The sequence below is a fragment of the Enoplosus armatus genome, chromosome 7 (assembly GCF_043641665.1).
Source record: "Enoplosus armatus isolate fEnoArm2 chromosome 7, fEnoArm2.hap1, whole genome shotgun sequence".
NCBI classification, from domain to species: Eukaryota; Metazoa; Chordata; class Actinopteri; order Centrarchiformes; family Enoplosidae; genus Enoplosus; species Enoplosus armatus.
The window spans coordinates 8,702,579-8,774,667 of NC_092186.1; the positions used below are offsets into that span (position 1 = coordinate 8,702,579).

At 43.3% G+C, this 72,089-nt stretch overlaps 1 protein-coding gene across 1 annotated transcript; it reads right to left on the reverse strand.

Moving 5' to 3' along the window:
* Nucleotides 1-1,059: 1,059 nt before the first annotated feature.
* On the reverse strand, nt 1,060-40,621 carry dab1a (DAB adaptor protein 1a). Its single transcript, XM_070909184.1, has 14 exons — nt 40,552-40,621; nt 24,989-25,128; nt 22,784-22,882; nt 17,245-17,376; nt 13,510-13,629; nt 13,034-13,072; nt 12,500-12,562; nt 11,065-11,118; nt 5,157-5,219; nt 4,940-5,036; nt 3,581-3,987; nt 2,749-2,944; nt 2,488-2,642; nt 1,060-1,140 (listed from the first exon to the last, which is right to left on the reverse strand). Exons 1-14 carry the CDS (start codon nt 40,619-40,621, stop codon nt 1,060-1,062), a joined length of 1,716 nt encoding a protein of 571 aa, XP_070765285.1.
* Between the last annotated feature and the right edge of the window lie 31,468 nt (nt 40,622-72,089).

Below are 72,089 nucleotides of genomic sequence, written 5' to 3' on the forward strand. Positions count from 1 at the left end.
ATTAATGCCAATTATGTCGGGGCAGTCATTAATCTTGGCACCCCAGTATTAGCTGATGAAAACAAAACCATTACATTTTTCCCTGTGTGAGTGCCAGCAGCTATCATTAAGGAGCTACAGTCGGGAATCGTGTGGGTGAGGACACCGGGTAGGGAAGCAAAATGGCTCTCCCCTTTGGGGTGTGTGTGTGTATGTTTGTTTGTGTGTGTGTCCCTCTGTCCCCTTGAGTAGGCAAACTGCATGTGGACATGTCTCTAAAAGACTTTTCCAGCCGATCCAAGTTGTGTCAAAGTTTTCCTGCAGGATGATGTGCAAAAAGTGTGAAAACACACACATCATCAGTTCCCTAAGTTTTGATAGTTGCTGCCTGTCTTTATCAGTTTGATCAACTTACAATAATGCACATATTATGAGTTATATTACATCATGTAACATACATAATGCATAAAAATGACAGCACACATCATTTTTATATTAAGCTAAACAGCCATGATCAGCATATTGCACACAACACTGGCAAATCCCAGAAGACGTCCTGTTCACTGAAGTGCACAGTTTCTGATTGGCTGTCACACACTATTGGCTTTCCTAGTGAGATGTTTGCTATTTAGGGAACTGGGCGTGATTTAGGTACACGTCACAAAGACACGACACAATGAGGGCACAGAGCGCAAGGCCAAAGTGATCATGCGTGATGAACTCGTCACACATTGTTTCAAAAACTCACACACTCATAAAAAATACTTACAAAACTCCAACAACAAAATTTACCAATATACAAAATGAAACACAAATTCTCATACAAGCACAGTCACACACATGACAAACCACTCAGTGTCAAACACATGCCTTCCTTTGAGCATGCGTGACAGCAGGTGAAGGAAAAATGGGGAAAAACTGTAGAAATGAGACCAAAGACACAACAGAAGAAGGAAAAGATGAAAAAAAGATGCAGCACACTGAGATATTGATGCAAGTGGGAGGTACAAGGGCAGGGAGGTGAAGGAGGGGGAGTTGGGGGGAGGAGAAGCATCGATACCTACCCTGCCCTGCTGCTATCTAGCTCCCAGCCTCTGGACTGGCCTGGTCTGGGCTGGGCTCTGCTGTCTCACTGGGGCAGGGCGACCCAGAACCACAAGCCTAAAGAGGGGAAGAAGGGGAGGAAGGAAGAGAAAAGTGTGGAGAGAAAAGATGATGGAGGAGTATAAGAGAAGGAAAGTAGAAAAAGAATAATAAATCTGAAAGAAGGACTGTGGGATCCATAAGAGTAGACGTAAACAGGAAGCAAAAGAGAAAAGGTGTCAGTACTCTAAAGGAGAAATAAGGACACTTGGAGTGAGAAACCACAGCCCACACAGCCCTCTCTTTGCAAATACACACACACACACATGCGAGCGCTCATTTACCGTTGTCTATTATGAAAGCCTCTGTGGAGTTCAGTCTATTGATCTGCTGCTTTTTCCCTAAAACACTTCCGCTTTTTACACCTCGCCCCGCAGAGAGCGGGTGGCTGTGTTCCAACCTTTGCTCCGTCTTTCCTGCCTTTTCTTTCCTTCTTTCTTTGTAACCTTTTCGCCGCACTCATTCACTCAGTGCTGCCACCAATGCACATTTCTCTGGGTTGTGTAAAGCTTCTGTATGTTATTCAGGCCTGGTGACATTTTCAGCAGTGTGAAAGTCCTCTATTTTTTTCAATAAAATGGATTGGAGGCATAAAACTAATGTTTCACGCCTGGAAAGTGGAGGCCAAAAGAGAAGAAAGAGGCAAGCATGAAAGGAACACAAAAAAAGAAAAATGGCAGGGAAAGTACCAGAAAAGTCTTGTTTCATGGAAGGTCACTCATTCTACAAGGACTTTGGTCAAAGGCAAAAGGAGTTTCTCCGCCCTTCCTCAAATCTCTCTTTATCTTCTCATCTTTCCTTAATTTCTCTCACTTTCTCCCTCTTGGACTGAGGTGCTGCTGGTAAAATAAATATTAATTGCCCTTGGAAGAAGAATCGGGGCATTATTCCTCCTCTATCTCACCAGAGATGAGTCTGTCCATATAGAAGTAGTGATGTATGGACGCTACCTGGCTGGTATTAATAACAGCTTAATGATGTCTCTGACAATTCCACCAGCTAATTTAACGCTGTGTTGACCATGCACACACACACGCGCACACACTCAAACACACACACACACACACTGAACCACATACTTATGCAGGCACGCTCATGTTCACATAGAAACACACACACTTCATGTGCGCATTCACACATGCACTGATGCACAAACACAAGCACACACTCGCACACTCAGGGACACAACAGCATCGGCCCCCTAATCAGCCAGAGTGATTACCTGGCCCGCCAACACTGCTACAAAGGCTATTTATCAGCAGATCTCAACACGCTGCGCAGGTTATAGCAGCATAAGGAGTGAGTTATTAAAGGCACACACACTTGACTTATTCCACAAACCTCTTCTACCATCCTCACACACACACTTACAGCATCTTCCTCTCCACTGCGACTAGGGCTGCCCTCCGCTTCCCCAAATGAGTCGTCTGTGGGGGGGTCCGTGGCGTCGGTGGGTGGGTCACTGACATGGGACGCTGAGGACTTGGAGGGAGAGCTCTGCCTGGGAGCCGGGGTGGGTGCTGCAGGGGAGGACAGGCTGAGTCAATCGTAGCTACAGACAGAAACAGCTGCAGGAGAAGCAGGTTACTTTGAGTACAGACAAACCTGAATAGACAGAGTTCTTACGTGAGTTGGTGGATGGTGTTGTGGAGGTGACTGGTGTCAGATTCATTTGAGAAATGTCAAAGTCGTCACAGTCGTCCGTGTCCTGGGCGGTGCCCACACGGCTGAAGTAAGAGCTGAATGCCTCTGAGGTTCCTGTTAAACTGGGCTGATCACCCTTTTTCGACGGCATGGCCGGAGGCTTCGCCAGCTGGAAATCCTGAAGGAGGAGGCAAACTTTGGTCAGGTATGACAACATTAAAACAGGGCACAGTGAAAAATGTAACCCATTCTTTAATAGGTTTTATTTAAAACCTGGGTTGTAGTGCTTCCTGTCTTGAACTTGTCTTGATCTTATAGCTTTTTGCACTCAGGCTTGTCCCAGCATTACAGTGTTCGGTCTCAATCGTAATGGGTTTGACTGTCGGTGGAACAAACTCCAGAGGCTCATACTAAATCTAGGTTGGTCTCAACCAAATTCCAGTTGTACCTAGGCCATGCTCTTTGTGATTAGACAAAACAGTAAGAATGTCAAGTTAAGGTGCTGACGATGTCCACAATGTCCTCAATTCATGACGAGTTCCTGTCTCTCTCCCTTCATTCCCTGTCATCTCTCTATTGTTGGCTATCTAATAAATAAATAAATCGATAAACAACAGATATGATAACATGAAAAGCTAAACACTGTTCCTGGTTTCTTTGGTTGATGTTAAATAATTTGCAATTTTGCTACTAATTTCTTCTTTTGCCTCATGACCACACTTTCTAAAAAAGACAAGGTGGAGAATAGTTCAGAGTTCTCAGTAGATATCATAATTGTGGTTTCATCAGAATTCTTTATTTATTATCTCCCCACCTTGAACATCTCCTTGCCCATCTTCCTCGCCCTCTCCCCGTGCTGCGGACTCGACGACGCTGAAGGGGAGGGAGCTGACGCGCTGGCTCCAGCAGCTGAATGGCTTTCGCCGGCTGGAGTCACAGTCGTGACGGGGGTGAGAGTCTGGAACATGGCAGCAGGCAGAGTGCCCACGGGTTGGGCAGGGAGGTAGGCTGTGGGGGGAAAAGCACCGGCTGCCATGGCTGCCCACTGCTGCTGGGTGGCAGGGAAGATGTTGGCCTGGCCCCAGATGAGAGGCTGGCCGCCGGGCAGCACCTGGGCTACCGGCCCTAGAGGAGACTGGACCCCGAAGGCCAGCGGTGTCTGGGCAGCAAACGCCTGCTGGGACCAGTGGCCGGGGGGTACTGCTCCCATCGTCACATAACCTGGTGGTGAGCGACAAGAGAGGAAACTGTTTGAGGTAAAATATACAGGAAATGTAGATATTTAGTAAAATCTTAATGATAAAGGTAAAAAAAGAAGACAGAAGAGGAAGTGATTAAATACCCACAGTGCATATGCGCACTACTGCTTTTCTTCTACACACACACACACACACACACACACACACACACACACACACACACACACACACACACACACACACACAGATAATAACCCATGCATCACCAAAGAGTGCTGCCCTACTTCTGCCTGCAGCTAATGTGGTGTCTCTTAATGGTCATGGTGAACTATCATAATTACCTCCAGAATGAGGCAGAGTCATTATGAAAACGAAGAGCTCAACACACACTCATTAAAATCACTCAAACTCATCAGTGGAAGCTCATTCTATTACACACTTGCTAGCCTCCTGTTTCCGGTTGTTACCTACAGCAGAGAAAGTTGACATCTAACCTCGGACGCCCTGCTACACTGACATATGAGAGAGAGACGAGGAGTGGGGACGAACAGAGTTGAGGAGGGGAGTAAAGGAGGAGAGCCAGAAAAACTACGAAGAATACACCAACGTCTAATTCACAGAAGCCCTGTGCATAGCAAGGGGTAGCATATTTTATTACTTTGCCGCCGCAGTTGCCTCAGCCACAGGTAAATCAGCAGCATCTGGGGCAGCAAGCTAATAATGCATTTCATATTCAACACACAACCAATACCACCTTTTCTCCTCCTCCTCCCCTCATCTACATTTCAATTCTATTCCGTCCCTCTCTATTTATCTCAACCTCCCCCTTTGTCTCTCTCCTCTGCCCTCTGCCTCCAAGTCTTCTGACTCTCCAGCTCCCCTTCATCTCCTTTCTCGACTCCCTCTCCCCCGCTGCGTTTGTTTTCCCTCCGCTTGTAGCAGTGGTGTATTTAAGCAGAAAATGAAGGTCCTACCTGAGGGCACAGACGCAGGATTGAAGGGAGCAAACAGTTCCGTGGGAGGCTGCAGGCCCTGCGAGGGGTCCAGGGTGTTGGCTGGAGAGGCGGGGGTCTGCACAGGTTGTGATTGGAGGTCGGATTGAGGAAAAACAAGAGAAAAACATCATTGGAAATACAGCTAGGAATGTATAAGACGTAAATCACAAGCTGTGTCTGTCTGACAGCTACTCACCGATGGAGAGGTGATGTCAGGAGGTGTGGACATGTCTCCAAAAATCTCTAATTGGTTGATATTCTGAGAGTAAGAGAAAGTATACACTACCAGTCAGGTACAATAACAATACTGTTATGCTATCTACATTATCTGGGTCAGTTTACATTCCAGTGCAACATGCATCACACACTGCATGCAACACCACACTAGCTTGGTATGTTTGTGGTACCTACCTGAACACTGTGGCAGCAACACAGAAGACGTAACAGAGGGGTGAGGAGAGATGGGATAATGAGATGAAATGATTTATTATGATGACATACCTACCAAGAGTTATCACAATCTTTATCGTTATCTGCTGTTTTCCACCAGCTGGTCTAAAAGCAGACTACCCCTCTAACCCCCCTCCCCCACAGCACCATTACAGTTCCTTCTTCTGGACAAGTCATTAACGCTCTGTTGTAGAGGATGTGTGGTGCGCCTCAGAGCCTCAGAGGGAATAGTTATCAAACACAGCAGCCTTTCTATTTGATCTGAATTTGTTCTGTATCGTTCTGTTTCCTTTCACAGTCTCCCAATGATCCCTCTCTTTAGTATCTCCACAGTAATAATATCTTTAGGCCGGTGGCAAGTGAAGGAAACTATTTTTAGTCGTAAAGGAATTTAAGCCTTGAATACATGGTCAGAGATTAGCATAAATCATGGATGCGGATAATTTCTTTTGAGATAATGAGTGTTCTTAGAATATCTTCCCTCTCATTCTCTCTCGTAGGTCACACATGGACCATAAAGTTCTTTTTACATCTATCAGAAAATGGATCTGTGTGCATGGTGTTTTACAGTTACGGGTCTGGATGGGTATGTTTTTTTACAAAGAGAGGAGGCTGTAATATGGACTATTGTTGCTGCAGAGTCTAGTGCAGCAGATAAAGATCAACTCAACGCGACGATAAGCTAGATATCCAAGATATACGCAAAATGGTGCATCCACAAGGACTGATAACAGGATGTCCATGGGATTAAATTCACAAAACATATTTTAAGAAACACCCTTCTTAAACTAAATTACAATATATTCCTATAGTTGTTACTGAGTGTTGTGAGTACTCTGAGTCAATACCACAGAGCATTTGCTAATGTTCTTCAAACAGAAACCACCGGCACAGGAAACATGCCACTGGAGCGAGTGTTCAAACAGTACAGGAAGTTAGACGTTTATAGACTTTCTATCCACTTTTAGTTAAGTCACTCGACTCAATATTCTTCACATGTGTGGTAGCGGGGCGGTGGGGTCAGGCTGCTGTGATTATCAGAGTGTTATGAATGCTTTATTAATGTGCTCTGAGCAGCTTGACTCTGCAGGAGTGTCTGCAGGCGAGATGACCGCCGCTGTCTGCTAACCCCCCTGACCCCCACCAGTTCACTGACAGACACTCTGAACTTTACGTCCACTCCACCCTTAAAGGACCTCTGCTCTGAGCCACTGGAGTGTTTTTCTCTTGACTATACCGCTCACCCGCCACCTCTTTCACACACGTATACATGCAGGTGCGAATGCACGGGTGCACCCGTACATATGGTACTCACCTCTACCTCTGCCTCTACCTGATTACTATGTAACAGCAAGGTGGCATGTTTTATTCATAAATGACAGGGGTCAAGAGTGACAAAAGTGGTGCGGGACAGAGGAGGACGGGAGATCATCTGAGGATACGCCTGAAGGAGCAGTTCATGGGGGCTAATATGTAACCTTTAGGACAGTATGTTCCCTTCTCACAGATACTGAAAACCCTCAGAGCTTTTGTCTGAACCCCAACAACACGAGCACTGTGGGTATAGCGCCTTACCTGAGTCACCATTTCCAGGTCTAAGTCTATCAGATCTGCCACTGCCTGCTGCTGCTGCTGCTGCTGTTCAGTTTGCTCTTGTTGGAGAGGCTGATCATGATAATGATGTTGATGATGATGGTGGTGGTGGTGGGGGGTGTTTTGATGTCCGTTCTGCAATCACAACCCCAGTGTTAGATGGCAAGTGGGATGAAAATGTGCTCACACACAAACATATTAGTTGTTTTTCAAACACTCAGAGAGAGGGTGAGACAGAAGGGAGTGGGCTGAAATGAGGCTTATTTAGGAGGGGAATATGACGGTCTGCAGGTGTTATAGTCAAACACACTCATACACACACTCACACACACACACACACACACACACACACACACACACACACACACACACACACACACAGCAAGGTTCTTCTACAGACTTAGAGCCCAAGTGACGATTTAAAAAGGTTTAAAGATCATCCCTACCTTTAGTCTAAACTACAGCACGGAGCTGAGGTTTAAACCCTCTTTGTGTTTCTGTAAAGCCAGCTCCCCTGAGTCAGGCAGACACAGTAAGAGGAGCTGGATTAACTAACATGCTGTATGTGAGAGCGAAGGCAGGGAGTATGTTACATTATAGGAAAAAAACTGCTATCTTGCTCTGCATCATCACTAGCTGAATTACAATATAAAAATTACAGGATAAAGCCGGTGTTATTATGTTGTAATGAACTGTATTTGCATGTATTTTGCACCCACCCTTGAAAAATATGACTGTACAAACATTCTCCAATATTTTTTTTCAGCTGTAGCAGAATGATGATGGATTCTGCCAGACCTTTCGCCAGCACTGGCGCTGAGATGTGACGTGCAGATTGGTCTGGCAAAGCAAGAGTAGTTGGTGCACTTCAATATTGCTGAGTGTATGCTTTTCTTTGGATGAAAGCATGAAGTATGGCCATCATTAGCTGATGCCGAAGAACAATAACAGCTTGCCCAATACTAATCAGTTCTGGGAATACATTTTTCTACTGGACGTTTTTTTCCCCTTCTGAGAGTCTCATACTGGTTCATTTCAATCAGACTGATAAAATGCACCTGATGTGGACATTTTAACATTTAAATGTACCTGACAGTTGGATTGAAACATACAGTATCTACTGTTATCTTGCCTAAAAGCTACAGTCTGCTGTTGACTTTCCTTCTTCACTCTCTCCACGTCTCCATCCCTCTCACTCTTGCCCTGCCAATTATCCCTCTGTGCCCATTAGACACTCTCGCCATCTCCTTGCCCAGCCCTTTATCTTTATCAGTACAGCCGCCACCTATCAATTAGCCATCTCCAGGGAAACAGTAATTACCTGTGCACATGTGTTCAGCATACAATTATCGCAGCCCCTTTAATTAACGCCACCTTGCTGATCCCCTACCGTCTGACTGATCACGCGCCGAAAACATTGCTGTCACATGCAAACACAAACACACACACACACACACACACACACGGACTCACAAGTCTGAACAAAACACAACCTGACATTTTCCTCTACGTAATCTTCTCTGTCACACACAGAGACCACAACCAACACTATCACACACTTGCACACTATTTTAATGCAACCTTTATTTAAAGCAGGAAGCTAGGCCAATGAAGACACAGATTTTAATTTACAGTAATGACCCACTTTAATGGGACATATATATCATATCATACTAATCCAGTGTTTGAGCAGAGGTGATGTGTTTGGCTGGTTGGTGGTACTATGCTGACCTCTACATGGTACTGAGGGCTTCTGTTGATTCAACACACTCTTTCAGTTGTTACAGGGTCAAGGGCTGTGGTAGATTGAAATGTGTGTGTGTGTATGTGTGTTTTATTGATTTGTCATCGTTTAAGACAATGACAGAGTAAACAACAGAAGAGATTGCTTTCGACAGGAGGTCGCATTTCTGCCGGTGGTATCATTTCATCTCAGGTACGGTGTGTACACACACACACACACACACACACACACACAGCAATGATCTCATCTGACGCTACTGTCCACTGTCAATCCTTCAGCTGAGGAGACAGTGAAATAAACAGTACATCCACTCTAAATAACACTGGTCAGATAAAGGCTGCTGCCTCTGGTCACTCCCCGATCAGCAACGTCACAACAGGTACTACTGCTGCCTTCACGCCATGCTGGCTGTATAGGAAGAATGAGTGATAGTTACCCCCATGCAAGCCCTGCAGTCACTCCATATAAACAATGATGTTGTCTAAATTTGTGTAGCAAATCTTAATAAGTTAAAGTATAACTTAAGCTAATTCATTGTGTCAGCTATATAGCTCCTTTGTAATTAGCTGAATTGATACTAACAATGGAGTTAAATTTTCATTGTATTTCCAGCAACAGTAGCTTTGCAGCCATTTTAGCACTTTGACACTTCTGCAGTTCTCTCCACTAAATGTAAGATATTGTAGCTATCTGAAATCCCCCATTTCTCCTTGAGGCTGCTCATATTAACACTATGATGTGAACGCAGCAATTTGACTTCTGATGGAAAAGACCTGCTGTGACATCACTGACTGAGGTGCAACACGCTTGAAAGATTCAACAAATAGAGAGAGCAGCACAGCAGCAGTTTGTGAGCCTGGATTTATTTTAAAACCAATTTAAATTATCTTCAATACAATAACACAACAATACATGCGGTTAGACACAAAAAAAAATCTTAAATTTCTATGATCCATTTATATTTCTATGATCCTGGGTTACATTTACTCCCTCTGACTGACTGGGAAGCAGAAAAGACTTGAATTCGCTTATTTAAACCAGAGTGGACGACTAGTCCAATTGGTTGCACAACAAGAGAGAAATATTGGATTTGTTCACGTTCAGACACCAGCCAACACAAAGGCAATCCAAATAGCAGCATGTGTTGTGGGCTGGGTGAGGAGAGAACAGAAATACTATGGTGCCTGTAAGCTTCTTACCAAAGCTGGGGATAATATGCAGCCAGAAAACTGCGAGACTGATTCCAAGCCTACCAAAATTCATAGAGCGGGATTGTGACTGCCAGTAGTGACGTGGTAGAGCCCAGTTTTTGTGGTTTAAGGATAAAAGACCCACTGCTGGGGAATACACACCGAGCTGGTGGGCTCTGGATGGACTGAGGGAATACTGATCTGCAGAACAGCAACATGGGATGAAGTGTTCATACACAAATGCACACACATGCACAAATACAACCTGACCACCTCACATCCACACGCACAGACACACTCAGGACAGCAGCCTGGTTATTGTGAGCGTGAAGATTTTAGCAGATTAAATCAGGCGGGAATATAACTAGCATCTTTATAGGCAGATAAAAGAGCAGCTGAGTTATAGTGCAGCCTGACAGTGGTCAAGGTCATCTTTCATTATAACCACTGGCAGTGTGAGTCAATAACAGAAGGTTAAAGACATACCACATGCACACGGGTACCGTAAACACACACACAAACAGTGGTATAGATTTACACTGCAAACACTCTTACTTATATGCATGAACAGGGTGAAAAACTGTTTAACATCCTGATGTATAGATTCAAAAATATGAGGCAATGCACATTTAAAGTCAGACATATAATTTATATCCATTAAAGGAAAGATATGACAGTGTGTTCAGCGCAATCTGGGATAAGGTCATGCAGGTTTTGTATTGGATTCACCACTGGCAAACCACAGCCAGGCATGCTTTATCAAGCAAACTGACATGACACACACATTCACACACAGTATCCCAGATAACCATAAGGAGCAGGCACCACGGAGCACGGAGCCACCACAGCTACAGCACAAGCAGAAGAGTAGCACAGCACACTGCACAAGAGCACTGGGTCCCAGCAAACCTCTCAGGGAAAAATCACAGAGACACTGGATCACTGTGTGGGGAGAGATGTTAACAGGAAGTAGAAAATTAGAGCTTCACGAGGCTCTAAAAAGGAGAGGCCACCGAGGGAATAAGGCTTTACACTCGAGTAATGGTGGGACAGCTGAGAGGTTTGTCTGAGAGGGGGAGGCAGGCTGAGGGGGGCGGTGGGACACAGGCAAACACACGGTCACTCACTGGGTGTCGCTTTGGGACGTCATAGACCCCTTCCTTCTGCTGACTGGTGGGAACCTACACAATCGGCCAATAAAGTCAGAGAACAGCCAAGAGAGCCTGTTACCTCTGGTTTAATCAAACAATGACACAGTCTTCACACATCACTGTTACAGCACTGCGACACACTGGATGCCAACACAACAAAAACCCTGAAACCTGGCTCCTCAGGAATCAAATCAATCACTAGTAGAGTGTGGGTGTATGTGTGTGAGAGTGAGCCGGGATAATCAGAATTAAAATCTGTGGAGTGAGAACTCATCTACTTGGCTAATCAGTAGACTATCGGCCTGCTGTGATGGCCTCTCTCTCTCGCTTTCTCCCTAATAAAGAATGGATAAGGCTGCTTATCACACCCACAGACACAGATGTAATAACTCAGATTGTCACACACATGGAGACATGTAATATCTCTATGTCACACAGGCAGATAGATTTGACAGTGGGTGCAATGAGAAGACACAATGAGCAGTGATAGCAAAATTCTGATATGTTTGAATCCTATGGTTTTGTTTCTCCTGCAGTGACAGTGACGATGTTTAAAATAAACTTTTGTTCTTCCCTAGCTGGATGTGCCCTAATCAGACTGTGTGGTAAATGAAAAATAGCACTGATGAAGAATGTGGATATCTATCTAGCACAGCCTGTCCCGTTCTTTCTCCTCCTCTTAATTCCGTCTTACTTTTTTCACATGTATATTTCCAGAAGCTGCCATCTTTATTCATACATTAGTTCCTCTGTGGCTGGAGGCTGGCTGAGGCTCACGTTTCTTACGCCTTATGTGTGTGTGTGGGTTTGTTTGTACGTGTATGTGCGCACGCTTTTCTGTTTGTGTATGTTTGCGCGTGCGCCAGCACTCCGTCTATTTTCAATCCATTTTATTTAAAGATCAAACGAGAGGCTGGTGATTAATCTTTCTTTCCCCCGCTTTCTTTCATCTCCTCTGGAAAAAGAGGGAGGGGAGGAGAGAAAAAGAGGAGGGGTCTGCCTTCCACACAGGCCAGGAATAACCTCCACATCCCCTCCACGCACACCGTACCCTCCCCCTCTTCATCCCTCAGAGGTCTACCCACGACTCTGAGGAGTGCGCCCAGAGAAAGGCTTGTCTCCCCCGGGGTAGCTAGCTTTAGCTGTCAGGGCCCTCTAGAGGCTGTTGCCTGGTTGTTCCCCTCTGATTCTTACTGTCTTTTATTTCCTGTATCTACATTTTTATGAGTGAAAAAACAAGCTATTAAGCTGTTAATTTTATGAGCAGGCCACAATATATCTATCCCATTAAAGAGCGACTGGTACCTATTGGCTAGCAAAGCTTTTTGTTGTTGGTGGCTTAACCACAGCTGACTACAAGATGACGAGAATATAACTGAGACACAAGCAGACAAGGCGAGCTTGTGAGTACCTGATAAATGCTCTCTTCTGATTGGTCACGGATGGGCTCGTGTCCCGCCTCAAACACAATGTACTACAACGTCAGCAGCAGAGGGAGGAAAACAAGAAGCAGGACAGAAATCGGAAGATAAAGAAATAGAAAGAAAAGTGGTGAAATTGCAGAGGAGATTAGTCAAACAGAATTGTTAATAGGCTCTCATCAAAAAGCAATTGAAGAATAGATCCTGGTGACACATGGAGGAGAATCTAAGCAGCAAAAATTCCCAAAGCAGCTGAGAAAACTAATACATCTTTCAGATAATCATACACCCCAACAGGCAGACATGCACGAAGACACACAAGACCCACAATCGCACAGGTTTGAGCGTCTCCTACAGTGCTTGACTCCACATACACATCTGCGGACATCTAACCCTCCAAAGTGTACATATTGTGCTATTACCACACTGTAACCAAAAAGGGGCTGTCTCCCCACAGTGCACACAGAGAGGAGCAAGCCGAATGCAGCAGGTGACAGCAGCGAGGTGATTAGTCAGGAAGTTACCTGGTAGACTGGGTCCTCCAGATCCTCCTCCAGTATTGTCTGCAGATGAGCGGCGGCAGGAAAAGAGAGGGAGAGAGATCAAACGGGGAAGAGAGAAGGAGCAGAGGGGAGAAGACAGAAGAGAGGGAAGAGGCGGAGAGTTAAAGCCGGTGGAGTAGAAAGAGTAGGCGGAAAGCACAGCAAGACATAGCAGCTTCCCAGCATTCAGATAATCATTTGGCAATCATCAGAGAGAGAGACAGACAGAGAGATAAAGAGAAATTAAACAAGAGATGTAGAGAAGACAGAACAGAGGAAGGTGAAATGAGCACAATGGGCAGATGGTGCCACTGATGAAACCTGAAAGTGGGCGCTGTGTATGTCATTTGCTTGCTTTGATGTTTTTAGTCTAACTTGACTTGTCTGTCAAGAGTCTCTCGGATGAAGCTCATCATACTTGGTTAAGGTAAGGTTAAAAAAAACAAAAACCTGTGTACCTGGTAGACCGCCTGCTCACACTGCTTGTCTTTCTGGGCCTTCTTCTCCATCTCCTCTCTCTGCTTTATCTCATAGATGAGCTGGAACAAGTCCCGCAGGTCGAGAATCACAGGCTCAGCCTGAGAAGACAAGAACACACCCACCCATTAAAACACACACACACACACACACACACACACACACACACACACACACACACACTACTATACACATTCATTGCATTGATCAGAGCTCATGAATCGCAACCATGCCTGCTTATTCTAATTATGTGGCGATAAATGTTGGCTGAACGTGCCCCACCTCATGACAGGAGATCAAGGCCATGATCAGACCAACATTGGCACTGCAACAGAAAACATTATCTCCTCATTCCTTCTCGTTTCAATGAGACCACGCAGTGTTTCCGATGCAGAAAACGTTTAGACTGGCTCAACGTTTGCTGCAACTTTATCCAACACCCCGCTGCGTTGGTATGTCAAATGTGAACAAGTGCACGTTTCTGGTCAACAACTTTGTAACATGAATGGCATGTATCTACTATTTTCCTTGAAATTGTTATTATTTGTCTGCATGACAGTTTTTCAGCATTGTAAAATGCTATGCAATGTTTTGGCGTTTGATAAGCTAGTAAAACTACTACTTCAAACTATTAGTCAAACTGGATTTCTTAGATCATATTTCATCTTCCCTCCCGTGGCAACATGCCCCAAAAAACCCTTATGTTTTTCTAATTCAGTGTTTCTTACAGTCTGTGAGTCCAATTAGGCAGGATGAGTCACAGGTACCTGATTGGGTTGTTGAGAACTGACTATGGATGATTACGTTAGGCCAGCGGCCGAAAACAAACTGGCAGAAAACTGAATTTTAAGCATTTTCTGCATCGGGGGAAAAAACTGCAATTAGTTTGTCTAAAATCTTTCATTAAAAGGTAACAATGTCTTTGTGACTGATTGTTTTCTGTGCCCCTGTGATTAGTGACCAAGCCTCAAGTCACTAACACAACTTAAGTAAGAAAATGGAAGTTCCAGACAATTCATTTCTAAATAAATAATACTGCCTGTGATTGGGATCTGGAAACCAGGTTAAGGCACACTTGCACACAAAGACACACTAGACAGGCAGTAAGCCTCTATGCTTATCTGCACAATCACTACATACCCTATTCCTTGTCTAGGCCTGGTTCAGACAGTGACAAGCGCAGATACTAGCCTTTTGTCCTACCTTGTACCACCTTTCTTGTCAGGGGAACAAAAGTACAGACAACAAACCAGTTAGATGACTCACAACGTATAAGTACTGTCACAGCAAAGTCTTATAGTACAATGATGTTTCAGACCTAATCAATTATTGACTGACGCAAGGTGCACCCAGAGTTCACAGGCTGAACGCTGCCTTGCATCAAGTAGTTCTATTTTAGTGTTGTCTTTCTGCAAGATGTTCTCAGCTCATGACAGACACACTGGGGTAAATGGTGGCTCCTGCTGAGCCAACAGTGGAACTTATTGTCACTCTGTCAGATTCAGATCCTCTTTGCATTTCACAATACATGCTCTAATCTCCATCTTTTCTTGCCATCTCGCTCTCGCTTTCCTTTTTTCGCTCCTTCTCTATCACAGCTTCCAGGTAAGAGAAACTGTCTCAGCTCTCTGTGTCTTACAGAGCAGAGAATTGTAAATGCAGAAAGCTTCGAGGATGATCTAGGAGGACTGGCCAGCTCATAGGACCATCGAGATGAGATAACCTCAGTTCAGCACTCTTGAATCAGATGACTAATACATAGCCTACGGCAACAGTGACGAATGACTCCAACAAAAAGTGGTGATAAAGGCTTTTACTGCAGTTACACTGTTCCATTCAAATCTGCACTGATCTGGATTTTTGGGTAAAAGACAACTCTCCCATCCTCTTGAATATTAATGTAACAGATTCACCCTCTTTACCTAAATTAAATTCTGGTGTTGGTTACAGTTCAGCGGCAGGATATCTCCAGGATATTCCAGCATTTATTTCTTGGTATATTGAATTTCCCTCAACCTGCCTCATCTAAATCTAATGTATTTAATGTTTTCCTTCATTTCCTAAAACAAATTTGACAACCTGGACAGAAATGTTAAAACTGGACAAGCTAGTACTGTACAGTATCTCCAACTCCTCTAAGATGGATTCCTCGATTTATAATCATTGAACCAGAAAAACTGTACCGTTAGTATCCTAAGAAAAGTGTTCAGTGACGTAATCTACATTTGCATAGTTATCCATGGGAATAAAAAATGAGCCATCAAACAACAGCATATAACCAGAAATGTACAATGTAATGTACCTTGCACTTTGCAAACAAGGTGTTCTTTATAAGTGTTGAAAAGCATTAGGCTGAACTTTTCCATTAGTAGTGGAACATAGAGCTGAACCAATGATGGCTGAACCACTTTACCACTACATTATTTTGCATTTGTGGTTGCTGTTATGATTTGCTCATGATGCTAATTTTCCAAAATTTTCAAAGACATCAAAATGAAATATTTAACAACTGGAGATGTAATAACTGACTCCAAGTCGTCTTTAAACCCTCTGCAGCCTTACTACAAATTGGATACAAGGTTGCTTTCGTAACAAATAGACCTATTCATATTAATTACAATTTTAACTTTTCTAAAAACTTATAAGACAGACTGTGACGAACTAAGAGACTGTCTACAAAATCCTTTCTAACGCAATTAGTGTACTTCCATCTTCACTAGAACTTGCTAAATAAAACACGTCTTTCTTGTGCCGAGACTTTGAGTTGAGTGGTAAGCCAATTACTTTCGAATGTACCCCTAAATTGGCCTTTTCAGAACAACCTTAAGTCTTAGTCTTCATGACGACAGAGACGCTTTGTTAATTCACATCAAAGTGGTTACTTTCCAATTACAGCCCCAGCCTCTGCCATAAGCTCTGTGCCTCCACCCCTCTCATTGTCTGCTCCACAACTAATAGTCTGAGTGCTCGTGATGGAGGGTTCAAATCCTGAAAATGTAAAAGTAAAATATAATTGTGACCTTTCCTCAGGCACATGTCAGGTAAATGACGGTTTAGTAGACTGATGAGAGCTTAACTATGCTGTTTGGACGGGTAGCTTTTGGTTGGCAACAATTTTCTGAGTGCAAGTGTGGTTGGTGTAAATGTTGAGTGCAGCCTGGTGTGTGTGTGTGTGTGTGTGTGTGTGTGTGTGTGTGTGTGTGTGTGACTGTGTGTATCTGTCTAAGTCAAAGAGCCACGGTTCATGGCCCTGGGAGGATGGATATGCCATTAGAGCTGGTGACACACACTCAAACCCTCATCGACTCACTATGGGAAATCAATATGGCTACAGAGCGAGCCAGCTGGATCCAGACTAAACAAGCCAGACACAACAACAGCAACAACAATCATAAAAGGTCCAAAAGAGGTACTCAATATCGTATAGAGTATGTTGCTGCAGGACTCAACGTGAACCCTTCCACACACACACACAGAAACACACACAAAACCTAGAGCTGTACAGAGTAAACAGTCTGTGTGATGAACAGCACAAAGGGACACGAGTTGATGTTCGAGAGTCCTTATCTAAATGTCAAGAGGTTCGTGCCATTGAGAAAACATGAATCATACATTAACCTACACACAGTGGGAGCATGGTCAAACAAACACTTGCTAAACACTCAAATGTTCACACACACACACACACACACACATCTGTACACGCAGACACTGACCGACTGTGCGGTCTTGATAGCCACAAAGCGGTGGTTCCCTTCCTTCCCGCAGACGTAGCCGAAGGCTCGGTGGTCCGTGATGTCCTTGGCAATGTAGGAGATCTCGTGGACCGCATGGTGGTGTTGAAGGACCTGCAGGAAGGCACGACACAGGATGTTTAATAAATCACGCAGACGAAGCAAAGAAACTACAACTTGAAAGATTACAACTTTATTCTTTTTTTCCCAAAACGTACCACTTCATGCTAATGAAATACGACTTGTTCACTTTATTCATGAAATATTAGATTTTTCCACCAACAGTGGCCCCAATGCTCATAAGAAACAAATGAATTTGAAATACATCTTTCAAAAGTTTGATGCACTTAATATTTCCTTGTTGTTAATTGAACTGTTGCGTCTCTCCTCTTTTGCAAATGACACAGGAATTCATGAAATGCCATTTGTTTCAGGTGTACAAAACCTAGCTGGTATCAAAAAGTTGAACGCATTCATTCACACACACAAAGAAAGAAAATTCCTGTACACCTTTCCAAAAACCTGCGGGGAGCAGAATAGAAAATCCCATGCAAACTTCCCCAGGTGTACACACAGAAACAAACACTCTCACACAGAGACCTTGTCTCCTATATTAAACTGTTTCTAGCTCCCCTGCCCTCCCTAGTTTAGCCTGGGTGGGGAGTGCCAAGCTGGCATTGCCCGTGGCAGATGGCACTGTTTTTCCTGAGGACAGAGGGGGGATCAGTGACAATCACAGCTCGGCAAGCTGTCGACTTGATCACTTCATCTGTGCCCTCACTCACAACACACAAACACACACACACAAACACAATTCACAACGTAATTTGCAATGGCCCTCTGTTAAGTCACACTAAATGTCTGCTTTGTTGTTATTGTCTATGCCAGCTGCATGCTGGGAGCAGAGACACACAGTCAACGTAATGACCCAGTAGCCCTTGAGTGCATGCTAGGGGTTGGAGCTCTATACATCAGAGGCTAAACACACACATCTGCTCTCTTTGAAGCTATTCCAGACATAAGACATGGCAGAATGGAGTGACACCAATTTAACATGGGGACATTACAACACACACATACACACACACACTGAGAGCCCCAGCAGAAATAGAAAATCATTGTACAAGTCATGTCTTCTTAATTTAATAATTAGAGTAATGATTATTATTATCACCTCTGATTGACCTGAAAATTACAGCTAAGGCAGTTCACACAAACACACACACACACACACACACACACACACACACACACACACGGAGCTCATTTGCAGAGGTTATTGAATTATCTCTGGGTGGGTGGTGAGGTGACAAAGGGGGACTCTGATTCAAAGAGAGCAGAGAATGAGATGGCTGCATAAATTCAATTGCTCTACTTCGTCTTGGAGGCAAGAACATCTTAGAGATTAGAAACTATTTACATGCACGTATAGTCAGTACCTAGTTTGTCAGGTGCAGCCTAAACTGGCCCAGATTTAACAAAGCGCTAAAACTGCTCCACAGGGATCTAACTTGATCAGTCACATCTGAATCACCCCATTACAATTCCTTGACACTTTTCTGGAACAGTTTGGTGACAATATTGTTTGGAAAGAATAAAACGGGTAAAAACAGGTGGACTGTTACCATGAAGGGATGCAACCTTCAGTTGTTCATGTGAGCTGTATAGAAGAGTTGTGGTACTGTTGCTACTGGCTGTTTATGCCAGTAGTTTACCACGGCCTCTAAAAATCTCTAAAAATATATATTTTTATGATTGAAAAAGCATCATTATTGCTAAAATAAAAGTAGAACCCGCACTGAAAATTATTTTTCAGTGTAAGCCTAACCCTGTGACATTAATGATGAAATTGAATGGGAAACGGACTTTGCACTTTCATTTTCAAGTTGGCAGACAATGTCTTTTGTTTTGGATTTTTCCAAATTGAACTTTGTACATTTAATTAAAATATCTGTCACATGTCATGTGCACATATAACGCAAAATATATTTGAAATCAATTTGATGAAATTATTGAATATTAGCAATCTTGGACTTCCACAGCGGCACTCAAGCAACACTCTTCCAGCAGGTATTTGGTGACAACGAATAAGTAGAACTTGAACTGGCTCAGATGTTTACTCTTGTTTTCCCACCATTGTAAACACCAGTTTTACTGTGTTGCTATTTGCACACTTAAAGCTGGAAAAAATGTCATTATTATCGTTGGATCTCTCGTCTATGAGACATTTTCACCAACAATACTGTGACTTACTTTTGTTTTGTTGTTGCAAAAACATTCAAAATGTTTTTGTTGCATCATTCTTGGTAAAGTTTGGACAGAACTGTGAGATTTACTCCCAGGAGGGTGGCCGCTGCTGGAGCAGACATGTCTGGCAGCATCAACTATCAGATGCTGCTCAAAGTTGCTTAAATAGATGAATTCTCTGAGGGAGTAGATTGTTTGCAAAAACAGGTGGGTGCATAAAAAAAGTCGATACTGACTGTGTACTCTCTCTTCTATTCTCTCCAGCACTGTTGATATGCATTACTAGTCCCTCTCTCACAATCTCACACACACAGTGTCAGTGTCTCTGAGGGACATGCCCTTCAGCAGTTGCTGGCCACTGAACCAAGATATTCCCAGTTACGCTGGGAGTGGGGAGGGAGGAGGAGAGGCAGCAGGTCTCTCTCACATCACCCTCCTGGAGGGGAGACATCATCAGAGAGCCTGCGGAGGCTGTCCAGTCTCCAGCCAGTAGGACAGGACTGAGATTAGCAGTTGGCTTTGAGGTTTAATTAGTTCCTTGCAAGAGGTAGCACTGCTGTGGTTACTCATAAGGAGCTCTCTGTCAGTCACTGATACAAATACACATAAACTGGACAGTGCCGTTAAATAATGTCTGATAATCAACATTTTGACACTGAGTTGGCTGAGAAAGTGACAAAAAGAGAGAAGAGACAAACACACACAACAAACACATCATGAATTTACTAAAGGCCCTGAAAACCAGACAGCTTCTTACTATGAGCGATGGGGTCCTACATGAACACAACCTTTCTGCCAACTTTAGTTGTTTTGGGTATTTCACGAGAGATGTTTATCACAATTCTCATATCCCTTTAATTCCTATATCCCCTCCTTGTAATCAACATTGTAAATGGGATGGTCTTTGTCAGTCAACATAAAGTTACAATATATCTGATCTGATCTGAAGAGAATATATGGAAGGGTCTGGAAGTAAATGCAGGAGTGCAGAGTGTATCTCTGTCTAGCCTCCACATGAATACTCCAGGGTCTTTTCCAACTAGCTTTCCTTCATGTGTACTTTTTTTGACGTTGTCCTTTCTGTTGGCTGAACTGGACTAATTTGATCTTTTTGATTTCATTGTCTGAGGGAGCAGCAGGCCGGCGAGCTCAGCCCTTCACTCTTGTGAGTTCCTGACCTGATGTGGTGCAGCGGCCCTGACGAAACTGACAAAGAGGGTTGAAGAGGGTAGGGCGCACGTGCCTATGTGTGTGTGTGTGTGTGTGTGTGTGTGAGAGAGAGGCTGACAGAGAGAGAGGGAGACATGCTGGCCTGCCCTCTGCTAGATTAATGTCTCCCCTCTTCTTCTCCTCCATCTCAAGCACCACCTCCCTCCATCCTGCACGACCTTCCCTCCTCCAAGAGAGAGGCCATCCATCCATTTGTTCACCCATACATCCATCCACCCATCTGGCTGACTGATGCACAGGAGGGGAACGAGACTGTCAAGATCCCTGAACCTCAGCAGAGTCATTCTCTCTCTCTCCATCTCCCTCTCTCCCTCCCTAGCCATTAGAAGTGGTTGAAGGACTGATAGTAAGGACAGCATATCTCTATAGTTAATATTAATGTGCGGAGACAGAGGACAAGGTCTCCCTGTAGAGAGCTTTACTTTGACATATGCTTACTGATTCTCTACCTATCCCTCTAACTCTGTTTCAGTCTGTCTTTGTCCCTCCCTCCCATCCTCCCTCCATCGGTCTTTTTCACATCCTTGATTCCTCTCACCTTCTCTTTGTTGCCCTTTTCTTGTTTCTTCTTTTCCACACCTTCTCCCCTTTGACTCTCTACCTCTCTATCAGTCTCTGGTTCGCTCTCTTTATCCCTCTCTGTCTTTCAGTGTAGAGAGTTTGAAACATCAGGAAGGGGGAATGAGACAAAGAGAAATGAGGGTTATAAAAAGAGGGATGAAGGATTGGACTGGTGAGGGATGAGTTGGCTGTATGCAATATGGCTGCCATGTGGGAGGCCACTGGTTACTGTGTCCTGCCTGTCTAATACCCTGCACTGTTGAATTACTGCTGGGTTCACACACACACACACACACACACACACACACACACACACACACACACAGTGTCAGTGACAGTGACATCCAGCTCCTGTCGAGGTGTAAATCTCAGACTTACCACGTCGGCCACTGAAGCCAGGTGCGGAGCACCAAGCTTCATATTGTGTCTAAACCAGACTACATTTACAATCAGATCCACCGACAGACAGAGCAGAGCAAAACTGACAGCTCACTCACACTGCATATTTACATAACATACACAAGAGCAGATGTTAATGTTGTATTATGTTTTAAGAATAAGGCCGTTTTACTCCACCTGCCAAAACAAAAAGTCTAACATGCACAGACGATCTTAGTGTGCTGCAGTGAGCAAACTGAGCCGAGCACCTTACAGCTGAAGTTTGTGGGACTTAATGGGACGCTAATTTTCCATTAGTAACACAAATGACAGCGAAATGGCCTGTTTAGTGAGGCTGTCCTCCAACCAGAGCGCTAAGTATCTTGGGGAATGTAGGCGTTATATTTCTCGCTCAAGGATACTGTGACAGGGACGGCCAGTTGGGGAATCGAACCTGGACAATACCTGTCAGAGGATCCTTGAGTAAGAAATTTAGAAAGAAATCACTACGCTCTATTGGCTTTCCCTTGAGCTGCATGCATACTCGCTCTGCAACAGTATTTAACAACTGAATTCACAGTTTTTCAGTCCATAGAGCGTCCTCTATCTATTACTGGTTGTGTCTGAGTTGTCAATATGTCACTACATCAGTGAAACCCAGGCAAACTTTTAGAGTTGTTTAGGTCATTTAGGTGATTCTATGATCTCAACAGACAGTAAGAGATAATCATGATAGCAGTCGGACAGCAAAGTCTGCACAGATCCAGTCGGTCAACCTGAAAAGCAGCCATGTAAGATGGAGAAAGCCTAATCCTGGAGCATTATATAGAACCAGTGTTGTGGTTGTTTGCAGAGGGGCAGACAATGGGATAGCCATGTTCTCTCATCTACTGAGGCCTTGTTCTCAGGGTTTCAATTAGGGCCTCCTGATTTCCCCAGGGGCCCCTCCCTCTCATGGTGATGCCTCATTAACAGAGGAAACACGCACACACAGGAATGCTGCATGCAGGCGCACACACACACATACACACACACACACACACACACACACACACACACACACACACACACACACACACACATACTCATTTGCTTCCGAGCTTACCCCTGACTTCTCATCAAAGATCTTGATCCCTCCAAAGGAAATGGTCAGAAACACCTTCTGTTTGTGTTCTCCTTTCGACCGTGCCGCTGCGGCTATACCCTGAGGACAGAAAGAAACACACACACAGAAGTTAGAAGCAGGACAGAAACACGTGTGCAGTGTAGAGAGAAGGTAAGACCCTACAGACTACCTACTCTCTCTGGGCACCTTCTTTCTCAGAATGACCCTCTCCTTGTAGGATTACGTATTTTCTTTGACTTCAATAATAATAATAATAATTTTACGTCAATAACTGTCAATAGACAATCTCAGCAATTAACACCACATAGTGGAATCACTTTATCAGAAATCAGAAATTCATCACAGAATTCATCACTTTTTCAGCCACAGTAGCCTCAAAAGTCTTTTGAGGCATGTTTGTGATGAATATTAACAACCATGACTTGAACAAAACGTCATGAATATCTGGTAGATATTTATTTATTCACGCACAATATCTGGTAAACCAAACAAGCAAGACTACAGTACATTAAAGAATATATTAGTGAATAATGGCAGTAAAGGAACATTCTCAGGCTGCTGGTTAGAAATGTACAATATTATTTGGAAGTAGAAGTACATTCATACCTTTTAATTGTTATAAACATTAAAGCTATTTAAGCCAGAAAAACAAATATCCACCAAATATCTCATGCCAGTATCAGGCTACGTTAACCTTAGGCTGTTGAAAGGCATTGTGGGAAATGTAGGAAATCATTATTAACTCAAAAAGTAGACAAGGCAGGTACAGCAAAAAATTCATTTCATGACAACACAACTCATGACAACACAACTTGCCTTCACTGAACATGACATACTGATTATTTATAACTCTTTAAGTGAATCTAATTCCCCTTTACGTTCACCCCACCTCCATTTGCATAGGTGAGTCACAAAAGGAGAAGAAAAGAGAGGAGCGAGATCAGAGAATTGTGGGAGTCGGGCTAGGAGAGGGAGGAGCAGTGTGAAAGAAGAGGTGGAGAGATCAGAGAAAAGGAGTTGATGGATTTCCTGTCTGAATAAATGAGGAGGAGGGAAGCTGTTTGATCAATGAGCTGTCTATCCTCTCCTCACCCCTCTACGCCAGGGCTGGATAGAGTTTTCACTACACAAACAAAACATAAATGTAATTTTCTCCATTTAAATACCTCCTGCAGCATGTGGATCCCATATGTTAAAGTACAATTAATAATGAATAAGGCGCTCTACATACTGACTGTTTTCTTTCAGCGTACATCTGTGGAAAAAGGAGCTAAATCTAGGCTTTATGTAAAGTTTTGACTGTTGGGGACATTTGGACATTTTCTAGTGTAACATTATTTAAATGTTATATGTCATGTCATATGTCATATGCATGCTACAGTAAAATGCTTCACTAAATCAGTGTGTTCATTAGGCCTCTATTCATAAATGACCAAATAAATGGCCTTTTCTCCTCATCTTTATCCTCTCTCATCTCTCTCTCACCTATCATCCAAATCATTCCCCTCCTTTATGCCTTCTATCCTCTGCTAACTACCCCATCTGTCTGCCTCTCCCTCTAATTGTTCCTGTCCTTGCAAATGAGACATTCACCCCGATCCCCTTCTCATCCATATGGCTAACCTCCTCACTTCCTCCAGCACCGATCATCGTCCTGCCTATAAATTATAACGTCCTCACTTTTTATCTATCTTCTTCCACCCTTCTCCTCTGGCAATTTGCAAAGGAAATTGGCAAAAAAATATACGTCAAACTATAAACAAACAAGTTCAACTATACGTGCGTGCACACATACACACACACACACACACACACACACACACACACACACACACACACACACACACACACACACACACACACACAGGCGCAGTTATGCTGTGATGTACAAAACATGCATATTTAAAAGTTGGAGTTTAGAATATGCATGAAGTTGAAGAACTATTTATGGACGGACTACTGTGCTGGTTATTGATGGTTTTTGTGGGTCATGGAACTTCATGCGGCTGTGGGCAATCACGTTACATCATTTCTGTGTGTTAAAGTCAAAATGTAGTAATTTCTTGCAACTAACAAGCAAAGATGCATGTTAGTAGCAAGCTTTAAGCTGTAAATTAAAAGAGCAAGTAAATTCTTAATTTAAGATCCATCAACAGAGAGAAAAGAGAAGAAGACTTTCCTTACCTTGAGCTTCATCATCGAGTCCTGGCAGAGTTTGTCTCCACGGGCGGCAGTGACCTCGTCCAGGCCGATGAGTTTGGCCTTGTAGCGGACGCCATCGCCCTTAAAACGCCTGATGAGAGCCGCCTCGCTGCGATCCTGCCCTGCAGACACACATACACACACACGCTGCAGTCTATAGTACATCTTCCAGTCAAGGCCCCCCCCCCCGTCTACCTCAGACCAGTGCTATTACCTCGGGACCATCAATCACACAGACCACAAAAGACTTCAACAGTAATCTTACAGAAAAACAACCATGGTACAGGTCAAAGCTACTGATGTTAGCACCATGTTCTTATGTGATTAAGTCAGATCGGAGGCCAGCATTGAACTGTGGTATCATATGAATGGCACCGGTCAATACGCTCACGACACGTGAATCAATGAAATTCGGCGGGATTAGAGGTAAAACTGTGACTCCTCTCTTCTCTGCAAAATAATAGTGTGACATTTTGCTCTTATCTCCCCTGTCTCCCTCAGTCCTGCCTCTCTCTTCACCCTCTATTGTGTGCGAGATTGTCGGCATTGTGCGCATGCATTAGTGAGTGTCGGCGATGGCGCGCGCATGTTGACCTTGCTCTTGTCCAGGTCTGTTATCTCCTGAAGTGACTACAATGGTCCTCTTCACACATATACAATACAGGGCAGAGAGAGAGAATATACGCTCATAAGGCTAAACTCATTTTCTTTGTTTTGTGCTCTCTCCATCTTTCTCCCGTTCTGTTTCTCTATCTCTGACCTGCAGTGTGCTAACATTTCATCATCAAATATTGTATATATCTGTGTGAGTCTCTGCTTTGTGTTTCTGAGAGTGTATATATGTGAGTGAAAGACTGCAAGAGCGGTAGTGAGAAGCATAATGATAATGCAGCATATTCAGATAATATATTGAGGCATTAGTTCTGTACTCTATAACAGCGTGACTCTTGGAAGGTCATAGTCGGAGTGATGGAGAGGTCCCACTCCTCCTCTCCTCGTTCTTTCACACTCCCTCCATCCACACAGAGTCCGTACAGCATTGCAGTATAGTAGAAATGAGCCCTTTCACCACAGGCGAGAGCATCGGTGTTATATGGCTCTATTGAATCATCTTTGTCCAACACTAATCTCCTACCTCTCATGGCTTTGTCTGCTGGCCACAAAACAAAACACTAACATGCCCATTTTTCACATGAACTTATAATATATGCGCAGGATTCTAGAGGTTGGATGATGTTTAAGGACATTTAAGGCAACAAAAGGCCTCATTATCAGACAAAATAACAGGATACTCGTGTTGGTTTAACAGCCCTGCACTGTGAAAACCTCAAATAGCAAGTTTAACAGTTGTAGGCTGCCTGAGATCATGTTTATGGAAATTAATTTGTCTGAATATGAAGGAAAGTTGGGTACACTATCTCCAGGAGAAAAACACTTCACTCTGTTCTCCATTGATAAAAAATGACACCAACACACACACACACACACACACACACACACACACACACACACACACACACACACATGTACGGTGTGGATGAGCTCATTCCTCTGAATCATTGAACAGACACATACACAGTCAAAGTCCTACTTGGAGTAAATCATGACTGTCTGCCTCAAAGTCTTCAGAGACAAAAGAGCTGACGAACATCTGTCCTTATTTTGGAGCGAGTAAGAGAGAACAGCTTTCTCTATTGTGTCACGTCTCAGTTGGGCTGAGATGAGAGTAAGTGATTAAACCACCGGAGGATTGTCTCTGTTCAACGCAGAGATGTTTGAAGACATTTAAATATTGTTTTCATTAAACTTGAAACAGTCCCGTGAAATGTGCATATAGGCGAGTACACAGTATGATGACCCCCCCCCAACCCAGTATCTCTTCCCCTGCGTAAACAATAAGAAACATGCCACTGCTACTGTGTGTAAAAAACACTCATATATCTTTCACGTCCAAACATGAGCTGCCTGTCAGGAAACACAACAACTTTAAATCTCTTTGACTGCTTGTGAAAACAAAGCAGGAAACTTTAATCTAATATCCTACATGAAGTTACATTGTTGTATAGCCACCAACAAGCCTTAAAGGTGCCCTGTGGGGTTTTCTTGTAAACAAACAAGAGTTACGTTTGTATTCAGTGTTACTTCCACACAAAACAAGTCGATTTTTCAGTATTTGAAATCGTGCATTGTTTACATTTATGTTTTCTAGCTTGCAGTCTTCTTCTTCCTCGCCTTTGTTAACACATTGCTACATTTTTTGTACATGCTTGTGTGTGTGTCTGTGTGTCTGTGTGTCTGTGTGTGTGTGTGTGTGTGTGTGTGTGTGTGTTTGTGCACAATACAAACAAAACAGGGACTCTCCCATAAAAACATTGAGTGTCACTAGTGGTCAGAAACTCCACAGGGTACCTTTAATGCAGCCAGAAAAGTCTTAGTCTGTAGATGCAACCTCATCAGAATCTCCATGTTTATAAAATGTTTCGATTAAATACTTTTTAATATACAAATGGTGTAGCAAAGCTCATTTAATTGTAAAACCACAAAACTTGATTCAAATGTTTGAGGGGATTTCCTTGACAACTCAGCGAAGATTTTAACACATTTTGAGAAATCTGTACTGATTCATATTTACATGTATATTATATTTCAATTGATACCCATCCTAAAAATGAAATGTAATCAGAATTTTTATACACACATCCGAGGATCAATTTCTTCATTGCTACATAGTCTGGGCTGTGCAGGACTTCATGTATGTATGTAAACGTGTGAGTGCTAGATAACACTGGATGTGTCCAGCTGCTTTTGTCTCACTGGAACAGCGGTTTTCCTTTGAGTTTGACATTTAAGACCTGCTCCCTCCATCTGCATCCATCACCATTACTGCTGCTATACTTAGTACACCGAGGGAGAGAAACACTGAGACAGGGAGAAGTCGAGAAAGGCCAAGAATGGAAGAAAGAGAGAAAAGGGTAGAGGGGTCCAGGGTTACTTCTCCCGCTGAGTGGTTTATATTATTACCTTTTGGGAGCATGTTCCTTGAAAGACCTCCCCGTGAGTGTGCGTGAGTGCCTGTGTGTGTGTATGTATGTATGTATGTATGTAGGTATGTATGTGTGTGTGTCAGCAGGGCAAGCATTCAGTCTGCTGTAATTAAATGTCTGCTATTGCTGTGACCCCGCTGAGCTTCAAACACAACTAATGAAAGAATCTTCCGTTTCATCTGTCATGGCTGATCCACACGCACGCGCACGCACGCACACACACACACACGCTTCAGGTTGCACAGAAAAGACACTACAGTGCCACACCAGAGCCATAATATCTGGAATTCAGCTTCCTGGGCTCCAGTAAAACAGTTAATACCTTATACAGTATATGTGTGTGTGTGTGTGAGTACTTGGTATGCAGGGTTGGTTTGACTGTCTGTCTGAAGCAACAAGCAGAGAGGGAGGGAAGGACATAAAGCGAAGAGCAAAGGATGGAAAGGAGGAAAATAACGTGATGGATGGATGAATGAGCGAGGCCTCCATTGGATAAATGTCACTCAGGATTAGAGCGTTATGACAGGCAGAACCCCCCTGACTCTCTTCTCTCTCTCTCTCTCTCACACACACACACACACACACTTCCACAGGTGATAGATGGCAGGTGACTGCTGGTACAGTACGTCTAGCCCTTCAGGGAAGCCCCTAGCATCGCCCCTGGCAACTGTAACCTTCTGCCTTCTCCATCACTCTCTCCCAACTGGTTTCCCTTTCACCCTCCTCTCCTCCACAGAAGTCCCAACCCCTCTTTGTCTCTGCATGAACCTTCCCCCTTTGGTCAGGTGACAGTTAGATTACATACATATTGAGATCAGATTTATTTTTCACCTCTTTCACTTTATTTGCAGGTAAAACCATAAGTTAGCCCACCTGAAATACTGCTAATAATTCTTCATTGCACAGGAAAACTGTTGCACACACAACTCCAGTTTGGTAGCTCCATGTTAAGCCAGGGCGTTGGTCTGTAAACTGTGTATGTGTATGTTTGGACAGGTTGAGTAATGATTTTCATCATCATTTTACTATTGTATTTAAAATCGGATTGACTCGTGTTTCTTACTGGCGACAACATTAGCAGCAGTTACAGTACATGGACAATATTTCATTAGAGATTCTGTTTACATGGACGCTAATTAAAGTGATCCAATAAGCCCAAAGCATTTAATCTGAAAATAACTTTTTTGACATGCACAAAGTGGTTCCACCCGCTGAGAAGCGTCTAATCTACTGGAAATATGAGCAGTTTTTTTGTTTTTGAACAACTCGTAGTTTTGAGCCTTTTGACCATCGAGGTGTTCAACAATCCTTAAATCTTTTACGGTCTCCAACGATAAAGTTGTATCAGTCACAGAGTTTTGTTTTACTACCGCCATGTTATTGTGCCCCCTGCAGTCACCTAATATTATCGCCACGTGGGGCAAACATGCACAGAAAGAATATATCTATTCCAACCCAAGAGAAATGATCGGTTAAGCGTTTACATGGTTATTAGGCGCTAATATTTTAATAATAGATGAAGGTTCACACCACCCCTCTCAAGCCGATTGAAAATTCCTTCCGATGGGGCCGTATCAGGACAGTCTATTCTGATTGAGGTGGTTACATCAGGCATTTTTATTCTGATTGGGCTATTAGTTCAATTATTAGTGTAATATCAGGGTCCATATAAACGCAGCTACTGTAATCATTGATAGGAGAAAGTTGTATTGAACCAGAATGTCCCTTTAATCTAACCATACTCACTTGCAACATGTTTGATTGATGAATCTCTCTCCTAGGTTAGACCTATTCACTCACACAGTTACAGTATGACAGATTAGCCTTTTCCGGCTTTTAGACTGATGTTAATGTGTCCAAACATGTTTCAGATGTTTCAGATGACCTGCAGAGGTATTCGCGGTGATCTTCAATGGTGCAGTTTTTCTCTGTTCAAAATCATGCTGATCATCCAGGCTGGAGATTGAAGCCAAGTGCAAAGGCTTTTCAGCGTAAGGCCAACAATGCATAACAGTCTAGTTCATTAATTTCATTAGACATTGGAGACTTAGGCCATTAGTTGGAGGCCACTGGATAAGAATGAGTGAGAGATATAGCAGCTCTTGTGTATAAGAAAGAAAGGTGGACTCGTGGCTTTGCTTTGATTTATGATTTGCGACTCATTTCTGATATTCCTCAGAAGTGATGTTGGTGGCACAAAGGGTGATTCCACTATTTATTTTCAGCAGGTCTGTATTGTCTGCAGTGGCTGGTGTGTAGCTTGTTTCGCTGTGCTCCAGATGAAGAAGCACCCAGCGGCTCTTAACTACAGCTGGGATGGTTCCCAACAAACACTCAACAGCACATGAGGGAACACGGCAGTTACTCTCCAATTAATCCTGCTTCTAAACCCTGCTGCCGAATGTGTGCGGGGGTTTATTTTTTGTGCTTTCTTTACCTATCAGAGACTTGTTCAGATGAAGCACTCACTCATACCCGCTCTCACACAGACTCTTTTAAACCCACAAACAGCATGTGCCAAGAAAACAACAAGTTTCCCCCTCAGCTCCACGCTTAATTCTGGCCGATTGATTTGGCACACAAAAGCTCACACTTGACTGAGTATACGCATATGCACAAAACATAGCCGTAGTTGCTGAAGTGAAATACCAGGTGTAGAATGAGATGATAAAGTGCTGCAGTCACTCATCAAATAAATGAGTGCTCTGCTTTGGCTGATGTGCATTTCTTTCTGTCTTATTTCCAACATGACTGCTGTTGTTTTTACCAAATATAGATGCTTCTTTTGAGTAGTTTGCTAAAATATGTGAACAAGATGTAGAAGATGTATTTGGTTCATGTTCCGCCTGTGGGTTTTTGATACCATTTATCTGTCTTATTATTAGCAATTTGGCATCTACGCGAGAAGAAAGCAGTGGCTCACCTGTTGAAGGTGACCCAACATCATGAAAGTTGAGTAAGTAAAGTAAGTCTTCTGGACAATCTCAAAGAGATGTAATGGTGTAATAACTCTGTCACTTTTCCTCTCATCCCAATATTCCTTGTCTCTCCACCTCCATTTCTTCCCCCCTTTCCTCCAGCTCCGTCTCCCCACCACCCACTGCTCTGACCTGGATGACAGGGGCACAGCCAGAGACCTGAGCTGTCTGTGCATGAAACTGTGCTGCGTGTCCTGAGGCGTCCAGCTATCCTCTGTGGCAGAAAAACATTAGAGAACATTAGAGTGTGTTGCATCTGTCAGGGACAGATGCAACACACTTCCCATTACCGTCCCACCCGCACCCTGTGTCAAGGTCACTTTGGAAGAGCAGACAGAGAAAACTTTGACATGTGTATGATGGGAGTTGGGGAAGACAGAGGCCTATAAGGAGACTTTTTTAAATTACTTATTCTTATAGCATTTGACATCACAGGCACTTTTTATGTTATTTAAAATACTTCAACTAGAAAGTTAAGTCCTGTAGGTAACTAGTATAAATAACATGGTGTTTGTGTGCCATTTGCAAATTAAAAAAAGATTGCCATTCAGTATTCACCCTTAAATACAAGTAAATTTTTACCTTTATATTGAAAGTGCAAGACAATGTTCTTAATAGACTAAGTCCTTTGGTGCTATTCTTACTCACTTACCTCTGTGGTAATCATTGGTGTCAATGTGTAATGCACAATCCACACTGATCTGCCGCATTGTACCTGTGGTCACATTGTTTAGTGCAACTCGATGGCTAATGCTAGCTGTATGTTGTCTTCTCTGGCTCAGTCAGCGCAGCTACACAAGGTGGTCAGTTTCATGTAAATGTTAAACTGGATAAAATGAGGGACAGCTTCAAAGATAGGGTTATGGTTTGTATTTACAGTATGAAACTTATTCATCTTGTGAGTGAACATCCGGTGGGAGCCTGGATTTTTTTCGAAACGTAGAAGTAGTTGTTGCTTCTACTACTTTGTGTAACTCTAATGGCATTTATGAAGTTCACTAAGATTACTGGTCTATTATCCTTTAGTAAAACTTAAAAATATTGAGATGTTACTTTTTTCACTTTATCTCCCAGCTCTACCACACACACACTTTACTGTATTGAGCTGTAAAAGAGCCGCTGTCTCAGATATGCACACACTTGCCATGGGCCTGGACGAGTTCTGTGCTTGTTATTTTTCATTGCATTGATCTTTGTATCCAGCCACAAGCCCACTGAGGATTTTGAGTGTGCACACGGCGATCATGGCAAGAGTTGACTTTATTGCTCACTTACTGTTATGCAAAGAAGCAGAATTTTAGGAAATGCTTGAAGCTTTTAATAAAAAAGCACAAAGAGCAAAACAACTCCTTGCTCTGTGCCTGTATACTTTTCAGCATGGCTGCATTCTCAGTCGCCAAAGTTGTTTTCAGAGCGTGTGCGTTCTGGGTTTTGTTTATTACTTTCTCCATAACAAGATGTACTGTGTAATATGGAAAAAGCACTCAGCTGTTGTGAGGAAAATGAAACTGAATTTGCTGTATGTACAACACCGTGCTGATTAAGACTAAAATCTAAATGGAACTGTGATGATGGGGATGGCAGCGGTCATCAGAGTGCTGTTTTCATCTGAGGAAATGAATTTCATCTAACACACACCAACATACAACAGAACACAGCATGTCCTATAGGGGAATAAGGAGATTTAATCACCTCCTCTACCCTTTCATTTCATCTCATCTGCTTCTATGCCCTCCCCATTTAATAAGAAGCCAACAATAGCTCTGCCAGCATGAGGCCATTCTAAGTCCTGTTGACTCTCTATCTCCTCTCCTCCACCCAGCATCCCAGCATCCCTCTGTCTGTACGTCGGACTCTTGGTGGTAAAGCTCGTTTCCCGTCCTAGCTTTAATTACAAGGTAATTGGTCTCACTAACGAAGGGGAACATGGCCTGTGAGCGTGCACGTAACTGTGTCTATGTGCCTATGTGTGCGTATGTCTGTGTGTGTAGTGCATGTATGTGTGCATGTGTTTTGTTTTGTGTGTGTTCTGGGCTCTGACAGGGCATCAGAGAGAGTGGGCTGTGTAAACAAGCCGCTAGCATCCTGTCATGCAACGCTGAAGCGGTCCCCCCCCCCTGGACTGCACTGTCGGTCGCCCCTGAGCCACCACACACACACACACGCACGCACACGCTCAATTCCACCTCGGCGTAGCTGTTCATATCGAGCTGCAAAAGGAGATCAAGTAGCTCCCTGAGCACTGCATCGTGAGCTTCCACCAAATACTTCCTGTCATCAGAGGAAATAGAAAAAGCACCTCACACTTTGTCCTTGTCATTCCTCTGTTAGTCTCTCACCTGAATACACACACACACACACACACACAATATTTAGTCTGTTCAAACACTAAAAGACACATCTGACTGAAAAGTGTCAAAACTATTTGTTTCCTAAATCCCACAGTCTGTGTGAACAGGAGGCGCGCTTGTTTGTGTATGTCCGTGTGTGTGAGCATGTGTGTTTATGAACATATGTGTGTGTGTGTGTGTGTGTGTGTGTGTGACTGTCGAAACACTAGAGGTCCTTCTTTCAAAGCATTAGGAAACACAGGTAACTCCTCAAAACGCAGCAGTCCTCCTTTCATGCCAAGGCGAATGTGCCAGAACAAAGCCTTCTCTCATGTCTGTCATCTCTGCCAAAATATGGAACCAATTGAAGTTGTTGTCCTTCCTCCTCTCTATTCTTCTGTGTCTCATCTTGCATAATGAACCCCTTCCCTTCATTCACTCAGCCGGGGTCTTGGAAGGGTGGGATGGAGCAAAGGAGGACTGAAGAACATCATACGGCATGAAAAGGAAGCTCTGCCATCTGCCAGAGTGTCTCTCTATGTCTCTAACTTTCTCTTATCTCCTCACTGTGTATATATCATCATCATCACCATCATCATCATCATCCTTTAAGTCCAACTGAAATTAGAATTGCTAGTTTTTGTCTCTGTTAACAGCATACCCATCTGCTTTGGAAATGACATATCCTGTAGTCTATTTCTGAGAAAGAAATCACTACAAAGAAGTCTAGCACATTGAACAGCTTAACAAATTCCAAGATCATGTCAGATCAGGTGCTAATTTGTGTGGTAATTATTCTTCAATAACACTGCTTTCAAAATGCTGTTTGTTCATAGCTTATAAGCTGCAGTTACCAGCAGATGTTTTAGCCCATTTTGACCGAAAAGTCCAGCAATCAACAAATTAAGTTATATTTCAATACTAGAATACTTAGTTGTTTTGTGAAGCGGTACACAAGTTGTAGTTCATGTGGCGTCATCAGTGACAGTCTGCCCTGCAAACTCAGCCCCTAAAGTTTCTGAAAGAACCTTTGGAAAGTACTATCCCTGGAAGAAGGAACTAAATAGTTATTGGTTCCTCTGGTCAAAATCCGGTTTAGTTCCTGAGTTCCTCAAAAGGTTCTTGGTTCCCTGGGAAAGTTCCTGTGGTGGGTATGCCGTATTTGTTTAGAAACTACAGGCATAGCTGTAAATCAAACAAGTACAACGGCCTGCCCACTCAGAATCTTAGAGGAAGTTAAAGGAGCACTTCTGTTGCTCCAAAGACCTTTTTTCTTCCTTTCAATATTCCTTTCAAGTATTAACAATAAATCTGAAAAAGACTTTGACATTATTTTTTACTTTAAAACGGGATGACTTTTGAGATTTCAGTTGGACTATAAATCCCCTTCACTGACTACAAGAAAATGGAGTTGTGCAATATTCTTTGCCTAACAAGACACGAAAAAATGAACAATACAGATTTAGCTATAACACATACAACTGATGTTTCTTAGATGAGCTCTGTTTGTGTGTTGTGAGAAAACTGAAATAGAAAACAGCAGCCTGTCAACATCTAAGAAATGAGAAAAGTCCTGTCAATACACAGTCCTTCAACCAGCACAGCAGGGTGAGAGTATCGGCCTCTATTAGAGCCCGTGTGTGACATTGGGACGTTTTCCTTTTGTGCAAATTATGAGCAGGGAGCAAACTGTTGCTATGGAGACTGTAGTTAGTGATGCGGTGGGCGAAGCCACACCAACTACTGTGGAGGAGAGGACTAAGCTGAACATACTGAGAGGATCACAGAGTACACAAGCTACCGTAGCCACACACACACACACACACACACACACACACACACACACACACACACACACACACACACACATATAGTCCAAGACTCTGGAAAGCAAATAAAAGACTTTCACTGAAATATATTTTTCCCTCCGAGTCAGGCGTTTTCAATGCTTATTCGGTGTGGTCACATTTGAAAGCTTTTTTAATGTTCAGGAATAGGCTCAGAAGAGTGTGTCACTGGAGCTGCTGCACAGAAAGAGTATGTGGAATAAGATGCCTGCCTAGGAATAGCATTGATCACATCTCACCACCCTTACCTTGCCTTTTAAGTTATTATAGTGCAGAAAAAAAAAGTGGATGGATAAATAGACGGGTACGTTGAGGGTACGCACAGACTGGTGAAAGAGTACACAGCACGATGGATGGGTCACTAATTTTCCAGAAATAAACTGATGGGAGAGAAGGGCAGCAGACAGCAGGAGAGGACAGAGAGGAGGAAGTTATCTCTAAATATAGTTTTAGTGATGAAAAAGCCACGTTTGGAAAGTGTGTGCCACTATCTGCTAGTGGCCGTCATTTTTGTCTTCTATCCCCCCGAATCCACTATTGGCCTCCTCTGACAACCACAACAGCAGACAGCCAATTCAATTCAATCTCTGTCTGATTGGAGGGAACAGATCTGATTACCTCTCATAGAAGGCACACACACAAACAAATGCACCACACACACACACACACACACACACACTCAAAATACCGTTGTTTGTGCTCTAAGATTCCCCAGGGAACGATATCACAGTAAATGGCTGCGGTGATTGTGCCAGATAGACTGGATGTGTGCATAATATCCACACGAAGAAGATAATGTGTTTGCTAATCGCACACCAGAGACGAGCAAACACACACGCACATCCACACATCCACACATCCACACACACACACACAAAGGCTAACAGCTGCACAGCTATAACCCTTAACCACTCTTTTCATGCTGTTGGCTGCCAGCTACACTGTAGAAACATCCTCCCACACATCCTCAGCCAAATCTCATTGTGGGAGAGTCGTGATTTGTCAGAGTTGTGATGACAGTTGACTGCATGTGTTGACAGCAGCGGAAGTTATTATAACGTGTAATCATATTCTGTGTCACATCATGAAAGACAAACACGCATCAGTGAATGTTTTATTTGAACATTTAATGATTTAATAATGACACAATACTGAAAATAGAAAAAAAAAAACTTAATCTGTTGGCCAGAGTGGGCGATAAATCCCCAAAAATACAAAAGTCAGTGTTGCTATGTTAACAAGTAGGGTTTTAGAAATGAAAAACATCTAAATGATTGCTGGATACCTGCCAAAGTGGTTGCTTGGGTAGACAAGCTAACCAATCACAGTCACAATTTACTAACATTTGGCTCGCCTCAGATATTCATTCACAACCCTGATAATGTCTGTACATATTGTAACAACAATACGGGCACAATGCCAGCTCCACACAGATATGCCAAAATCAGGACAGTTTATAAACTGGGATTTCACTATTTTGAGCTGTATCCTTATTCACGCTTTGTGTTTAGTTTTGTCAGAATGGAGCCACCTTAGAAACTGAACTTCACGCTGCATCTACTGTGAATAAATACTGCGGACAAAAGTTTTATGTTATACAACTGTACTAAATTAGAGTACTGTAAAATAAAACTCCCCCATCTCTCAGGCACCCTGTTTTACCTAGAGATCCTCCGGAGGGTGAAGCGAAAGCAGAGCATTCGTTCATTATGCTGTAACAGCTTAAGTGTAATCTGTAATTATATTAATTACACTACATTTGACAAAATGCAGTGTTGCTGAAATCCTGCGTTCTAATGCCAGAATGATTTGCTTGCACGGTGAAAGTGGGAAATGCGATTCAGAGATTCCCCAGAGTCAGGCGTCCATGGTTCGTCGTTCTTCATTAGCAAGGTGGGCGCTGAGATGTAAAAGTTTTAAGTGGAGACAAAACTGTCTGCAGCTGTTGGACTCTTTACAAATGTCAAATTGGCTCGCTGTTCTAATTTGACATTCATATAAAAGTGTTTGCACTGGCAGACTGTCAACTCTATGTTTTATTTATAATGAAGAATATTGAAATTTGTTTCCTTTTAAAAAACTAACAGTTATACTGATTAACAAATATCCACTCTAGGCGTCTTACTGGAGTCGTCTCCCTTTGCATAACGTCAAGGTTGCAATAGACGGGGGGACCCCCCCCCCCCCCGTTGTATAGGACTGCATTATATTGAGGTGTTTCTCATTTTCTGCCCCCCCTCACGTATGTAAATGGTAAGGACAAAAAAATAGAAACGTACAGTAGTCCACAACGCCACCTTTATGGCAGGGTTGTTGTACTTTATTGCATTCGATTGTACCTAATAAAGGGGCCGCTGAATACAATTCTGTTACACAAAATTATATCTATTTTATAGTTTTGTAATTTTCTCAAATCTTTACTTTAATAGGCCACTAAAAACTGAAATAACCTGAGAGGGGAACACCACTCTGCTCCCAGAGCAGGGTTGTGAGCAGGCATTGCTTTGCTATAAAGGGTCACAAGCCTAAAAGGTTGGCGAAATGACCACCTATATTAATATTAGAATCGTTAAGATTTGCAGGTACACTACTAGAGGAGGTGGGGGAGGAAGGAGGCGGGGGGTGGAGAGAGAAAATCAGAGAGGTGGAGAGATGTAATCTTTCTGGATTTATTGAGGATTAATAAAGACTATTATACTTCAAGAAACGAGCCTGACCAATAAGACTGTCTAATTCATTGTCAGTGGAAGCAGAAAGCCGCAGTTATCCAGCTCAGGTCATGTAAATGCTAAAAGGTCAAAGGTTATCTCTATCTTGTCACAGTAATTCAATAAAAACCTTCTGGCAGAGAGAGAAGTTCTCTTAGAGGAATGACCCCTGAGCTCACCACTGAAACGTAATTGTACGTACAAAAAAACCAAAACACACGTGCACTCATAGACACACAGATACACACTGACACATGGAGCCAGGCACACGCCATCTTTGATTAATGTGTAACACGCAGCAGTCCCATAGTCTTTTTCATTACATTCTTCACCACAGAACTGTGAAACAAAGGCCTGAGATTAAACAGCTCTCCTTCACATTGACTCATTAGTCTCTCTCAGTCTCTCTCTTCGTGATCAGCCTCTCCTCTGTCTCACTCATTCAGGGCAAGGTCATTTAGGAGTCAGAGCAGTGGGTGGAGGAGGAGGATGAGGAGAGAGAGGAAGGATATTACAAGAGTGAAAGACTATCCTGCAGGGATTCTCACAACAGCGAAGCCGCCATTTACACCCTAATGATGATCAGCTATTCAGCGGGTCCTTTTTCATTCAAATCCAGCTACTCGAAAAAGACAGAAACTATGGGGCTGGACCGAAACGTGCGTATGTGCTGTATGTACACGGGAGTTTCAGGTCATACACATGAAGCAAAACAACAGCAACATTATCAAAGTTTCCTATTCCCAGAGCACGCTCATTGCTTGTATGTGGTATGATTGCATTTGACTTTCATCACCCTGCTGAGTATATGTGTATCTATGTGTGTGCGTGAACACATGTGTGTTTGTCGGGAAGAATGACCCAGATCAGAGCCGAGATGAGTACTCTGCGTGACGCCTCTGTAGCCCAGTAAATTTAACATACCATAAAAAAAAGAGAGAGAGAGAGAGATGCAGACAGAGACAAGGTGTAAGGTAGTGTGTGTGTGTGTGTGTGTGTGTGTGTGTGTGTGTGTGTGTGTGTGTGTGTGTGTGAGAGAGAGAGAGAGAGAGAGAGAGAGAGAGAGAGACACACACACACACAGAGACGGGGGTAGAAGGCAGAGAGGAGAAGCTAAAAACCCAAAAACCCTCAAGTCTGAATGCTGAAGGCAAACCATTCATCTTTCCTCTCATATGCTCTTCTGGGCTTCAATCCCAGTCCCAGTGTGTGTGTGTGTGTGTGTGTGTGTGTGTGTCTGCATCTCCCCACATATGGAGAGCAGTCTGAATGATGAACATGATCTCCATTGCAGCAGAACAATACTGTTTCTAAATAGGACATGAGAGGCATTCAGCCTTCCCTCACACACTGTGTATGGGGGAACCAACGCTTGTTTGCAGGGGCTGACACGCACGTGTGCAATGAGGCATCTGCTGCAGGTGATAGTGAGTGTGTGTTTCTGTGTGTGTTTCTGTGTGTGTGTGTGTGTGTGTGTGTGTGTGTGTGTGTGCATCCATTAAATGTCGTTCCCGACGGTGTCCAGAGTTTTTGCTACATCAATCAGATGCTTATTCAGAGAATGCTAGACGTCGCTCTCGCAGTCGGGCAGGTGGCACTGAGCAGCTGGGTGATGGCTGCCAGCCTGGCCCCTGGCATCACCTCTGCTCTGAGACCACCCAGGCCTGCTCTCATACACCTGCTAGCTACCTGCCTCTGGAGCTTTTCACACCTGGATCTGTTTGCTTCTCACCAACCACAACATCCCTGCACCTGTTTGGTAGCAACCTACTGCAGCGTAATACCCCCGTACCTGTTAATTAGCTATGAACAACAGCAGCCGAGCATTCTGTTGTCTGACCCGAATCCATCATCAACAGCGAATCAAGACACAAATAATAAAGAGAAAAAAGTAGCTGACAAAGGTTTTGGTGTAGTCTAACAATAGTTTTAGAGGGTACAGCCTTTATTAGAGTACATTGCAAAAACAGTCATTTGTTTTTGCAATATACTCTATTGTAATTCATCATCGTAACACATTACATTTTGATTTTCACCGTACAACAATATCCACCCCAGCCACAGCCTGTTGCTGCTTCTTTCCTCAGGCTGTGAGACTCCTCAACCTCATCCTCCGCACTCCACCATAAATAAAAGACTTTAAGTGAAACTTTCTGTCGGTTTTGCACATTACCATACCACATACCACTACCTTTGTATAATATATGTACATGAGCAACTGTATATAATGTTTTTATTTTTATTCTAATCTAAATATTTGTATATAAGTTCTGTGTGTGTTAGCCTGAAGGAGGCTACAACTTTCCTTTCATCGTGCAGCCCTGTGTTGTAGAGTGACAAATAAATGGCAGGACCCACATGAAACTTGCAGAAGACCCGTGTCTTGTTACAGATAACGGTGGGAATGTCGACATCACTGGTAAACAGACTAGAATCGTTTTTCGGCTGGCTCAAACATGGTGCAATATGGTGCCCATATCTAACAGGTTAGGATTTGGTCGTAATCTAAGTAAGTACTATTAAAGGGATTTCTTTCCTCCCAGAGTAACGAGTAAATTAATTTCACTACAACTTAGAAGAGTAATGAGCAATAACTTCCTTGTTTCAAAATGTACAACAGGTGTGATAGTGTGCTTACCTTTCCTCTTGGAGTCCCGTCTGACGCTGCTGGGCCTGACCGCTGGCTGTAGCTCTGTCTCTGTTGACATCCTCAGGCTCCAACTGGGCTAGACTCCGCTCCGCTTGGCTCCGCTGGGATCCGCTGGGCTCCGAGGGTCCAGTTCACAGCGTCAGTGCCGGCTGTGCGTGCGTGGGCGCCGGGTGTGTGCGTGGAGGCGCCAGGTGTGTGTGTGGGCACACAGGCTCATGGGAGATGGATGGGCTTTAGCCCTGACACAACATCCCACACACACCCACAGAGAGCTGGGGAGAAAGAGAGGAAGAAAGAGGTTTGCTTCAGTTAGGTTGTGTTTACTCCTGGCAGGCAAAACCTACCAAGAGCTCTCAGCAGGCATGAGAATGAGCTGGTTTCTGATCGGGGCCTTGAGTGGATGTTGCCCATGGTAACAGACTGGAGAGACCTGCTCTACACTTCCTGCTTCCTGTCAATAATGTGTCTCTGCAAGGACACTGCTTGAATAACAATCCCACCTCTTCAAACAACTTCCTTCTTCAATTATGCAATAATTATAATAACAGGTTTGCTATTTAAGTCCTAATAATGTTCATTTTCAAGTTTCAAGTTCAAGTTTTACAGCAAATTTTGATCAATTCAATTCTGTATAATTACTATTCTGGTCTCATTTTCAGTTTTAGTCATCTTTTCTATCAGTTACCACGTCACTGTGCTCACCGAGTTAATCGCTGTGATCTGGGAACTCACTACAACAATGTTGGGCCAAGAAACACGAGCAGCCAATCCAGCAGGTTGTAAACACGCAAACAATCTATCCCGATTATCTTAAACCACTTTATTTGGAGGTAAAACCAAACATGAGTGCAACCAAAATGTCATTTATAATCCCTCATTGCACTGGAAAACTGCATGCACACAACAAGAGGAAGTACTGTAGATCAAAGTAGAACCAGTCTGGCTGTAAACTGTGATGTTTGTTTACAAGGGATACTGGGTAAATAATTAAACCACATTAATGGTAATGTCTTGTTTGACTTTTATCAACATGTTGCCCCTGTTCAAAAGTTATTATTACCAACAGCAAAGACGACCAAAACTAACAAGCCAGGTTGTACGAATCTGTACTTTAATGTTTCCACCACACTCGTTGCCCTTCCTGGGCCCTGTCCAGTGCCTGATGGGCCCCTCTGGCCCCAGCATTCTGTCCCTTCTTTGCCATCTGCCGCTACTTTATTCTGAAGTGTTGACTGGCAGCGACTACCATAACCTAGCAGCCAAAAAACACTCAGATCCGCACTCTAACCCTGTCGCTTGAATGCATGAAAACACACACACATTTGCATGCACACACATATGCAGACAAGCTCCTTTCTTACACAGAGACGCTAAAGTACAAAGACAACAGGAGACAGCTGCACGTTGACATGCTGAATAATGAATCCGACTACCTTCTGAGCTGTTCTTCACCTCTCCTTAGACTACAAGTCTTGACCTCTCTTTCCCTCTCCCTCTCCATCTAACAGTGGCTGAGAGCAGACTTGAACAAAACGAAGACTGGTGCTTCTTGGAGAAGAGGGAAATCTCTCTTATTCTCGTCCTCCCCCTCTCCACGGTGTTTCTGTGTGAATAGGAGGCCCCTGTGAGCCTCGGGCGAGAACAGATGAATTGAGAGGCTTTTAATTTGCTGCAGACAGAACAGAGCAGAGTCCATTTAATTCTGCCAGCAGAGGCCATGTCGGCAAAATGCTGACAATATTCTTTATCTGGTCCAAACACACTGGAAAAGTGTGAGTCACTCCAATTACAGGCATTATCAGCAGCACTGTTCCACCAAATGGATAGAGAGAGAGTGAGTATGAAGAGAGGGGTTAGAGGGAAGAGAAATGAACAGAGTGGAAAGAAAGTGAGGGGTGAGGGAACATAGAGTGGGTGAGTAAGATAATGAGCAGGGGGTAAAAGGGGAGAGAAAAAAAGCCCAAGGAAGTAAAATCAGAAGAGAAAGGATGGAGTTTGAGCGGCTTCAGCCCTAACCCTGAACATGTCCCCCCTCTGTCCCTCTCTTCTCTTTTCCTTTTTGTTCTCTGAATTTGTTCTTCTCCTTCTAGCTGTGAAGTCTTTCAGCCAGCATCTGGAGCTTGTGTTTAAGAAAGGCAGTCTGTTAATCCTCGACTTGGACCAGAAAAGAAGCAGTCTAGAAACCCCCTCACTGCCTTAACCCAGAAAATAACATCTTTTATTCCACAACTACAAAAACCAAAATTCAAAGACGTGTTTCTGTGGTTTCACATTGAGTGTATAATCCAAAATATATCGAGAAAGAATTGTGAAATGAGTTTAGAGTTCATGTTCTGTCTCCTAAATTGCTCCTGTGAGAGCGCTACTCACTTAGTTGAAGAAGTCCAACTCATCCAACCATTGCAAGCAAAACAGCCACTAGTCCTCTGGTGGAAAATGAGCAAGCAACGACTCTGAAGACTCGGAGGCTGAAAATGAAAAATCTGCTGCAGCACCACTCTACGGGCCTCTCCAAGGCTCCAGACATATGGCTGCTTCTCCGGAGAGCCAGGGAAGAGTTCTACATCTAAGCTACAGTCCCTGGAGGGGAGTACAAGCTAATTTCTCAAAAAGAAGCAGTCCATGTCTGGCTTCAGCTGTACAAATTCCCTGCCTCGTACACACACACGCAGACAACATGAAGGAAAGAGCAGCAGCATCAAAAGCCATCGTGAACACTGTAGTGGCGGTTTGACCTGGAATCAGCGCGCGAGCTAAAAGTAGCAGCAGAGTAGGCTGTGAACGTGGCTTAGTGTGTCTGGATTTAGACAGCAATCTGAAGCCATACCAGAGGAGACACAGACTGGAGGAAAGCAGGAGAAGGGAGCGAGCAGTAAATTGGACGTCCGTAAATGGGGCGCTGCCAACAGGCGCGAGTGGGTGATGTGAGGATCGGCCTGTGTGTGTGCGCACTCCCCTGTATGTGTGCATGTGACTTGATAAACAGGATGCTGCCAACAGGAGCTTAATGCCCAGAAATCATGAGCAGCTACAGTAAAGTCTGCCAGGCGACAGGAAAGAAAAAAGAAAGAAAGAGAGAAAAGGGTGGTGGTGGTGGTGGGGGGGTTGCTGGCTCTCTGCCCTCCCCCCTCTCTCTCTCCCACCTCCCACTCTCAGGGTAATTGTGTTCTGTCCATCAGGCTCAAAGTTAGATAACCACTCATTCAGCTCTCCTGCCATCTCAATAATGAATAATCATAGAGAGACCACCTCTACACTACCTTTCTAACTACCTGTGCTCTGTCCACCTCCTGCACCCCCTCCCTCTTCCCCTTCACCAACGCCACCTTTGTATCCTGACACCAGCGCAGAGCCCTTATCAGCAACACTTGCTTCTCCTCCGAGCTGTACTCAGTGATGAATAACCATGACTGTGTGTACCAAAGGTTATCCCATGTTGCATTCTGTCATAGTTCAGATGTCTGAATAGTAAATGAACAATCTTTATTTTAACTACATTAACAATCAGACACAATCAAAAGCTGCTCGTTTTAGCTACCCAGATGGTTAAACGCACCTTGAAAAGTCAAGTGAAGGTCAACTAGCAAACCAACGAGAGGAATCAATCTAAGACCATTCTATCTGGGGAAAAACAAAGGTTTACCTCGACAGTAAAAACTAAAGATATGAAGTATTGAGACCTACCAGTTTGTGATCAGCAGTAGGTAAAATACAGAGTGCACTCAACTCCAGTAGTCTGACCAACTCAGGAAGAGAAGGAGAGTGGTGAAGAATGAAACGGAGCGTAGCGGAAAAGAACGGAAGACAGGGTGAAAGATCAACTAATAGAGGTGAGAGGACAACACATAGCACCGGGTGAATGAGTTAATAGACTGTGTGTGTGTGTGTGTGTGTGTGTGTGTGTGTGTGTGTGTGTGAGCAACAGAGAAAGACTGAGAGAGAGAGAGAGAGAGAGAGAGAGAGATAAGAAAATGAGAAGACTAGATAATATGTGCTGTGGGTTAAAGTTCAGTGTCACACCCAGATAACTGCTTCATATCACTTCACTTTGTCCAATCCTCAGCCAACAATAAATGAAGTGCAGTGTCATCTATCTCACATTTATTAAGAGATCAGCATAGAACAAAAACATGATTGATAGATGGTGATGATTAAATGCAGGAAACTGGTCATTTCCATAATCAAAACCAATGCCATGTTAATGATCAATAACCGATTAACCATTAAAAGCTTCTAACATAAAAAAATGACGCTTTACGCCTTGGTGAAAGCTTTATTTAAACAAGTGACACAGCACAAGAGTAAATTAGGTATTTACCAAATAATTTCCGAAACTAAATAATAATTCTGTCACTCAGAACCGCTGCCCCTGCTCCCACTCTGCAAGTCATCCTTCAACAAATGGCCAAACAAAATTCAAAAGATTAAACATAACAATTCTGCTCAACTGGCGCATTTTCTTGAGGACAATATAATGAGACTAAACAAGGCACTTGAAACAAATCCCATCCCATTTTTGTCTCAGCAAAAATGGCTGTAGCCAAATGCTTTTGTAAAGGGAGAAAAAATAAGTCTTCCTGGTTGTTATTAAGAATATGGGCATGTGCTGAGGGGTAAGAGGTGAGCCGTAAGTACATGAAGATTTGGTGGATTTCGTTTAACAGGTGTTGTTGCAGTTTGGTGAACTTACCAACTTGTCTGTTAAAATATTTTTAATTGATTAATCAGTCATCAAAAATGTCAAACATGACCTAGTTCCAGATGTTGTTTTCTTTGTCTTATGTAATGGTAAACTTAGAGGGTTTTAGACTGTTGGCTGGGCAGTTTGGTTGAGGGTGGAGACTGTCCCTGTTTCGGCACAACATCATGGGTCAATGCAGTTATCACCTGCCGAGAGGCTGCTGTCGAAATGCATATGAGCACAGCTCACTACGCCATAGTACAGCTGAAGCGTGATATACCAGGCCTGTGGTAAAAAGGGCCTTTTTGACACTGATCTAAATAGCCATCACACCCCCACACTTCAGGATTTCAGACCTCTTCCTCTTGAGGTTGAAGCAGGAAAAAAAAAAATTGTGACTTCAGTGGTTACATCTGTACCACATATAAACAACGCCTCAAAATTGTTACTGCAGCTGTCTAGTGCATCAAGCACCAGCAATTGCAGCAGGCCTGGAGGCCTATAAGAACAGCAGTGCAGCTACTTCAGCAGGCAGTCAGCCAGGCCACCAGCCAGCACAACAGCACACAGCAGGAGGGAAACATGGAAACACGAAGCTGCTCTAGGTACTCCACATGGCTCCCTGCCTGCCTGAATGACTAGAAGGAACATTCAGGAGAGGCCTCATCAGGAAAAGGTAAACATACACACATACACACACTGTCCCACCCACAATCCCCTGCTAGAAATAGGATACCCCACAAGATGACAGATTCATATGCACGTGCAGATCGCAAATTAACACAAAAACATACACACACACGCCTCACATCGTCTTCACCTAACCTATTTACAGACACGAGGCTGTAGATATCAAAGCGCTGCGCTCTCTTTGGGGAATTCCTCCTTTCTCATGTTTTAAGGGGAAATAGATGAAAACGAATCTCGTTCTCTCTGCACCTCCCCTATGTGTGTGTGTGTGTGTTTCTTCTGCCTTGTTAATGTGCTAAAATGTAAATTGGCTCAACAATGTGTGTAAGGCTGTCGTTTTCATGCAGAGTGGAAGCTGCGGCTTTGCTGACAGACTGTGGATATGCCTTTATTAACAAACCACCTTTCTGTCAGTCTGATCTCCTCGCTGCCTCCTTCAACCCCTCTCTACTATTCTGCTACATCATTAACACACGTACAACACATGTGCTGAACTCCAGCATTGCGGCTGATAATGGCAGTTCATGCTGTCCTATTAACCTCTGAGGCTGTATCAGTTCAGGTCTTCACACATCCAGACCAGCTGCATGTTATTCCTCTTTCCAGACGCTCAGGCAACATGTGGAAGTGCTGCTGGAGCTCCTTCCCCTTCAAGAATGATTCAGTGATTTATGGTATCTTGTGGTGAACAGAAGCAGGCAAATGTCAGCAATATTGTAATGGATTTTCACGATCAACCAAGTACAGTACAAACACCCACCAGACCCTCCTGACCCTTCAGATATAAATACCATTTTCATGGCAACTTCACTTATTTAATTTTATGCATCAGCAGTGTGTGAATGAATGAATAAATTGTGAACAGTGAATGACAGCATATAAAGAAGAGGATTTATATGTTTTGCAATGGTAGTCGGCTAAGTACCCATGCTCACACTCACAGCTTCACAACGACTACAATTTGGCCTGTTGCAGCCAGTGTGTCCCCAGCAGCTCTAAAGCCAGGGGTCGCTCTTTGATTTGGAAAAACCATCATCACTGAGCTACAGTCCATTGTGCTGCTGTTCTGTTAAACATGTCCACTCGACATGATTTAGATCCCCCACAGCCCCTCTGGACCCCCATCAGCACAGCCTAAAGTGAGTGATGGATTCGCTACATCTGTGGAGTGGAAGAGAAGAGAGGAGGATTCTGGTGCATAAAAATAGAGCCGGAGCCTGCCTGAGCAGAAGACTGAGACTTAATGAGGGATGCAATCATCAATTATTCAAAACACTTAATCATGGTGTCGCACGATGCTGTTGCACAAACACACACGTGTGCGCGCACACACACACACACACACACACACACACACACACACACACACACACAGATGTACCACAGGCTTTTCAAACTGTGTCTCTAAAGGCAGACACACAGAGACAGATAGATGGATGAGAGGGAAATAAAGATACAGCAAGGACTACTGTTGCTTCACTGTGCTTGCATCATTTTCTACTGACACAATAAGCAACTTGAGAACATACAAACAGTACAGGAGTAAACATTACATAATCCAGAAGTGTTTCCCCGTGTGTCTGCAAACACATATGGACAAATGTTAATCCATCCATCATCTATACTCTCTTATCTGGGGCAGTGTGAAGCCTGTCACAGCTCACATAGGGCGAAAGGCGGAGGAACACCTTGGACAAGTCTCCAGTCTGTCACAGGGAAAACAAAAAATAATAATTCACACTCACATTCACACCTACTGGCAATTTAGTTTTCTGAAGCCCCCAACCTGCACGTCTTTGAACCGTTTGAGGAAACTGGAGCATCCAAAGAAAACCAAATTGACATTTTGTTTCACTTCATTCGTACAACTTGCTCATATTAGCCATTTCTTGTTAGGAGGTGGGGTTATTTTGTTTGGTTTCTCCCTAACCTTGTTATTTCTGTGAGTTGACTTACAACAACTGTATCGATCTCATCTATGCTTGTCATCAGTTTTCTGTCTCCATTTTTCAGTGGACATAGTTTGGTAGCTAGCTACCTATGTAGGAAGATGACGTCCCCTTTATCAATCCTGCCAACAAAGTGATTGGTCAACAGTTTCACCATCCAGATTAAATAGCCATCAATGGGATTCAGAGGTCTGAAACCAAGTTAGAGACGTCATGCAAACTACAGAAAGGCAACAGACAGCTGGTGACAGCTTCAAACCTAAGAACTTGCACTGTGATGTCATACTGATAAGTATATCACCACCGTCCAATACAGATCAGTACAGGTGCCCATACTGATCAGGTATCAGCCATGATGTGATTGATCCACATTGAATACAGACTCTTTGTCAATGTCATACAAATTCAGTGTTTCATCTATCAGTTATATTCATTCAATCATGATGGGTCCGACTCAGCTGTTCAGAAGAGAATCGGTAATCGGTGCATCCCTATCCCATCCCCAGATTATTTCACTACAATCAGCTCACTAATAAAAGTGAGAACACAAACATACACACATACATGTATATTCATATCCCTATAAACACGCTGTGCTTCTTTGGAGCAGCTCATGGGAATGTTGAAGTTCTTCGAAGAGTACAATAGCACCGTTCTGCTCAGTCTCTGCACATGCTTTAAAGTAGGAAAGATAAAGAGAAGGGGAAGGACTGAATGGCAGAGGAATGGAGTAGGCAGTGACTAAAAGAAGCTAAGGATGCTTTAGGCTAAACCTTCAACAATAACAGCCCCAAACTTCTTCACTTGCAAGCCGCTGGCGAGCCCTGCCTGAGTAGCTTGCTGCCAGCAACTTGTACCAAGACGCACATCTGGAGAAGCCAACGGGCGAGCTTTATCGATGGTTTCAGTCTGTCTGTCTGTCAGTCTGTCTGCGCTGCAGGGGGAGGAACAGATTCTCCACCTCCGTCCTCTGAGCCCAGTCAGAGCGCAGAGGGAATGTCTAGGTTCAATCTACCCCTTCCCACCCTTGGGAGAAACCCCCGAGGGTGTACAAGTACATCTTCTCCCCAGCCCTCCCTGTGCAGCCTCCTGCCACTAGCGGCCATCAGTCAGTCACAGTCCCTGCCTCCTGCCCGTGAGTCTAATCGCCCACGCACACTGTCACAGTCGCCTGCCCTCCCAGTTAAAACACAGACAGCCAAACAAAATCAATCTTTGCTGAGTGTCCGTTTAATAAGGCCCTGTTGTTTCTTATGGACTCTGACAACATGATCAGCCCCCACACCACTCCACACACACACACATAAAACACACACACACAGGGGAGAGGCTACAGCACCAATGTGTGACACAGTAAGCTGGATATTTACACTTCATCACAAAAACTTTAGATTTATTTGTCGTACTACTTGGCTGCCCAATCTGTCTTTTTCTCACAAAGACATGCACACACGCATACACACACACACACACACACACACACACACACACATATCAAGCCCAGATAAAGACTGCACCCTCTGATGTCATCAACAGACTCAGAGTGAATCACCACGGGATTGTCAGACTTGGGTCACGATTTGCATAATTTCCATTTGTGAATTCCAAATTCTTTGAAGTTTGCACAAACATTTCCAGCCAAACACACACACACACACACACACACACACACACACACACACACACACACACACACACACACACACACACACCATGGCAATGTGCAAAAATCTCATGCTGCATACGGAAGAGCCTGTGAAAGTTCCTGGAGGTGAAACTTTCTGCCAGCTCTTGAAATAGACCCTTTTAGCACCCTATGGTCGATTGGACTGCTGGTCTGTCAGAACTCTCACAGAGAGTAGAGGGGCTATTGGCATTCACTTCCCTGTGGGGCTCCGAGTCAATACAAACCTCTCAAAACTCAGAAAAGGCTGTGTGCGTTTCTGAGCTTGTATGTGTGTATTTGAGAGTGAGGGGAGGGCTGTTCAAATTCGATAATCATTTTCCATCTGTAAACAGGCATCATAATGACGTCATTTGTTCCAGTCATGCATTAGCTGTAAATACACTTTGGTGCGGATACGCACAAACACACACACGGCATCAGTGTGATACATCCATGCTTGTGTGTGTGTGTGTGTGTCTGTACATATGTGTACGTGATGCAGGTAATGATGGTGTGCTAAAGAAGAGTCCCACCCCGTCAGGGCCCAGCTTCTCAGTGCCATCCATCATAGTGCAGCTGCTAATGATACCAATACATACACCAGCACAGAGAGGGCCGGGGGAGCAGAGGAGCAGGGTGTGTCGAAAAAAAAGGAGGACAGGAATAGAGGAAGAGGAAGAAAGGGAGCCAGAGAGGAAGATAGTTGTGGGAAAAGTGAAGGAGGCAGCTGGGATTAAAGGAGACAAAGAACAACAGGAAATGTCACTATTATTACTGTACTGTAGGTTATTTTATATACAAATCTCTGTCATGCCAATACAGCTAATTTGAATTTGCATTTAAGAGAAAGAGAGTAGGAGGAGGAGGGGGGAGGAGGAAGAGGGAGCTGGTAGAGGCAACCAGCATGAAGAGGAAAGGAAATGTGCTGTCACAGGCTGAGGAGTGAAAGACTATCTGTGTGACTGGAATAGGCAATCTGATTCTCCCAACCCTCCTCCTCTCTCTCTCAAACACACACAAGCACACACAGACACAGCACACACACAACACTGCCCACTGCCAAACACACAAAGAAGCTCATTGCATCCGTGTGGATTAATATTAAAGGCCAGTGGATGCTCCTCGATCCACTTGACCTCATAGCTTCTCAGGAATAAGACTGAAGCCTGCACTTTTTGGATAATTGTCAAATTCCTCTCTGTCTGTGAGATGGACAGGATTATATTTAAACAGAAACATCAAGGAGAAGTATTCATATTTAAGCATTTTTGCTAGAGACTGTAGCAACACACCGGCAACATACTGTCAGTGCTAGATTGGGCTTTTTGTAATGTCTCACTGATATTATGTGGTTAAACATGGGAGAATTTCAGTCAACATTCATAAACGTCTCATGAAATGTCATGTTCAATTCCTGCAACAGAGTTATTGAACAAGATGGAGAATGTATTCATAGAAAAATGAATGTTGGAGAAATGCTTTGAACTACTCTTATACTGTAATCGCTCGAGGATCATTTTGTTTTGTTGAAATAATAAAAAAAGGGAAATCAGAGAGAAAAATCAATAGTTAATAAAAGGCATTTTAATACTGAAAATTTGGAGAATTTCAAGCATTCTTAAAGTGCTCTTCAATGCACCATGAATGTTCTCCCTAAAACCATTTGAAGAATATTCAAAGGGTTCTTTGTGACCCCAAAACTTATAAGCTCATATATAGGCTTATATGAGCCTATAAAGGTCAATTTATCTGCACAACATGTTTGAGATTATACCTGCTCTGTCATTAAAAATGTCTCCAGAGTATTGACAACAACTGCCCAAAATAGGAACTACAAAGACACCAATAGCAGCACAAAACTTTACTTTTGCCAAATTCATCTTTTGATGCAAAATCTGTATTTTCCAGACTACCTCAGAATTCAGCGAGATCTGTTGAGAGCGACTGAGCCAGAAAAGGCTGGAGCTTTTCCTTTTTTTTCTTCTCATCTTATTCCCAAGAGACATCATCCTCTTCACTTCCTGGAGCAAGATGAAGGCCAGCGGGGCTGTGAAATTAGCCTATCAGATGCCTCCACCAGCTAAAGGAGAACTCTGAATATGCTAATAGACAGGAGATTAAGATATCTAGCTGGGGGCACAACACACACACACACACACACACACACACACACACACACACACAGACTCAATCCTTTTATTCTATGATTATAGAGGACAAAATTATAATGGTGTATCTCAAGAGCAGAGAGTGTGTTGGAGAATGTTAAAGCATCTTTGATGAGGATACAGGTAATGAAGAGGGTTATTTCTTATGTGGGGTTGAACAAAAAAAAGAGAGATAAAAGAAGAAGAAGAGATTAAAAAGATGTGTGTGCATGTGCATAATGATATACAGAGAACCTAGAGAGAGACTCACTCGATTACACAGGACTCTATCTGCTGCAGGCAGAGGACACAGGTGAGGATATCCCTCCCTTTCTTCCTCCTCCTACCTCTTCCCTCCATCTTTCCCTCAGCCCTACTCCCTTGTTATCATGGCGTTCACAAACAGGTGCAGCCCCTCTGTCCTCACCCCCCCCCCCCCCCCCCCCCCCCAAATCTCCCCTTCCTCGATCTCCTTCCCCATGAAAAATATCATTCCTCCCTTCCCTTTGTCTCTTCTCCTCTGTGTTTCTCTCTCTGTCTGATTGCTCATCTTTCTTCATTGCTCTGCCTGCCTCTCTCCCAGGGCTTGCCATCTGTACAGTAACAGGTGCGCTGTGTATGTGACTGATGTGTTTGTTACCTGTAGTGCTGCCTGCAGCCACAGCCTGCGTGGAGAATAGCTGCCTCTGCCTATCTGCCTCCTGACCTACTAGCTACCACTCTGCTCTCTTTTTCCTGTTCTTTTCCTCCGTGTCTCCTTCAGATGGCGACAGGACGAGGAGACGAGCAGGAGACGAGCAGGAGACGAGCGGTGTAATGAGTTGGGGAGGCGGCAGCAAGCTGTCGTGCATTTGTACGTGTGTTTGTATACGTTTGTACCAGCCGTGCTGTGGTGGTGTGTTCACCGTGGTGGAGTTTGGGTAATTAGTCCCACCAGTCTATGAGAGTGTGTGTTCGTACGTGAGCATATATGGGTGTGTGTGTATGTGTGTGTGTGAGTGTGGTCCGCCGGCTCATCTCATTAGTCTCACAGGTGAGTGATTAAACGCTCTGCAACACCTGGAAGTGTTCCTCCTATCCTCCATCCCTCCCATCTCTGCTGTTGTCTTAATTTACAGCTATACCCCTGAGAACTCCCCTGGCCCAGTCACAACACACTCGGCAGGATGGCTACACACACCTTACGACACACATATTATCACGTACAGCCATACCTCACTCTGGAGCCTTTTTCAGACGTGGAGTCTGTAACATTGCTGGGTCCATCTATCTATTAAAGTAATGGCTTTTGGGCTTTTAAACCTAAGTCTCCATTATGTAAATGGTTCATAATGACTCTATTAAAATATATGTGTGCCGGCTGGGGCTCAGCAGGTACATTCCAGGGTTGGCGGTTCAATCCTCGGCCCATCTTGTCCTTGAGCAAGATGCTGAACACCAGTTGCTCCTAATGATTAGCTCAGTGCCTTGCATGGTAGCTCACTACCATCTATGTATGAATGTGTGTGTGTGTGTGTGTGTGTGTGTGTGTGTGTGTGTGTGAATGACAGACACATTGTAAAGGGCTTGGATTAAAGTGATATATATATATATATGTATATATATATATATATATATATATATATATATATATATATATATAAATGCAGTCAATTCCATTAGAAGACTGTTTTCAATAGGGCTGCAACATGCAGTGACACCTTATATCAAAACAGGGATATGAAGGAAGCGTGTTCTCAGCTCTCAATATAGGGTCCTCTCATAAACATGACCAATTTCACCATTTATTAGATAGAATAAAGAATGCTGCCTATTTCATACAGTCCAACTGCACGTAACAGGTTCTGACTCTGATTTAACTCCGATTTTCTCACATGTTGTATGTGAAGGGTTTTGCTATTCATACAGTGAGCAACAAAATTAAGGGGACAGCTTCAAGATTATTGTGGTTTTTAAGTATTATTTATTTCCTCTTTTGCGATGCATTTCAAAGGGGAAAAAAAATCAGTTTTTACAGTGTGATCTGACATGAGAAAAATCTCCTCACAATTTAAAATTGGCTCATCCACAGTATTTCTTGGTTTATTAACCTTTCACTGCTACAGCCTTTACATTAATGTGATGGCATTCAATTCTGACTTAGCCATGCTTGGGGTGTTACAGAAATGTTACAAGGGGAAACCAAGTGAGATTACTGTTGTAATTTTTGTGACTGGAGGGCTTATTGAAAAATGAGACCAACCTGAAAAACCACATTTATGTGATGAAGTGCATGTCCAAAAGAGGTTTATAACACTCTGATAGGAAGGACTGGTTGAGAGAGATGAGAGGGAAGAAGGAGGATCATTGGACTACTGATGGAGATAGGGGTACTGAGGGATGGGTACTGGATCATATTGCCTGTCTTACATCCAAACATCCAGCTAGAGCACCACTGACCCAAACATATAATAATCATGCACCTATAGTCACAGTAGGAGGCAGTATGTTGCACAAAAAACCATAGAGGAAGCCACAGCACCACCCAGACAGTCATTTAATAAACCATACAAGCAGCCACAGCAGTGAGCAGACAGTCATATGGCCAGTTGTATGGGGCTGCTGTGATATTATTATTGCGTGAGTGTCCCTGAGGGCTGAGATGTGATGGATGTCAGCGGTGTAGGTAATAAATTGCGGAGGTCAATACACTCTGGTGAAGTAGTCTACTCTCAGGGATGGCCACCTGATAGACAATACAGGCTTCAAATATTCCCTTCAGCACACATTTCCATTCCTTCCTCTGGCCTCCGTTTATCAGACCGGGGATCATTAAGTTGTTCTCTCAAGAGAGCTCTGGTCCAAGGCAGCGTGAGGGGATCAGAGTAAGAACTCATTTGAGGGGCGATTTACAGCAAAGGCCAAGGTAAGAGTGTGTTTTCTCCAGGCGAGCGGAGAGTCTCCAGAGAGGGACAGGGAGAGAGAGCGGCCGAGGTGAGACATCCACACAAACGCATGAGGGCACATGCACCCGCCAGGTGGCTGGGTGCAGGCGAGGGCTGGTGAGGTGAGCTGGGCAGATCACAGCAGCAGGTAGTATGACTAATAACAGCAGAGCTCACTGAGGCACACCAGGCAATCACAACCATTTCTCACCTCACTTCTCTCTGTCTCTCACTTCCTGCTGCTCCTTCTTTATTCCTCCCTATGTCATTCACATCTTTTCCTACTTCTTTCCCTTTCAGGATGGCTCCATTTTAAACACCTGCCTCAAATAGTACCTTTTTCTTCCGACCCAACTTTTTATGTCCCTTTTTTTCTTTCAGGCTATTCATAATGGCTGCTGTAGCACTTTGCTGCTTTATGACGTGAAAAAGTTGCTTAAAGCACACACACAGTCCTCACAGTGATGCTCCATGCTGAAGAGAACAGTGCATCCATGCCTGATCTCCCTTCTTATATTCACAACGTCACGTGAAAATACGGGAAGGGAAAATAAATGAAGAACAGTCTCTCCTCACATAAGAAATATCTCTTTTATAGTACAGCTGCTAAAACCAGCTGCCACTGAAGCAATGTGAAGCTGCAAAGTGCCGACAGAAAGCATGTGTGCTATTTGAAATCACATACACACACAAACACACACCAAACATGGTGGTCTAGTCATCCACATCATATTATCAACTACAAAATAAGCCCCCGACAAATATTTCTGTCAGCTCCAGCCATGGCTATTACGGGTGTGTGATTGAAACCATCAAATCAGTTCACAGTCATTTAATCTTGCAGCTCTTACATCTTGCCTATTCCATTAATCCAGCTTTATGTGCACACACACGCATGCGCACACAGAGCGAGCGTGGCCCCATGGTCGAATGGGTGGTCTTTTAACACCCTCGTTCCCAAAAATGACTTATCATACTCATCAGCCCTCAGACTGCTATGGATAGAGAGTAGTCGTTATCTGAAAGCACATCCAGCTAATTGAAGGCTGCCTATCTTAATGCTCAGCTATAGAATGGGTGGGAGGGTATGTAAGTGTGTTTCTGTGTGTGTGTGTGTGTGTGTGTGTGTGGGAGAGGGAGAGGGGGAGAGAGAGAGAGAGGGAGAGCAGAAAATAGGGGGAGATAGGTCATGGCCTAAGGATAAGGGGGCCATCAAAAGCACTTTTATAATGAAAAAAATTATTTACCCTTCAGTTATATGTCCTCTTCATCATTTCAGTCTGTCTGTGTGTGTGTGTGTGTGTGTGTGTGTGTGTGTGTGTGTGTGTGTCAGAGTGTGTGACTTCAGGTGCCCAGTAGAGTGTGTCAGTCTAGTAGATGCTCAGTGGAACTCGATCAAGGAGCACAAATGACCTGAGAGCAGGTGATTGAATCCTCCATTCGTCCTTAAAGAGGACCCCTGACTGAGAGGCTGACCACACACACACACACACACACACACACACACACACACACACACACACACACACACACACACACAGAAGATTGCTGGATGCTTGAATCTGCTGAATGCACTTTCAATCCATATTTATTGGTATTACCTATCTGTTAGATTTTCATTAACCAATCCAGTGCCTACATTGTTTATGTTGAATAATATGACTTCCTGTCAGATGAAAGGTTTGACAGTCCTACCAATCCCACTGTGAATCAACGCCCAATTCTGTAGTTCTGCACAAATTTCAGCCTCTTTCGGCCCGCCCTAATTGATTTAACAGTCTAACACACCAAAAATATGCCAGTTCAAATAAAACAACACTTCTAGCACAGTAGCTTACACAAGCTAGTTCCTCACTACGTGATCAGTGTCAAATGGTGGAAAGCTGAAGGAAACAAGCGGCTAGAGAGACAAACTAATGGTAAGCCAAAGACGCCCACTTATTCTCAGCGGTTAGTGGATCACACCAAGAACAAAACACCAGTAAATATTTCACTTGCATTGAACAGGTGGAGAGGAGGATTCTAATGGGATGATCATGTTGCTCTGTTTCTGCTGGATAAGCAGGCAATTGTTTGCTAACAGCCACAGGCTTAGCCATGACAACTTGATAAGCTGTTACGCTATCAAAGCTCCTTACTGTGAGGTCTGTTTTGGGGTCTTCGACCCACTAGTAGTCAAAAATTGCTTAATGCAGCTTTAAGCTACTTTAGGCTTTCATAAAATGAATGGTACAGCTGTATCATATTTTCTGTAAATGCGTCCTTACTAGCGCTAAAGCTCCACTTTTACAGCTAAATCTAAAGCACAAAGCCAACTAGCTCTGGGTTGATTTGAGCTGAAAATTCCAAGCAATTAAGTGTGGACTGATTCATTTTATCTTTATTCCTAATGTGTATTTATGTGTCTGCGGGTCAAATCCTCTTACACAACTGCCAGTAGACAACATTTAAATGAGGAGAAAATGAAAATACTGGCATTGGAGGGATATATGTTGGGTCATTAGGAAGGCGTAGGAAGACTGTTTGTGTAAGAAGGCATTAACAACATTATATATACATTATATATAAATGCATTAGTGAAACTATGTATGTATCTTTTTTCTATTTGTGAATACTACAGCGCATAAGGAAACATTTCCAAGCTTCAGCAGTGATTCATCATTTCAGCCATACTGCAACAGTTGGTCAGAGTACTGTAAATGTGATGAGTGCCTATTCTTAAAAACTGTGAAAGAAAGAAGAAACGTTACAGTCACAGTTTATGGATTCTCATTACCTTCATCTATGGAGCTACATGGGATTATTTTACATTTCTGTGTCATTCTATCTATTTGGATTTTCATGAAAACTGTAGAAATGTTGATTGAGGGGCAAGGAAGGTCTGATTAATTGATTAGCAGCACTTGCCTATAGTGTGGTGGAGGAAGGTGAGATATCTCACAGAAGTCTGAAGAGATTTCCTATATTACCAAACTTTCCTTGCTTTCCTTTTAGCAAACTGTCCATTGCTGGGCCAATCAAACCACAAGTTGGTGCTGAAGAGCTCTTTTCCTGTTTAAACGGTGTATATCCACTCTGCAAACCTCCAAAGCCTAGTGCTTTGGTATGAAGGCAGCCCTGCAGAAGTGGCAAAGATGTGTTGGGCTTAAAGAGCATAAAAAGGGCCACAATTTCAGTTGCAGGTATGATAATGCGTGCATCTCAAGAAGTGAAATACAGTAGTTGGCAATGAACAGAAGTGATTATGAACATTTGGTGAAAACTGGACATTGCTGGTTTAATATACTCTCTAGTCTACTGAGTGCAGCCTAGTTTTAAATGCATTAGGCACGTTCATTCATAATCTGACCCCCCCGCCCCCATCCCCTCTCCCTCTCAGTGGTGGTTGTAGCAGTCGAAGCGACTGACCTCTGCACAGCAGGCCGAAAAATGGCCTACAGAGACACTGACTGGAAATATGACAGACGGCATTCAATCTGCTTCCCTCACCTCTCTAAATGCATTGCAGAGTGAGAGGGAAAGTGTGTGTGTGTGTGTGTAACGTGCACAGTGGGAGGTAGTGTGATGGGCAGAGTGTAGCAGTGCGTGTCCAAGTTTTTACACATGTTGACGACTCAGGGTGGAGGATAAATGGCTGAGGCTAAGCAGTCAAATGGCCACTCACAGCTCAGCAGCACCATTGACATTGAGGAGCTTCAGTTATTACTCACCTTAACCTTAACCTCCTCTGAGCTCCTTCTCTATTACGCCTCAATTCATTTTTCTCATACATAAACATTTGTCCATTAGTCTATTTATTTGCAGAGGTATAAAGAAATGGCATAATTTCATCCGTTTTGTTTTGGATTAGTATTTATAATGCTACAGTTACAAAATGGGCTACCTTAACTTAATAGGGTTGTGTAAAAGATCACTTTCAGGTTGAGCGCAGTAAGCAAAAATATAAGAAACACTAAAACCGAAGCCTCAGAGGTTTTCCACTGTTGCTTTAATGCTGCATGAAAAAACGAATCCCATTTTGATCATTTTTATGTTTCTACCTTAATTGAAACTTAACTTGGTTTATGGGTTGAGCAGATTTCATGACCCATGAAACCACATAAAACTCCATTCTGTGATCACAAAAGTGCTGGGGTGCGACACTGAAGTGCTGAGAGCCATACGCTGAAGTACACAAGTTTGTAGACGAGTGAAAATGCATGCAGAGGTGTATGTGTGTCATGCATGAGCGTATGTAAGTATGACGGTGTAGGTCAGAGAGTGTGAGTCGACATGCCGAATGCAGCAGCATCTAGGCTCCTACCCGCCCCTCTGAGCCCAGCAAGCGCGGCACGAGCCAGGCACAAGATGCTCCAGGGGGGCAGCTCGTGACGTGGTTCCGGCCCAGGGACAACTCTTGTGTCCTGGACACAGATGCCCGACTCAGCCCATCTCCCTACATGTTTCATCTGCTTTGACAGATGTCTAGCCCTACCATCGCCTACTGAGGACTGAATTAGGTTACCAGCACCTTGCCTTTCAAAATGAGACCGAGTCAGACGGGCTATGTCACTTTCACATGACTGAGAAGACTGCTGCAAGGCTCCTACCATGCTGTAAGTTACCATACTGTGAAACATCACTGTGAACTATGTGCAGTGGAGACAAAAGCTAATGATGGATATTGAATTGTGGCTAATCTTTACAAACACAGAGAGTAAAGGAGAGACAAAGGGGAGAATCATGGGATGGTTAAAAATTCATTAGTGAGCAGCCACAGAAAAGCACCGATGAGAAAGCAAGAGAGAGACAGAGACAGAAAGAAAGAAGGGGAGAAATATAAAGAGGAAATCCCCTGAGGAAAACATCTTTCCATTCCCATCTCCGTCTATTTCTTTCTCTAACTTTGTTGCAGTCTCACAGTGAGTGTGGAAGTCAGTGGAGCCGTTCCACAGGGAAGTGTAGCTAACAAACCCCCCAGCAAAACCGAGAGCCCACTCCCTTTCTCCCTACATGCATTCATTATCTATTGTATTCCTTGAATAAAGAATATGGTACAAAGCCAGGCATCTCTGCTCCATTGTACATGGCTGGATGAAAGGCAGAGAACACAAATTAAAATGTAATTTATGATTCTTTGTTTGCTGCTTTCTCTCCAGCACCTAAAATGTCACAAGGAGCATGTAATACTGCTGGGGTCTGTTGAGGCACGACACAGGGCACCGTACATCACTGGTGTGTGTGTGTGTGTGTGTGTGTGTGTGTAAGGAGTGGGGTGGTCAGGGATCTTGACTTCTGGGGAAATGAGAATGTAAGGCGTTGAATTAATTGAAGTGTTAATGTGCTGTGACTCCAGTGTGGTGCATGCGTCTGTGTGTCTGTGTGTGTGTGTGTGTGTGTGTGTGTGTGTGCCTTTAGCTCCTGCAAATGCCTGCTCTAAAGTGCTTTTGTTTGCTGTGAAAACTCATTAACAAAGTGAACACCTTTGCGACTTCACCCCAAAGTGCCGCTCACTGGAGAAAGAGAAAAGCATGAGGACCAGACGGGTACAGCAGGATGTAAAAGAAAATGGAAGAAAATGTGATAATGTTGTGAAATGCTAATGGTGATGTGAATGTGAGCAGAAAAAAAGAGGAGGTACTCAAGAGTCTCAGTTCCATATTCAACATCTCATCTGAACCAAGAGGATCCCTGAAGCAACGCCACAGGCAGATAGAGACGGAGGGAGTGAAGGGGAAAGAGAGAAGAGACAGAGAGGTGTAGAGAGAGAGGAATAGCAATGCTGAGAATAACAGAGACAGTTGGAACAGGGCAGCGATGAAGAACCAAAGACACTGAGATTGAGAAAACATAGAAAGGACACTGTGAAGGTAAATATGTAGAGCGGCGATAAAATACGGAGATGCAAAGGGCTAGAAAGAGGCTTGATGTGAATGAACAAAATAAAGCAATTACAATAGTTCTTCATTCATTCTCAGTCTGGTGGTGAAAAACTGCAGATTACTCTGTGATCTACTGCAACTGTGACAATATATTTGTCAGATTTATGAAGACCATCATGAGGTCTTGTGGTTCATCTTGGACTCCAAATCCAACTTTTCTAATAACTCTTCTACCATCTGAAATGCCCACACACTTATGATTGTAAACACATAGGTGTACAACTCCACAGAGTGCAGTCTAAAGCTGAGAAGGAGGCAGCAAAAGCAGAGCATGCCAAACCCACGCAGCAGTCTTTTTGCCGTCAAAATACAAGGGCAGCGAGAAGTGTGCGAGTGTCTGTGTGTGTGCACTGTTATGTCTGCAGATGCTAATCCCAGTGGTGTGGACAGATTGCGAGTGTTTTAAGAAGATTACAGATTACAGGCTGCAGAGGCCGATTAGCTGGCAGCTCTATCTGCACCTCTGGATGGACTGCCCCGCTCTTTGTGTGCCCGTTTGTATTCAATAGGTTATCATGATTTGTGGTAATGACAGTTCTGTGCACATCCAGTGTCTTAAGGTTTGTGTGTGTTTGTGTGTCTGTGTGATGAATACTGATTTGGTAACACAAACACACATCACAATTCCCTTACAGTGGATAAAGGCCAGGAAATAGGGTACATATAAACACACATACTCCCAGTGGGCTGTAAACATATTCTCGATGCCAATTATATCTGAGAGAATGTCTCTCTCACACACACACACGAGATGTGGATCAATGGGAAGGGCAGCCAGCCAAGAGCCAGTCAATTCTCCCTCTATCCTTTCTCTGCAACAGTGGAACCCCCTGCTGAAAAATACTAGTATTTAACATGTTACAACCTGTTTAACATACCTCAGCAGAGCAGGTATACATTTCTGTTCTTTCATTACGGTTTTCATTGCATAAGAATTCTACCTTTGACACAGGTGCAGATTTAAGATAGGATAGAGTGCTTTGCTGCATCTTCAGCTCATACTGGGGAGAAGATAACTCTGGTTCAATCAGGAGTCAGACATCCCCACTGGACTTAACTTATGGAGGTGAGGGGAGAAAAGGTAGCATGTAAAAGGCCTGATGAGGAGGGAAAGTGCACAGTATAATTCCAGACGTACCCAAAAGGAGAATAACAATGGCTGCATGTTTTGATACTGGACACGAATGATTTTCCTGCTGATGGGGAGGACAGGTTTGTACAGCTCTGTGTAAAAGTGCACACTGCTGAGGAGAAAGTCAAACATGAATTGCATTTACACAGCAGTTCACCTCAGAACTGAAAAATGTAATTTTAGTCGTATCTGCATTTGGAATATTCGCCCAGAAGCTGACCGAAATTGCGCCTCAGTGAGGGGTTTCACTGATACAAATAATTGTAGCTGACCTAAAAAAAAGTGCCGTCAATTTAGCCACCTTACGAAACAAAGCAAGTGAAGCTGGGTATGAAATGGCCCAAAGGAAAAGGAATCTGAATTATCATGTCATGTTGTTGTTGTTGTTGTCAAGTTGTACAAAGTGAGAAAAAAAGACATTCCTATCGGGGTTCCAGGTCAAACAGAAAAACAAAGTATTAAAGGCGAAGAACTTGGTGAATGTTCGTTATCGACATGCAAAAGTTTAATTGCACTGCAGCTGCCTGCTCATTGCTTTCACCGCAGCTGATTTCAAGAAATGCCACTGAGACACAGTCGGCGTGGAGTTGAGTAGGTAACTTGAATAGGCTGTCAATTTAGCGTTGAATTGTATCCACAGCAACAAGTGTCACTGGATTGCCTGAGCAAAGCAGGCAGCAATACGAATGATAAGGTTACAGTACAACTCGATGGTGTAAACAGGTCAAGGGAAGAATTTGACTAATACGTGTTATTTTAACTTTCTGGCTGTCACAGTGCTTCGAGGCAGTCATTTGTTACAGTCTTACTGGCGGATAAAAATCCAGTGAAAGTTAATTTGGACCTGGCTTGGAACTGTTCCTGGTTGGGTTCAGGTCCTCTGGGTTTTCAGGGGCTCTGGTATCCCAAAGGTCACTACACCTCAATGTGCTCAATGGCCACCCTTACCTTTTAAAGCGCTATGATTCAAACTCAATACAGTTAAAGAAACGCCTTGAGCTTGCTGTAACTCTTTGCAGGTGGTGATTTATTTTTTACAGCTTGTGATTTTTATGCAGACATTTACATGGTGTCAGGTGGGTTTCTGTGCAACATAAAACTATTCTGAGTAAAAAGAAGACTTTCCAAATATCAGGAGGTACACCATGTCTCCAACTGAGATACACATTCAGAGTTACAAGCTTACTTTTGCAAAAGCTGTTAAAAGCTTTAGGAACTGGAACAGTACGCTCTAGGTTCCAATGATTTCCTGATGTCAAGACTACACAGCCTAAAAGAGCTCTTTTCTGTTAAAGATTTAGACCAGCATTCATTCAAACAGCATTGTCTACCGTTATACAGTGCTCAGACACAGGACCGACTATACTGCATTGGAAAAACATAAATTGCAAGAGGCAGGCTGGGCTGTGGAGAGTGACAGAGAATGGGAAGAAAAAGGGGAGGCTGAGACTGTAGACTGAGCAGACGGAGATGAGAATTGAAAGAGGGAGAAAGAGAGCCTTCAGCAGTGTTTTCTTTGAGAATTTTCCACACAATACAGGGTTTCTATGACGCCCGGGAGTCGCCTGCTGGGCCCATACAGGCAGAAGTAAAAGGTCTGTTTGGCAGTGGCGGAAAAAGTATTCAAATCCCTAACCTAGGTTAAAGTAGCAGCACAGTAATGTAAATGTAATTCATTAAAAACAAAATATCCTGCATTCAAATGTCTACTTTCACAACTAAAAGTAAATAAGTAAAATGTACTCATTATGAGGGTGGTCCCTTTCCGGCTATTGATTCATCTACTGTATGCACTGTATAAGAAGTATCTTAAAGTTGTGAGTGGTCTTATGGGTACTTGTTTGGAGTCCTACCCGTGGAGATGCATCATATTTCATGATGTATGTTTTACATGTAAAGTCTGAATCTGCTGAGTAACTATTAACAACAGCCATCAGAGAAATATGGTGGAGTAATGGTGGATTGCAGTACTTCCATCTGACATGCAGTACAATATAGCTATAGAGTATCACACATTGGATATATTCAAGTAAACTGACACCACCTCAAAATACAAGTTGTTGAGTAGAGGTACACACACACATGCAGCTGGTTGGGTTGCACCTGGCACACTTTTTATATCTGTGACAAAACTCAACAAATACTCACTGAGTAGAGATTTTATTGTCTCATTTTAAACATGTAGATAGGAGAGACAGTATTCACACACACACACACACACCAGCTACATATATAAATCTGATGCAGGTTGTGTGCGAGACAGAAAGAGAGAGAGGAGAGAGTGAGGGTCTGCAGAGCACCACAGCTTCATGATTAATGCGGCTTTTAGCTGCAGCGGAGCCTGGGTCCCCCAAAGCAAACTGACCGGGTTGCCCATTCAACTCTACTTGCCTCTGTCCCTCGCTCTCTCTCTCTGTCTCCATCGACCCAAACCCAGTGACTGGGAGCCAGGTGTAACCTACACACCATTGACTACATCTCTACAGCATCCGTGTAACCTCCACTGTACAGCGTTTCCCTGCCCTCCCATTGTGAGGCAACCCTCTAAAGTGGACAAAAACCCCACACATCAGGAACATTATTTTAACCACCAGGGGGGTATAAAGCCTGGGAGCATTAGATAAAGTAAATACAGGGTGTGTGGCCACTTATAAAAAGTAGGCCTAAAATAAAACATTAGGCTAAAGTGCAGTAAGAAATACACTGACTAGGTATATCAGACTCATTCAAGTCGGAAGAGATTCATAAAATAGCATCAAGTATAATAAGGTTACTGTAATGTCGCCATCAGTGCCAGAGACAGGCGACCCTAGATTTCTGTCGTTGGGGGCAGAGGAGCAGCCAAACACGAGGAAGTACATGAGGTGCACGTTAAACAGCAAAGATATTTGTGAGGGGCAAAGGAAGAAGAACTCTGATTTTATCACTTTATATAAAGCACTTTTGAATAATCTGCTGCTGAGTCTCCGGCAGAAACACAACTACAGACGCCGGGGAGACCCATGCCAAATGCAGCAAAGCTCCCGCCTAACATCACACACAAACACACACGCAGCCCCTGACCACTATATTTCAGTGAGGGGGTCACTCCCCCACACCCGCCCAACACACGCATACACGCGCGCACACACACACACACACACACACAGTAAAATCCCGATGCACCAGCAGCAGCAGCAGCAGCAATAGATAATTCATTGCAGTGATAGGAGCAGCGCACACTGACTCCACAGGCTCCTCTAACATCCACAAACACTAACTATCACACACTGATCTGAAAGTACACACTTTGTGGACCCCGTGCACAGGACCGGAACCACATTCGCCACTTGTGCTGCATCAGTTCACGCACTTTGCATTGGCGCACTTACCTTTGCACTACAGCGAAAATGAGCACAGTTAGTTCCCATTTTGTGAAAAGGCTTTAGAATCCATTCATTCCCGTGTATCTCCTCCTGGTTTATTCAGACATCCACAGTGTGTTTCAGCAGGGAGAGTAATCCAGTTTTCCATCCCGGGGAGAGCGCTTGCGAGCTTCGTTACATCTTTTTCCACAATCCCCACAAAACTAGTGCCAGGCTTCTTTCAGCGCGTTTTTTTCCCTCCTCGCTCCTCTGCCCCCTCGTCTTTCCTCTCCCTCTCTGAGGTTGCCTGGTTACCTCTTTCTGTAGGCTGGTTCAGACCGCCGGCCGGCAGCCAATCACAAGGCCGCGTTACACTTAACCCCTCCGCTGCTGAACTGTCCTGATTTCCAGCTTTCAAGGAGTGGGAGTGGAGGTGGGGGTGAGGAGGAGAAGAAGAAAAGCACTGGGTGTTGGTGAAGGATTTGGAAAATGTATATTAACAAAATTATAATGAGCAAGAAAATATGAAAGGAGAGAGAAAGAAAGAGGGGCTGCTGGGGGAATTTAGGTTTGAAATAAAAAGTTGTGGAAGAGACGTCATCAGACTTGTGCTTCACTGTTTGGTCAGAGAGTGTTAGTTGTAGCTGAGAGTAATGGACAGTACAGTCCTCCTTTAACAGCCTCTAGGATGACTGTACCGTCCATTACACGCTCACTCTTTTTCTATACACAACAAAAACACACTCATCCAGTCATGAATGTGCGCACGTCATTCAGCACACACTATTGATTGGTTAACCGCCCGCAGTTAAGTCGTGCAACCTAAATCGTGTGAGTACGTGTGTGTGAGTCATTGACTTGGCAAACTCACCATGGTGTCTAACCTTCTTACTCTGAGACTGGGAGCACACTTACTGTAAGTTTTTCGAACTAAGAAAAAAATGTTTAAAAAATAAATAGACAGACATATTGTAGGACAAGACAGAACATACTGTTTCCTTGCTGTTGATTATTGATTAATCAGCACTGACAACTGCAACTATGCTGACCTCAGTGAAGCATAGCATTTTGCCGTTTCTCGCCTTTCCTCCATTCTTCCTTAAGCCGTAACCCCTTTAATCCACACCTCCTTTCACTTTCCTACCCCTGCACCTCCTCCTCTCCCTCTCTCGTCCACTTCCTCGCCTCAGATCATCCTCCTTCTCCTCCAGATGTGTGCTGCTGTGTCAGGGGTTTGGGATCCTCAGCATGGACACAATTCCTCTGATCTCTGCAAAGACTGGGAGACACACAGCAGTCGTCCAACTAAACCTCTTCTTCCACTCTCGAACAAGGATGTAGGTTTGGTTTCAAGGTTGGTACAGACACGAGGGAGTGGACATGTCAAGGAGGCAGTTAAATCAGAGGTTATGATATATTTCATTTGCTTGATATAAACTGTCATCACAAGTGTTAAAAAGGAAGGTTTAAGAAGTCAGAAAACCCCCCAGAGCATAATATATAATAAGATTTCCTCTTGGATTAGAACAATTTTACAATTATAACTCAAAGCAAATGACTTAAATTGTGTTCAGACTGACATTAGTATTACACAAAATAAAATGCAGCCCCCTCATTCACTTCAATGACAGCGGGGGTATCAGCAAAATAAACACAGTGGGTCCAGCAAACCTGGCTCATCTTCTGCTGCAACACACTGCATTGGCCAATCGAACATGTTAAAACACATATTCCTGGTATATTACTTAAAAATGTGGATGGGTAATTCGTATTAGCTGGTTATCCTTGTGAAATGATTGTCACTGCGATACTTTCCAGAGTTGTAGAATTATACAGTGCTGTGCAGTGTCTTGATGTCTGGTAAACTTTCAAAATGCGCGGATCTAATACTCAAACTGGCCTTGGTTACTATCAATCCATTATTTTGTCTGGTTAGATTTGCTGGTTAACAGCTACATAGAATAGAGTCTATACTGTTAAAACCTGGTGGTTATAAGACAAAATGTTGGTAGGTATATTTAAGCTTTCCTGAAAGTTAGTAGGGACATATCCCGAGCATGCTTACATAAATCTACTCCTTTGTATTGAAACCTGATTTAAATCCTCATTTCTTAATTTCATAAACCTCACGTTTCTCCATAAACGTCTCTCCCTTCCACCTCATCCCTCTGCCCTGCCCACCATCATTCGTGTCCTCCGTCCTCACATCTTCTCTTCTCTTCCTGCTGTTTTCCTACCTAAGTATAGCTGTAGTTTACCTTCTCTATCTGTGCAGAGCCCTCCTGTCTATCTCCCTCCCACACTTCAGTATCGCTGCCCTTTTTGCCATATCTCCCTCCCTCAGTATCTGCCTCCCTCACTCACCTTCCTCCTGTCTCTGTCTGTCTGTCTCAGCTTGGCTGAGCAGATAACTCCTGGATGCTCATGTGGGTAAGCCAGCAGCTAGCTTTCTCTCCTTCCTCTCTCTCTCTCACACACACACACACACACACACACACACAGAGAAACACACCTGAGTAAATGAAATCTACATGAACTCATACCCCTTTCTACAGACACACACAAGGTTCCTTAGGGTAATCCATGGGAATGTCCAGATGGATATGATCTGAGAACGTGAAGGTCAGCTCTCTCTTACTGTTCACACAAAACATTGTTTCACAGGATCAGGATTCCTCTAATACACACATTTGGGGACAGACAGAGACGGAGAGAGAGAATGAAAAAAAGAAAAAGATAGGGACAGACAGAGAGACAAGAGCCAGAGAGAGAAAAACAGAAAAGGGGAAAGAATGGAAATGTATGCGTATTATCAGCAAAACGGGTCAAACTCGTTAAAGGCAACAAAGGCAGCTCTCTAATTGCCTGAGCACAGCTCGGCTCTGCTGAGCTACAGTACAGTACTACAGTGGACGGTCTCTGACAGTCAGTTCATCATTGGACATACAGTAAGCCTGATTAAAACCTCAAGCTATGTGCCATGTAACATGTTGACCAACAATCTTCACACTGCACATACGTCAGATTTATGGAAACAAGTATTAAAACGTTTTCATATGGATGAGGGAATCTCTGGATGGAAATGATGCCAGCTCGGAGCTTTAACGATGTCTCATAAGAGAAGACAATGAGACAGATGAGATCTGGAGCACATGGTTATAGTTGAAACTTTTAGAAAGGAGGAGTAACTAACGTCTCAACAAACAGCAGGTCAGAGTAAGAAGAGGCCGTCTGGTTCTCTGCCATGGCATATCTAAATCTACAACATAGTAACCAAGATGAATTAATCTCTTTATCTGGTCCATATGTTTCAACCGTGTTAAATATGTAAATCCAGGAGGGTTAAATCTTTTCAATACCACAAAATATCAGGGTGGAGCCCATCCATGTTTTGTATACATAATGCAACATAATGATGTGCCATCACATCACTTACGTATTCTAGGTTCTAGGGGAAATTTCTAGGGCTCATACTGTTTGGTCAATATACATGAGGCTGCAGGGATAACAACCAATAACAATAACAACTGCAGTCCTACTGGAATTGGTAAAATTAACAATTTTACATATCGAATACATAAGAATAAATAAGAAGATGATTTATCTTATTTTTGATGTTGTTTTCTACTGTATGATGCTTTTATGATGTATATTTATAAACGCTGTGTATGGCATTGGCTGGTTGTATAAGAAATGCCTGGGACATGTCCATCCTATGAGATGCAGCTATTAGCTGGGTGCAGGCAATTTAAACATCTTCACGGCCACTGCCTCTACTCTGATGAGGACAAGATGCTGGCGAAATGTTGGTTGCTGAACCTCTTTGAAAGCTTTTACCAAAACCGTGTGCTCCAGATCTTGTCCCCCTATGTTATATTTAAATATGGCTTACTGTCGTCACATGACATTGCAATCAAACATTGGTTGACGCCTGTAAATGACTCCTCTGAAAAGGCGTCAATACGTCTGGAGGTGAATTTAAGAGACGCATCTAGACTGGAATGAGATTAGCTTTGACCCAAATGCACAAACAAGTACACAGTAACCTGTCTCACCTACTATCTCCCATACTGCTTATCTAGCTATGAACACCACGATGTTGTGTGTAGATGTGTGAGGGAATGAACGAGAGATAGGGAAGGCAGAGGCAGAAAGCTGGACCCCCCCGCCAAAGACGCACAACCATAGCTATCAAAGCATGCCACTCTTCAATAACTCAGATGTATCAGTGATATCAAGTGCCTGACAGATGTGAGGAGAGTAAAAGAGCATGTGGAGATGAGGAGAGGTGGTCTATGAGAGAGAGAATATATTGAATCTGAAAACTCTGTATGTGCACACACATGCAGGGGAGTTTTGAGTTGAGTTTTGACAAAGTGACAGGCCCATTCTTATTGCATTCTCATATGTAAATAAAGTGAAAAACAGACAGAAACGGAAAGGGGGAGACTCCTGAGAATGATCACAACTTAAATCTAGGTGACAGGATGACTTGTGTGTATTTTGTTAAGGTAGAGGGGAAGGGGAGCTAGTGTGTGTGTGTTAACCCGCAGGGGGTTAGATATAAAGATGTGCTCTGTTGAAATGTCACACATGTTTATGCTTTCATCAGGATGTGTAACTTTGAGGGCTTTTGCCTCTGGGAGGATCCATCATATTTAATCACATTTCATTAACACATTTCATGCATATGTAGACATGGGAACATGCGCACACACACACACACACACACACACACACACACACACACACACACACACACACACACACACACACACACACACAGTTTCCCCTTAGAAAAGAGGGGAAGGAAAGGGTATCTAATCCCACCTCTGTGTGAGTGTCGCTGTGAGCCCTGCTGCCAGTCTGAACTCATTGTACTCTATCAGCCCTGACACCCTGATCAACCGCATCACACTGTCACTGCAGCACTGTTTGTCCCAGTAAGTCTTTAAAAGATTACTTTTGTGATACTTTAATAGTAACATGATGATGTATTGATCTCAATTCAGCGGTTTTACATAGACTTGCAATACAGCCACATGGCGTCTTGCAAGTTGTGCCTATAGCAAGTTCTGTTGTGGCACAAGTGTGTGGCAGAGAAGAGACAATTGTTGGATTAAAAAAACCAAAAACATTCATATAAATACATTAATCTAAAGTAATATTATAAAGCATTTTGTGAATGTGTACATGTATCACAATAGGAACATAATTTGTGTCTGAGAAGTAATTAAAGGAGGTTATTAGCAGAAATAAATAACAAGGTCTTACTGGAGGTGACAGGAGGCAGTTGTGATAACATTAGTAGCAACATTAGCAACTGTTGATTTTTTTCAAGAAAAAAAAAATGTTAATGAAGCTCTAATTTTCCTCTCGTTTTTGTTTGCCAGTGACAATTTTGTAGCTTTGCTTTATTTATTTATTCATTCATTTTGTACGTTTGCAGCAGCTGGTGCTCGAGGAAATCAAGCTTGCAGTGAGGTGAAGTAATCTACAGGCCCACTGCCTTAAATGACTCAAGAATCAAACATTTAATGGTACAAAAGGAGATGTGTTTGTCTACGAAAGTATTACATGAAATGTTATTTGTAGGTCCCTCTGGTCAAACAGTTTCTCTGCCATGTACTATCTACATGTGCATATTCCGCTCAGAAGATGAGCATGTGTGAAGCTGCCTCTTACAGGTTTTGTTGCCTTTTTTGATAAACACACTTTCTTTACTTATTTTTGTACCAAAACAACATCAGAGTAGACACTACTTGTGACATGTGGTCAATACACAATATGTCTATGTAAAAGGAAATTCTCTAAACCTTGTGGTAATAAAGACTATACTGAAGTACGACAACACTAAGTGCATTTCCATCCACCTATGTGCATTTTCAATTGCAATTCAATTAAAACATTTTTATACATACTGAGGTGGAAAAGTTGATGTTTCGATAAAAACAAAATGCGACTAAGTGCAATGGAAACAGACTCAGACGTAGAGAATAAATCATGACGTACATGAAGCATGTGGCTGAAACATCAGTCGTTACTAAAGAGACGAAAAATGACGGCAGACAGAAACATCAGATCTGTGTGGGCCGACTAGGCGACTGTAACCTTCCTCAAATTAATACATGAAACAAACACAAATGCCATATTTCCATCATGTTTCTACACTGCTTGAGATTTGACTTTTAACTATGCCATCTCATTGCGCCCTCCTCCTCATCGGTTTAATGGCACCCAACTGGAGAATTGGTGCAACCAGCTGTTTATCTGACGCCCCTAACTCCTTATATTGGCATAACAGTAGTGAATGAAAATGCACTTAATAGCATTAGCATTTTCTTTTCTGGAAATTCAGTTAAATCTGTGCTACATTTGGAGGGAAACGTGACTACTGTGAGACACTTCTAAAATCTAACAACACCAAGTTGATCCTCGTGGAGAGCAATCGTCTTGTGGTGTCTTGAAGAACACAAACCCAGACAATATCTCTCGAGGTTGAGATGGGCTGCACACTTGATGTTGAGAGATCAATTAAGATTAAGGTTTTTCCCAGCTGATTCAATAGCCTCTGTTCGCTAGACAATAGCGTTGCTTGGGCATGAAGCACTGTTCCCATGATGAAGCTTGGAACCATCCTTCTCTCATCAACCAAGTCACCATCCCCACCAGAGAGGAAAAACACAACGAATCTACATCATAGATCTTTCTCTAGTCCCTGTTCTTGCATGTTTTATTTATGAAGGTGTTAGATATCATGTCACACACATCATAGGGCACAAGAATGGATTGAGAGACCTGTAATATAACTAAAGCCAGGTATTACCTTATTATACAAGCTTATCAATCATGCAACAGCCATGGACTAAATGAATAAAACTTTTGGACCTCTAAAATCACAGGCATTTATCCATCCTCCATTACAGCATAATCCTCTGCACCCTATCATTTCACAGATGTTAAGAAGACGTGATTAGACATGATGTAACACCAAACAGCTTCTTCCACACCATTTCTTCTAATATCTACACTCTATAAAGCACCCGTTCAAACTGCGTGTTAAGACCAACCC

What these genes read in the sequence shown, in the direction of transcription:
- dab1a (XM_070909184.1), bottom strand. Translation starts at nt 40,621, where the DNA reads ATGTCAACAGAGACAGAGCTACAGCCAGCGGTCAGGCCCAGCAGCGTC. An exon ending in CTATCAAGACCGCACAGTCG is followed by an intron (nt 13,630 to 17,244) that starts GTCAGTGTCTGC and finishes TTGTCTTCTCAG; the next exon opens with GCTGAGCCTGTGATTCTCGA. An exon ending in TGGGCAAGGAGATGTTCAAG is followed by an intron (nt 2,945 to 3,580) that starts GTGGGGAGATAA and finishes CTCCTCCTTCAG; the next exon opens with GATTTCCAGCTGGCGAAGCC.